Source organism: Mchenga conophoros, linkage group LG3 (assembly GCF_057382185.1).
Source record: "Mchenga conophoros isolate Kocher_MC1m ecotype Shallow Benthic linkage group LG3, M_conophoros_male_GT1.1, whole genome shotgun sequence".
Classification (NCBI taxonomy): domain Eukaryota; kingdom Metazoa; phylum Chordata; class Actinopteri; order Cichliformes; family Cichlidae; genus Mchenga; species Mchenga conophoros.
In genome coordinates this window covers 29,207,094-29,278,840 of record NC_140528.1, presented here as the reverse complement: position 1 = coordinate 29,278,840, position 71,747 = coordinate 29,207,094, and the positions used below count along the sequence as shown (strand labels likewise).

General features: G+C 42.7%; 4 protein-coding genes across 4 annotated transcripts; 1 reads left to right on the top strand and 3 right to left on the bottom strand.

The window, feature by feature from the left end:
• Window positions 1-3,746: 3,746 nt before the first annotated feature.
• Window positions 3,747-10,528, top strand: LOC146578031 (E3 ubiquitin-protein ligase TRIM21-like). The gene is made up of 2 exons (XM_085256586.1): window positions 3,747-3,820; window positions 8,114-10,528. The coding sequence occupies exon 2, from the start codon at window positions 8,123-8,125 to the stop codon at window positions 9,779-9,781; it is 1,659 nt and encodes a 552-aa protein (XP_085112712.1). The 5' UTR covers window positions 3,747-3,820; window positions 8,114-8,122; the 3' UTR covers window positions 9,782-10,528.
• Window positions 10,529-35,293: 24,765 nt separating this feature from the next.
• LOC146578030 (uncharacterized) lies at window positions 35,294-35,917 on the bottom strand. Its single transcript, XM_085267749.1, has one exon. It carries the CDS (start codon window positions 35,915-35,917, stop codon window positions 35,294-35,296), a length of 624 nt encoding a protein of 207 aa, XP_085123875.1.
• A 691-nt stretch (window positions 35,918-36,608) lies between these two features.
• Window positions 36,609-69,393, bottom strand: LOC146578028 (protein NLRC3-like). The gene is made up of 10 exons (XM_085256235.1): window positions 69,364-69,393; window positions 68,490-68,605; window positions 68,304-68,414; window positions 58,158-58,236; window positions 52,577-52,799; window positions 50,410-52,213; window positions 49,905-50,078; window positions 43,696-43,869; window positions 38,326-38,372; window positions 36,609-38,177 (listed from the first exon to the last, which is right to left on the bottom strand). The coding sequence occupies exons 2-10, from the start codon at window positions 68,576-68,578 to the stop codon at window positions 37,636-37,638; spliced, it is 3,243 nt and encodes a 1,080-aa protein (XP_085112361.1). The 5' UTR covers window positions 68,579-68,605; window positions 69,364-69,393; the 3' UTR covers window positions 36,609-37,635.
• On the bottom strand, window positions 47,306-49,742 carry LOC146578029 (uncharacterized). Its single transcript, XM_085249800.1, has 5 exons — window positions 49,717-49,742; window positions 48,901-49,031; window positions 48,474-48,759; window positions 47,848-47,915; window positions 47,306-47,662 (listed from the first exon to the last, which is right to left on the bottom strand). The coding sequence occupies exons 1-5, from the start codon at window positions 49,740-49,742 to the stop codon at window positions 47,484-47,486; spliced, it is 690 nt and encodes a 229-aa protein (XP_085105926.1). The 3' UTR covers window positions 47,306-47,483.
• Window positions 69,394-71,747: the final 2,354 nt, after the last annotated feature.

Here is a 71,747-nt window from a genome sequence, read left to right as displayed (position 1 = left end):
AGAGAGAGAGGAGGGGAGCAGAGAGGGAGGAACAGAGAGGGAGAGAGAGGGAGGAGCAGAGAGAGAGAGAGGGGGAGGAGCAGAGAGAGAGGAGGGGAGCAGAGAGGGAGGAGCAGAGAGAGAGGAGGGGAGCAGAGAGAGAGGAGCAGAGAGAGAGGAGGGGAGCAGAGAGGGAGGAACAGAGAGGGAGAGAGAGGGAGGAACAGAGAGGGAGAGAGAGGGAGGAACAGAGAGGGAGAGAGAGGGAGGAGCAGAGAGAGAGGAGGGGAGCAGAGAGGGAGGAGCAGAGAGAGAGGAGGGGAGCAGAGAGGGAGGAGCAGAGAGGGAGAGAGAGGAACAGAGAGGGAGGAGCAGAGAGGGAGAGAGAGGAACAGAGAGGAGCAGAGAGGGAGGAGCAGAGAGGGAGAGGAGCAGAGAGAGAGGAGCAGAGAGGGGAGGGGAGCAGAGAGAGAGGAGCAGAGAGGGGGAGAGAGGAGCAGAGAGGAGCAGAGAGGGGGAGAGAGGAGCAGAGAGAGAGGAGCAGAGAGGGAGAGGAGCAGAGAGGGAGAGGAGCAGAGAGAGAGGAGCTGAGAGGGAGAAGCAGAGAGGGAGAGAGAGGAGCAGAGGGGGAGGAGCAGAGGGGGAGAGAGAGGAGCAGAGGGGGGGGAGAGAGGAGCAGAGAGAGAGGAGCTGAGAGGGAGAAGCAGAGAGGGAGAGAGAGGAGCAGAGGGGGAGAGGAGCAGAGAGAGAGGAGCAGAGAGGGGAGGGGAGCAGAGAGAGAGGAGCAGAGAGGGGGAGAGAGGAGCAGAGAGGAGCAGAGAGAGAGGAGCAGAGAGGGAGAGGAGCAGAGAGGGAGAGGAGCAGAGAGAGAGGAGCTGAGAGGGAGAAGCAGAGAGGGAGAGAGAGGAGCAGAGGGGGAGGAGCAGAGGGGGAGAGAGAGGAGCAGAGGGGGAGAGAGAGGAGCAGAGGGGGAGAGAGGAGTAGAAAGGGGGAGAGAGGAACAGAGAGGGGGAGAGAGGAGCAGAGAGGCGGAGAGAGGAACAGAGAGGGGGAGAGAGATTGAGGACAGAACAGAGATGAACAAGAGCAGGTGAGACACACATGTTAGTCACATGGTTGTTTACCAAAACTCATCAGAACATGTATCCAGTACCTAGTGTTTCTTTTTAGGTTTGTTACTTTTCAAATTCTATATTTATTAAGTTCTGCAGGCTTATGAAGGCTAAATAATAATTATTATTAGAGCCGAAACCTGGAGAGGTTCAGGGAGAGGAACAATGGGTACGGCTAATTCTCGAGCTAGCGATTCATCCAAAAAACTCTGCTCAGCTCCAGAGTCAATCAGTGCGCTACACGGGTGAGTAAGGGAATGAAAATGAAAAATCAGCTTAGCCGGACAACTGAGATGGGGAACAGAGTTAGCCGTAGCACCCGCCAGTATCCCCACAGCTACTGGCGGGCGGAGTCTTTTACTCGCTTCGGACAGGTATCAGCCCAGTGTCCCCTTTTCCCACACACGAAGCACTCACCCGTGCGCTGTCTTCTCCTCCGATGGGAAGCACCGAATCGAGCCCGGCCCAACTGCATCGGCTGTTCCTCATCCTCGACAGGGTCTTCTTCTTCCTCTCGCCAGTGAGAAGGAAGCAACCCGGTAGGCGCATCGGCGCCCCCTGCCGGCCGTCGTCCTTCACCTGCCCGTCTCCCAAACTCTCTCATATGATTATCCAGTTGAATGCACATATTAATCAAAGCGCTAAGGGGCTCACGTTTGAGTTCTTCGTTTAGGCAGTTCAGGAAGGCTCCGCGGAGAGCGTTCTCCGCCCAGCCCGTCTCCTCGGCTAGGATCCAAAAGTCAATGGAGAAATCCGCGACACTCCTACGTCCCTGCTTTAGGGTAAACAAACGATTAGCAGCGCCATCTGCATCCGTGCCTTTATCAAACACACAGCGGAATTTAGTCAGAAAATCCGAGTAGGAGATATTCGGTTGAATATTTAAAACGGCTTGTGCCCATTGCAGCGCCCGGCCAGTCATCAATTCCACCATAAGCGTGATCTTCGCACAATCTGAGCCGTAAGCCTGTGTCTGTTGTCTGAAAATCAATGAACATTGCATCAGAAAGCCTCGGCTCTTTGTTATATCTCCATCAAACTTCTCCGGAACCGGTAATGTATGTTCTCGCCTAGGTGGAGGTGGTGGAGGCGAAGGAGGTAATGGGCAAGCTGCAGCCACACTTACTGATGGAGTGGGTTGTGGAACTGTAGCTGAGGTGCCAGGCGCGGTGAGTAACACACCTTGAATGTTTGCAAGCACCTGTCGCATCGCTGTTTGTTCCGTCATGATGTGTTTCATCATGCTCTCATGGCGGCCCAAAACTTCGCCCTGAACAGAGAGCTCTCGCTGAACTGGGTTTGAGTCCACCGAGTCCATGGCTGGCTGGAGTATTCTGTCACGGTGGTTAGAGAGTAGACTCAGGCGCGGAGCTCAGAAATAATGACAGTGCATTTATTTACAGTGCAGCAAGGTGACAACAGTTCAAATGTGCAACAATGGTGATAGTGCGTCCCTCCTTCCGTGTAAGCCCGTGCGTAGTAATGAGTGCCCGTCTCTCCTCCAGGTGCTTCCCTTGTGTCCGTGAATCCTCCGTCAATCCCTGGGTGAACACACACACACGACAGCAGAATGAGTATGACGATCAGACAGCACTACAATAACGTTTAGCGACTCAACGACACTACCAGGCTTAGTGCAATACTCAAGCGCTGTCTGTCGCTCAGCCACACCATTAAGTAGCCCTGCTGAAGATGGAAGTTGATTGGCAGCAGCTGGTGGATTGACTGTAGGTGTGGTGTGCTCCAGGCGACAGCACCTCCGGGTCGAAGGTAGCCCGTTGCTAGGCTACCCCCCAACACATCACAGCGGAGCCGGAGGGGAAGACAGAGCGACAGGAGAGACACACACACACGCACACAGATATACACACACCGGCAGGTCGACCGGTCAGGGCGTCGTCAGATCCTGACAGCGACCTTAGTGTGTTAATACATTTTATTTGAAAGGTGCTTTCACATAAAATGTATTATTATTATTATTATTATTACAATCAGCTACAGAGCGACATTTTGTAAGAACTTTTTTCAAGACATTGAATCTTGAAACAAGAGAAAACTAGAGAATTTTAACTTGTTCCATTGGCAGATTTTTTTCACTTATTTCAAGCTAAAATATTTATTAGAATTCAAATTTAGACAGAAACAAAGTGAATAATATTATTTTATTATCACGTTGATGCAGCACATGGTTCAGTTAGCTTTGTATAAACACGTGTTAGAAATGTTCTTCAATCAGCTCTTTTTACTCTCATTTCACAGTACTTTTTACTTTTACTTGAGTAAAGAAGTTGAAACAGTACTTGGAGTATTTTTAACAGTAGTACTTCTACTTCAGTACACACTGTGTGTACTTTTACCACCTGTGTCTGAGACCTCCTTCAGGGTCCACCTGAAGCTCTCAGTCTGCTGTGGAAAAAGGAAATCCAGGTGAGTTTCTCCTGATCACCTGAGGCCGTCATTACTGTGTGAACACACACACCACTCCTCACTCCTCCCACCCGCTGCACACAGTCACTGAGTACAGACCGGCTGATTCCTGTAAAGGGAGAGGCAGCAAAACCAGACAAACAGCTGCAGGAAGAGGCAGAGCAACACCTGAAAAGCAAGAAGTTCAACATCATTTTGCAGAAGGGAAAGTGTGAGAGAGCAGCAGCAGAGCTGCAGTCGAGTCCTGTTTGTCTCTAAAAGAAGATTCACTGGAGTCCATCAGGTTCCTCTCAGCAACAGTGGTGAGTGCAGCTGATCACACTTCCTGCTTCTACACAAATCTTCACTCTGTTCACTTCATCAGGACTCATCACAGTCACACTGGATCCATAGAAATCTGCTCATGTAACCACAGATCCACTGTAGGAGCATCGAGCTGCTGCTTCAGTCTCACTGTGGCTCTGCTCAGGACTGTGGACTCAGGCTGTGCTCTGGACTTCAGACTGACTCCACACTTCCTGGTTATTCATCACTTCCTGTTCCTCTTAGATTGATTCTGGATCTGATTGATCATAAGGATTACAGACGTGAAAACACCTATTTATTCTTTATTGATATAAAGCCTTTGATACTGTAAACCAGCAGATTTTGGTCAGTACTTCAAAAAGTCATTCACACATTTTACAAAGATTATCTGACTTAGTGTATCCTGTAAGAGTCACAAATGTTCCTCAATCATTCAGAAAACAGTCGATGCTGCACTTTATAACTTTGTGTGGAAACATGAATCTCATTATTTAGACAGATGTGTTTGAATCATCCTGATAATCAGGCTTTAAACATGTCAGAGTTCCACACATCAGCTGTGATATTCAAGCTGACCTGGATCAAACATGTCATCAGACACAAACATAGATGATGCTGTTTAATCCCAAAGCTTATTTAAACAAACTGGAGGACAGAATTCCTCCTTAAATGGGATTTTGATCAAATCCACTGATCTCGTTTTCACACACAGGCTTTATCATGGTGGCTTCTTCTCTACTAACATCAATCTTTGATTTGGACAAACAAATTGTCACGTATAACTTTTAGTGAGATATCAGTTTGTAACATCTTGTTGTACATTTTCTGTCACATCGCCATTAATCACACAAAGTCTTCATGTTCCAACAGGTCGGAGTCATCATCATCATTTGTCACGGCTATGTATGCACCAACAGTGGACAATATTATGCCGTTAATCATGAGTTTTAGACATGGCAGTATACATGTTACAAAGACACAAAATAAAAGTAAAAATATCCCAACTCCAATGAGTGGTCTTTTTAGCACCTGTAGCCAGGAGCCAGTGTAAAGCCAAGAAAACCTGTTGCTTAGTTTGTGGCTGTGGTGCATTTTGTATAGCTTCTTTTCTTTTGTTTAGGAGTTTTCTTCCTTCGCCTGAGAGGGTGTGGCCTAAGTATGTTACTTCAGGTCTCCATAATTGGAGTTTATTCAGAGACACTTTGTGGCCTTGCTCAGCCAGGTGACGTAACACAGCCATAGTGTTCTGTTTACACCCTTCCTCTGTGTGGCCAGTCACTAAAATATCATCTACGTAAAGTAGAAACTGTCCTTCTGCTGGCAGGAGGCAGGACATCATTGATTTCTTTAAAGCTTCAGCATAGGGAGTGGGGCTGTTTTGAAATCCCTGAGGTAACCTAGTATAGGTGTATCTCTGTCCCTCAAATGTGAAGCCAAACAGATATTGTGAGTTAGGATGTAAAGGCACTGAGAAAAAGGCGTTTGATAAATCTATCACTGAGAACCATTGTTCTTTTGGAGTGACTTGATTCAGTATAGTGTGGGGATTTGCTACTACTTGTGGTATCATTTCCATAATTTCATTTATTGCTCGCAGATCATGTACCAAACGATACTTTCCAGTATTAGCTTTCTTGACTGGGAAGATTGGAGTATTACAGGTAGCAGAATTAGTTTTTATTAGAATTCCTGCTTTTTCCATATCTTTTATCACTGGCTTAATCCCTTCTATTGCTTCTTTAGATAAGGGGTATTGTGGTTTAATGGGCCTGTGGGATGAAACAGTCTGTACTATTACCGAGTCTGCGTTTTTTATTAATCCCACATCTGTTGGACCATCCGACCACAGTGTAGAAGGTAAACTTTTAAGTGCTGGCTCTTCTTCCAGTGAGAGAATTTCTCATTCTTGTGTGCTGTCGTGCAAATGAGTATTGGGTGTAGTTCTTATCACCCAGCCCAGTGCATACAGTGAGGCAAAAAAGTATTTAGTCAGCCACCGATTGTGCAAGTTCCCCCACTTAAAATGATGACAGAGGTCAGTAATTTGCACCAGAGGTACACTTCAATTGTGAGAGACAGAATGTGAAAAAAAAAATCCATGAATCCACATGGTAGGATTTGTAAAGAATTGATTGGTAAATCAGGGTGGAAAATAAGTATTTGGTCAATAACAAAAATACAACTCAATACTTTGTAACATAACCTTTGTTGGCAATAACAGAGGTCAAACGTTTACTATAGGTCTTTACCAGGTTTGCACACACAGTAGCTGGTATTTTGGCCCATTCCTCCATGCAGATCTTCTCGAGAGCAGTGATGTTTTGGGGCTGTCGCCGAGCAACACGGACTTTCAACTCCCGCCACAGATTTTCTATGGGGTTGAGGTCTGGAGACTGGCTAGGCCACTCCAGGACTTTCAAATGCTTCTTACGGAGCCACTCCTTTGTTGCCCGGGCGGTGTGTTTTGGATCATTGTCATGTTGGAAGACCCAGCCTCGTTTCATCTTCAAAGTTCTCACTGATGGAAGGAGGTTTTGGCTCAAAATCTCACGATACATGGCCCCATTCATTCTGTCCTTAACACGGATCAGTCGTCCTGTCCCCTTGGCAGAAAAACAGCCCCATAGCATGATGTTTCCACCCCCATGCTTCACAGTAGGTATGGTGTTCTTGGGATGCAACTCAGTATTCTTCTTCCTCCAAACACGACGAGTTGAGTTTATACCAAAAAGTTCTACTTTGGTTTCATCTGACCACATGACATTCTCCCAATCCTCTGCTGTATCATCCATGTGCTCTCTGGCAAACTTCAGACGGGCCTGGACATGCACTGGCTTCAGCAGCGGAACACGTCTGGCACTGCGGGATTTGATTCCCTGCCGTTGTAGTGTGTTACTGATGGTGACCTTTGTTACTTTGGTCCCAGCTCTCTGCAGGTCATTCACCAGGTCCCCCCGTGTGGTTCTGGGATCTTTGCTCACCGTTCTCATGATCATTTTGACCCCACGGGATGAGATCTTGCGTGGAACCCCACATCGCATTATATCTGGGACTCTCCACTATTTGACCTTAGAACTGAAGAAGCTTCTCGGATGAGAGGTGAAACGTCTTCAAGTAACTTAAAGAAGTCCAGACGCTTTTCTTTGCAAGCTCCTTTGACTACGATGACCTGGATGACTGAGAACCTTCACAGACATAAAATGGAAGTAGTTCAGTTGTGCTGTAAAATCAACTTACTTTCAGACACATACACACACATAGACATTTGCGCGCTTTTACAATTTGTTACGAAGTAATTATGGCTACCTCTAAAACCTAAGTTTAATTTGATTCCTTTCGTTGAATCCTAACCTATTTTATTTTGTTACTTTAAACCTTCGTGGCGGTTTTATATACCAAAATAGTGTTTTTCACCCTCGGACATCTCACTGGTGGTTCGGATCGTCAGACTGAAACTGCCGTGGACCAGGCTACTGGCCCAGACCCGAATTCACGTCCTGGGGCTCTCTCCTAGTCTAAGAGGGCTGTCGACAGACTTCAGTGCTGGCTTCCCACGGCGTCAGGAATCAGTGCTGGATCCTGGAACAGAGTCACAGATAACAGTTCTGATATTTTCTGATCCGGCTCGAAGGACCAAAATAATGTCAAGAGATGTATTCTAAAACACTTCTTCAGCAGATAATCAGAGAGGAGAAACACACAGATTTTCTTGCTAGCAAGGGCAGTCACGAGAGTGCTCGCACGAGAGTGAGGGCTCAGAGACTCGCAGCTCTGAGACTGCCCTGGTCTTTATTTTATACATCAGTGGGTGTTTGTTCCCAGCGAGTGAATATCACTTTCTCACTTTACTATAGTAAAGAGCACTCCTGTCACCAGTTTACATGCATGTGGAATGTTAAAAAAGTGGGGCCATTGTAATGGGAGACGTTAAACAGATAGTGAAACTCCTTCGGCTTATCAGGGATGTAAATCCTTAGGTGACGGCCAAGCAGAAAACAAGGTCATAATTCTCTCTGTGAGGGAGGAGGTATAGCCCCCCACTTCAAATCAAGCTCACTGGGTGTGTTGCAGGTTATCGTTAAATTTTCCACAACAGTGTGTTGCTGGGTCTCCACCAGTTACTCTGAGAACTGAAGAAGCTTCTCAGATGAAACGTCTTCAAGAACCTTAAAGAAGTCCAGATGCTTTTCTCTCCAAGCTCCTCAGACTACTGACGCTTGTTTCTCTCTTTGTAAAAATGAAATTTAAAGTGAATTTTGAATCAAATGTTTCTTTTCTTTCTCCCTCAGAGTGCAGACATGTCTGCTGCCAGCAATCTGCGATCTGAAGATCAGTTTCTGTGCTCCATCTGTCTGGATGTGTTCACTGCTCCAGTCACTACACCATGTGGACACAACTTCTGCAAAACCTGCATCAGTCAGCACTGGGACATGAATGTCATCTGTCAGTGTCCCATGTGTAACGAGACGTTCTACTCTCGACCTCAGCTGAGGGTCAACACCTTCATCTCTGAGATGGTTGCTCAGTTCAGACGTGAAGCTCAGCAGAAAGCCAGCAGCAGCAGCTCAGAGCAACAAGCTGCCAAACCAGGAGAAGTTCCCTGTGACGTCTGCACTGGAACCAGACTGAAGGCCCTGAAGTCCTGCCTGGTGTGTCAGACCTCTTACTGTCAGACTCACCTGGAGCCTCATCTGACAGTGAAACGTCTGAAAAGACATCAGCTGATTGATGCTGTGGAGAGCCTGGAAGGCAGGATGTGCACGAAGCACGATAACCTTCTGCAGCTGTTCTGTAAGACCGACCAGACATGTGTCTGCGTGCTCTGCTCTGTTTTAGACCACAAGAACCACGAGTTTGTTCCTCTGAGAGAAGAATATGAAGGAAAGAAGGCAGAGCTGGAGAAGACAGAGGCTGAGATTCAGCAGATGATCCAGAAGAGACGACTGAAGATTCAGGAGATCACAGAGTCGGTGAAGATGAGTAAAGATGCTGCAGACAGACAGATAGCAGAAGGTGTTCAGGTCCTCACGGCTCTGATGGAGTCTGTTGAGAGACGCCTGAAGGAGCTCATGAAGGAGATCGAAGACAAACAGGAAGCTACAGAGAAACAGGCTGAAGGTCTCATCAAAGATCTGGAACAGGAAATCTCTGAGCTGATGGAGAGAAGCTCTGAGGTGGAGCAGCTCTCACGCTCTGAAGACCACCTCCACCTCCTCCAAAGCTTCTCCTCCCTGAAAGCTGCTCCACCCAGCAAGGACTGGACAGAGGTCAGAGTTCATCCACCATCATATGAGGGGACTGTGGGGAGAGCTGTGGCTCAGCTGGAGGAGACAGTCTGGAAACCCATGAAGAAGAAGCTGTTTGAGGCTGAGCTGCAGAGGGTCCAGCAGGATGAGGTGGATGTGACTCTGGATCCTGATACAGCTCATCCTGACCTCATCCTGTCTGATGATGGAAAACAAGTTTATGATACTGATGTGGAGAAGAATCTTCCAGACAACCCAGAGAGATTTTCTCAATGTCCTGGTGTTTTAGGAGAGCAGAGTTTCTCTTCAGGCAGATTTTACTTTGAGGTTCAGGTTAAAGGAAAGACTGAGTGGGAATTAGGAGTGGCCACAGAGTCGATCAACAGGAAGGGACGAATCAGAGCGAGTCCTCAGGATGGTTTCTGGACTGTAGGGCTGGTAAATGGAAATGAGTACATAGCTGGTGCTTCCCCTCTAGTCCCCCTCTGTCTCCATCCTGGTCCTGAGAAGGTGGGGGTGTTTGTGGATTATGAGGAGGGTCTGGTCTCCTTTTATGATGTAGGTGCTGCAGCTCTGATCTACTCCTTTACTGGCTGCTCCTTCACTCACAAACTCCACCCATTCTTCTGTCCCTGTACCAATGATGGAGGTAAAAACTCTGCACCTCTGATCATCTGTCCTGTCAATCAAACTGATCAACGACCGATTTAATTGGATGAATGATTGATTTTTCTTGAAGGGAACAAATGAACATGTTGAGTGTAAATCCTCTACAGTCTCCATGTTTCTATAGAATCTGATCATCAGGACTCTGATTCACACTTTGATTCTCATGGAGTTTGATTTGAACAGAAGAAAAGTTGAATCAGGAAATGTTCCCACTGATGGAGACTCGAGCTGAAGAGCAAATATCAGAGAACAAATGTCCAAAAGCTTCATTTCCAATAAAGTTTGTTCAATGCTTTGAGTGAATCCAGACTCATGTGTGGCTGTTATACGGAGCATCAGAGTCCAGCTGAGTTATGTTGGATACAAACTGCTTATTTTGGCTCTGTGAGGAGTTTTGTTCACTGAAAACTGATGAGACGGATAATATTCAAAGAACTCTGTAGAGATTCATGCATCCATGTTCTCCACCTGCAGGTGTGGAGGAGAAAGGTGGAGCACAGACTGCTGCATCCTTCCAGTCACATCATTTTGATGATTATATTTGCATGTTGTGATGATTTGGGTTAAAGACAAACAGAGTTGAACGGCTGCAGTCACAGCATGAAGACGATGCTGAAGCTGAGCTGTCAGTGAACATGTTTCACTGTGATTTGATTTGAAGAATAGAAAGTGTGTGTGGCTGCTGACAGCTGCAGTCTCTGCTAGTCTGCATAACACACACACAACTTTCCCCCTGAGGCAACGATGCAGCAACAACACAACAGCTGCAGACACACACACGATTGTGCGCTCCCTTTCTGTCTGAACTCTCAAACACACAAACAAACTCTATCAATGTCGTACTGTTAAAGAACACTTTACTTTTCCTTTATCTCACATTTTCATTTCATTACATAATTTTCTGATTCATCTTAATCCTTAATCTTAACCTTTGACCTGTTTCCTTGTTGGCTTTGATAAACCTTGAAATTTCTTTCACTTTTAAACTTCAGGCTTAAATTCAACCTTTGTCAAAAACCTTCTTACTAACTTGTAATACCAACTTTATCTATTAAACATGTATCTTGTCATATAAACACTCGATCTAACTGAGACTGACAGAACTGTAACCACTCACTGCTCAAATTTTAATTTGGATTATGGCGAATTTTGCAGCTTTTGATATAACAGGCTCTGCTTACCTTTATTTTGAAGGGCTTCTGTGAGGGTGAATCAGTTTCCTCCAGTTCTGGCGTCTGACAGCAGCTCCGTCAGGAGCCTCTCCAATCCTCCTTTTCTCCTTTCCAACCGAAAAATTACGTCGGGTCACCGATTTTGTTGTGTTCAAATGTTTTCAGAAGGAATTCAGGAGAAAAAGATTTAAAAAGATGTCATTTCAACTGCTGAAGGAAAAGTTTACAGGATTCCAGTGTGACAGCAGTCTGCCTCACACCAAGGATAACTCTGAAACAGCCGTATAGCTCATATACTGTGACTATAAGCTTATTCTGGCTCTCCTCTCCCAACATGAACATGGCAGTCTGCTGCCAATCTTCCCCATTCAGTCCCTTTGACCTCATACATACTTATGTTTTTTTCATTTACAATTAAAGCATTTTCAGCTATTTTCCAACTTCTTCTTCTGTGTAAACATCAGCATTTACCAGTTCAGCCCTTGTTTTCAGGCTAAAAATTCTGTTTTTTTAAATCTCATTGCATATATTCAGATTTCAGCATTCACACTGCAGTTTCTTCAGAAAATGCACTTTCTAGTTTCATATGTGACTTTTCTATCAGCTGAACAAACTGTGCATGCAAATTCACGCTAAAGTTAAATGCAGAGAAAGCGCAGAGTCTCTGCTTTCAGAAACAACTGGATTAGTTTCAATTGACCAAACGGTTCAAAAGTTACGGTAATTTAAAAACACGTTGCAAAAACCTGTCGCCGCTTGTTGGATTGTGAGTTTCGGCATTAAAATGCAATTCTACATCCAGACACTAGAGGGCGCAGAGCGCGATGGTGGTACCGAGCAGTGTTTTGGGGCACAGAAAAAGAATTTCACAGAAAGAACTTCCTGTTGTGAAGCTAACGCCAGCACAGCAGGTGTCTTTTAGTGATGGTAAATTTGATTCTTTTTACTGAATCGAGTTTTAATGAGTCACTCAAAGTGAATTGGAATTTTTGAGTCATTTGATTCATTGATTCAGTTGACCAGAGAGTGCAAAAAATGTACATTTTCACTCAAACTTAATTTGTTTCTCTTTTCATGTAAATCCTACTGCTAAGATGAGTGATTCTAAAAAAAACAACAAAAAAACCCAACTATTTTATAGAGCAAAAACATTTCTAAAATTAAGCAATTTCCTATCAAAATTGCTTAATAAACATATATTTTGTTTATTTTTATTTCATTAGTATTTTCCTTAAATGTGTTAAATATATATTTTCTCATCTAAATGTCCACTGAGCTGTGAGACAGGGTGCGGTAATGCGCCTTAACATTGGTTGCCAACCAAGAACATTGGTTGCCAATTCACAATTCAGACCAGGAAGGGAGGGGGTGAGTAGCTCAAATGTGCTGTTAGCATGTTAGCAGAGTGATGCTACTGTGAACCGAGGAGCTATTTTCTTGATGTGAGCTTCTGCTCGGGGTTTTTTCTTCCAGTTCAGAGCAGAATTTTTTTTGTTAAGATACTGGATGTTGTGTTTTTCTCCACAATTTTAATTATAAGCTAGATACATTGCTGCTAACAGCAACAGGGATGAGTCAGTGAGTCAGTTGGGCTTGTGAATCATGATTCATGAGTCAGTAAAGTGATTCGCGAGTATTGAACGATTCGTTCATGATTCGCGCATCACTAGTGTCTTTTGTGTTCACGATTTAAAGATTATTGCGTTTTCGTCTACTTGTTGCCCACGCTGACAGCAGGTTCATTGCCTCAGGTTAGTAAACACACATTACAATGAATGTGTGCACGGCACACCTCACAGTACAGGATGTTGTTTGATCATTCGCACATCTCGGTAAAGGATGCGGGTCATTGTGTGTACATTGTGGGTTTAGGCTGCAGGTGGATTGATGCTAATGCTAGCAACTTAGCTAATGCAGAATACAGTGGAACCCCGACTTACGAAAACCCTGTTTAACGAAAAATTCAAATTACGAAGGCACTGAACGGCAATATTTCTGCCCGTGTTACGGCAAAATGCCCGCGTAACGAAATCCGCTGGCTCTGATTGGCTGAGCCTTCAATGCCCACAATGCCTTCCGAATCATGTGACAACCCCTTGGCTTCCGTACTTAGCTCTGCTGCAAGGTACCTTTTAACCCTCCTTTTTTTGACGCTTTGTTTCCTCAAAAATCTTACGCTGACTTCACAAAGATGCCAAAAGAACAGAAGAAGGATAAAAGGGAAAGCAAGTCTTCCCAGAACGATAAAATACAAGATTTGGCTTCAGCTGCGGATGACCACGACTACTGCCTCTCAGACATGGAGTTTGAAAGTGGCAGCGGGGAAAAAAGGAATCTGGAGGAAATGAATGACTTGCTTCTCTCGACTCCGTCTAAAGGTGACCATCTGAGAAAGATTGCTAAACCCAGTCCCACAGCGAGCGACATCCAAGCAGCTATTCAAGCTCTCCACGTGCGATTTGATAAACAAGATGACCAAATGGCGGACATTAACAAAAATTATCGGAGAATGCCTCGTTGATTACCAGTCTTGCTGAGTCCATTGAATTCAATGCAGCTGAAGACCGTGATTGTAAAGATAAAATCGCAGGTTTGGAGAAGGAAGCCTCAACCTTACGGAGAGAAGTTGATGAACTCAAAGACAAGGCAAGAGAACGAGACCGGTATTCACGAAGGTGGAATTTAAGGATTAAAGGAATGAAAGAAGGCGAATATATCAGAAAAGAGGTGATCAAAATTCTCGCCAGGATCGCCCCAGAATGGTCAGATAATATGGAAGACATTGTGGACACTGTGCACCGGATTAAAAGAAAAGAAGAGGGCAGAAATCGCCAAGTCATAATTCAGTTCACAAAGCGCCTACACCGAGACAGAATATGGAAGAAGTCCAAAAATGCTCAGATTTCTGAGAGTGAAAAAATCTTTTTTGCCGAGGACTTGATGAAGGAGTATCGTGTGGAGAGGGAGAAAGTTTGGCCGAAAATTTTACAAGCCAGAAATGCGGGGGAGAAGGCTTACTACAAAGGAGCTGTCGGTTATATTAACAGCCGTCGCGTTCTGGCGGATGGCTGAAAAGTGTTCACTTTTACTTGTCTGTGAAGGTTCTCAGTCATCCAGGTCATCGTAGTCAAAGGAGCTTGCAAAGAAAAGCGTCTGGACTTCTTTAAGTTGCTTGAAGACGTTTCACCTCTCATCCGAGAAGCTTCTTCAGTTCTAAGGTCAAATGGTGGAGAGTCCCAGATATAAACCTAGTGGGAGTGACCCCCCACAGAGGGACAAAAGGACCCCCTGATGATCCTCTAATCGCCTGAGCCAAGGTGGGAAACTGGGCGTGGGTCCCAATCAGCCAGAGTTTCGGGTGAGTTCATTGTGAAACCTGGCCCCACCTTATCATGCGAATTCCTGAGATCAGATGGCCCAGGATATGAGTGGGCGTTAAGGCGTCTGGGAAGGGATCTCAAAACTGGATTATAGATGGCAGAGAGTTGGTGTCGTAAACCCCCGCCTCTGTTCAAAGATGGTCGCTCACAGTGGACATAGATGGCTTCTTTCACTCCTCTTTCAAACCATCTGTCCTCTCTGTCCAAAATGTGAACATTGGCATCCTCAAAGAGTGACCTTTATCCTTAAGATGCAGATGGACTGCTGAGTCTTGTCCTGTGGAGGTGGCTCTTCTGTGTTGTGCCATGCGCTTGTGAAGTGGCTGTTTGGTCTCTCCAATGTAGAGGTCTGAGCATTCCTCGCTGCACTGTACAGCATACACCACATTGTTAAGTTTGTGTTTTGGCGTTTTGTCTTTCGGGTGAACCAGTTTCTGTCTAAGCGTGTTGCTGGGTCTGAAATGCACCGGGATGTCATGCTTGGAGAAAACTCTCCTGAGTTTTTCTGATACACCGGTGTTAGATTATAATATTATTTTATGCCATGTTAGACCCCTAATTAAAGATTGTGAATTATTATGTAGTTTTAGTTTGCATTATTCTCCTGAATTAGAAGAAGCTGATAACTATTGCATTAGTTAAACTGATTTGCATTATATTAAACTGCTGACTTATTGTGAATGAATGATATTGTTTCATGATGCATTATACTGCTGAGTTATAAGAAATACTGTTTGCAGAAAGTCATCGTCTTATTTGTCTGATTAGAAGAGAACATGCTGGAGTTTTCTGCCCCATCTCAGCAGGAGCAGATAAACAGGGAGCCAAGGTCGTAGCTTAGGCGCTGTGTGAGAGAAAGCATGTGAATGTTTAGGCTTTTTATGATAAGGTGGAGGCACCAGAGGTTATAAGAGTTTGAGCAATGCTCCACCATTTTGAGATCAGAGGCTGTCTGCATCAGTGTCCATCTCCCACATGTGTGATCATTAAAAATCATCGTTTGACTCAACCCGACCGGACCAGTGTTGTTATTGTGGTTTTTCTCTTGTCTCCATCCCCAATATTTTTGAACCTTAACATTTTGGGGGCTTGTCCTGTGGTATTGGGGTGGAATTTAAAAGTTTGGACGGTCCGAGGTTGTCGAACGGACAGGCACGAGCCAGTGGTCTGATGTGAGTGGGCATAAGCCGGCTTATCTAAAGGTAAGGCACTACCTGTTGAATTATTTCCAAAGTGTGCCAAATTGGATATGACTAAATTAAAGTCTACTCACTGAAATTACTGGTAGAGGGTCTGTTTTGATTTTGATGAGGATCCGCGTGTGTTATGCAGTTAAAGTCGGCTAAGAGTCTTTAATGAAGTTGAAAAAGTATGAAATGCTGGGTTAGAGTCCCAAGGAAATGAAAGAAATGCTGGGTTAGAGTCCCAAGGAATTGAGATAAAGGCTCAAGTAGTTTGGTAGGGAATTGGTCATGTTGTTGGTTAGAGTCCAAATTGGTTGTAAGTGTGGTCCTGTGTGATTATAAGTGAGGGTAGGCTCCATTGACCTCTAGGTGGCACTTGCCTTAGTCAGACTCTTGTTTTAGGGCGTTGACTGTTGTTTCAAATTGTTATAAATTATTATAGAACGGCACCAAAAGTTGCTAAGAAGCGCATAGCCCAGAGGTTACGCTCCCTCCTGGCCGTGGACGCACGGTCTTGACCTGTCGGCGAACAGGGTTAGTTCAGTTTGGCTTATCTGTGGGGTACAGGGCATCCTGAAATAAGCTAGGAGTTAGATTCTCCTCACCGTTGGAAACGGTGTGATGTGCTTTTTTGGACAAAGTTAAATTGAGTTAGGGATTTTAGAAGTTAGGTCAGAAACTGTTCCAGAAGTAACAGATACTGTTTGATTGATTACAAAAAAGTCACCTTTCTTCGGTTGGACCCGTTATGGTTAAATTTGTCGAAATTTGTTAGGTGCTGAATCTGTCAGGCCTGTCAGTGGTTGTAAATATAAGACGTCTTTGTAATATAAAATAAAAGAGTTTTGTCTGAGCTTTGTGTGAGATTGTGGGTGAGGTGCAGCTGCAGCCGGCAGAGTAAGATTATGATGAAAATGATATTAAATAAATCTCTCAGTGTGTTGATACAGGTGGCTACGGGCCTGGACCAACTGCCCCCACAAGCACGGTGGCCGAAGCAAATTATAGTAATGGAAACCAAACTCAGCAAGAATCAGCAGCTGTGGAAAAGACAGCAGCTAGCAGAGAATTAAAGGAGAAATTAAGAGAAGTTTTAACATATAAAATTGGGGCCAACAGACTTGTGGAGGTTGGGAAGGCGTCCGGAGCATCACAACAAAAAGGTGAAACAAAAACACACACAAGCAGAGAAATGTGAGAGAGAGGCACGTGCTAGAGAAATGCCTCGTTTGAGAAAAAACGTTAAATTAGCCCATTTACAAACGCACATACACGCAATGAAGAAACAGCTTACACCCATGAACACGTGAAGATTTTCCAGCAAGTTTAAAGCAGTGAAACTTAACATACACCCGCCGTTAAATAATAAAGTTTATCCACTACTAACAAATAAACTCTCTGGGTTGCAGGACAACAACTTAACTTCAAAAAAAAAAAAAAAAGAAGACACGACAAATTTAGTGGTTAATAAAAGTCAAATTGTGACATGTTTTCTGCTGATTGATTAATACAAGTGATTACTGAATGAAAAAAAATTCCATTTTTGTGCTTTAAACATGATCTTAAGAACTTTAACATGTACCTGTGTTGTCCTGTCAGCTTGGTGGGTTATGAGTGGATTATATGGTGAGAAAAAACAAAAAAAGGGGGAGAGAAGGCTGACACAGGGCCTGGTCCCGTTGTTTCTCCCCTCTCTGAATAACGCAGCCAACACAACATCATTTTCCTGTTCGTTTGTTTTTGTTTTGTGTTTGTTTTGTTTTTTCTCTTTATGTTTGATTACAGGCTGCTTTGTCACCCGGAAAAGCCGAGGCGGACCCTGGACTCCTGCTCTCCCCTCTACCATCTTTGCTCTCTCCTCTACCATCTTCGATGTGACTCTGACCAAATGCTAAAGCAGCTGGACCCACAACAACAACTTGAAAACATCAACAGTGCTGCAGGAAAACGATCTCATGCAGCAGAGACGGAGAGAGTTAAATCCAAGGCCCGTTTCACTACACGGGGAGATTTCCGTCAGCGTCTCTTCTTTCTGAGAAGACTGAGAAAGGCCCGGCTCCCACCACCGATTCTGACCACCTTATATAAAGGAACTATTGAGAGCATCCTGAGCAGCTATATCACTGTCTGGTTCGGGAACAGCACCATGCCGGACAGACAAGCTCTACAGAGGGTTGTGCAATCAGCTGAGCGCACCATCCGCTCCGAGCTCCCTGACCTGCACTCAATCTACAGCAGGCGGTGCTGGACCAAGACCAGGAAGATCGTGAAGGACCTCAGCCATCCCAACAACAGACTGTTCTCTCTGTTGCTGTGTACGTGACAAATAAACATCTGGATTTGGAAAACAAGGCACTCGCAAAGCCAACAGCATTGTGCCTGATCGGACACACCCCTCTCACACACTCTTCACACTCTTGCCATATGGAAAAAGACAGCGTCAGCTGACAGAGCTGTGACGAGACGCCCATTAAGCCCAGATGAAAAGTGAGGCCGAGCAAAACCATGCTGACCTTAACCACTCTGCATTAAAACTGTGCAGGACAGTGACGGACCAACAATGACCATCGGGCAGCAAAAAGGGCGTGCCAGAGACAGGAGGAGTAACTGAGGTCAGGAGGCACCTCAGAATGGACAAAACACCAGGAGAAAATAAGCTGAAGGCACAGGTGTCGGGGCTCGGCCAGGAGCTGACCTCTGAGAAGAGCCGAAAAGCAGAGCCGCAAAAGGCCGTGGAGCAAAGCAAGGAAAACATCGATGTACTTCAATCTGAAGTGGACGGAAAAGATTGTGAGGTTTCTGCCCCTCAGTAAGAGCTCAAGGCATCAGAGCAGAAAACTGAGCATGGCTCAGGAGGAGCTGGCTGATTATCGAACCCATCAGGCTTGGAGTCCCAGACACACGACTTGAAATCAGGCTCAGGACCTCAGCAAGGAGATGAGAACAAAGCAGAACGAGCAGCAGTGACAGCAGCTGAACTTTGACCTGAACAAAATCTTGACTTGGCTAGGAGAAACAGAGGAAGAGCTGGAGCAGCAGCGTAGACTGGAGCTTGACACTGACATCCAGACGATTGAGCTGCGTATCAAAACCCTGAAGGAGCTACAGAAGCAAAAGGGTCAAGCTAAGGAGGAGTGGAATAAGGAGAAGATGCAGAATACTGGAGAAAAGCACTGCCTCAATTGGGGCCAGAACCAGTATGGACAGAACTTTGAGCAGCAGCACCAACAGATGCAAACGGACTGAAAAGGAGGAGGGCAGGACCCCAGGGCACGCTTCAGGCCGTGGTTTACCCAGAACACCAGAACAGGAAAGTGATGAACATAAACACCCACACAAACACACACATCTACATGCACTGACTCAGAATGAAGAGAAACACACATATGAACATATGCACTCGTTGATTGAGTGAGAAATGACACACACACGTGCAAAAAATCGAAATGCTGATACAATTCACTGAGAAGTGATCCACACACACACACATCTACAAGCTTGTGCAATAAAGAGTGACACACACACACGCTGATGCAATGAAGAATGCTTTACTAACAAATGCTGCACACAAACATCCAAATATGGAGTCGGTTAAAACAATAAGAACTCATTGATTGTTTATTGGTCAAATGCATTTCATGCCACACAGAGGGCATCTGTGTAGATTTAGGGGACAAGGTCTAAAGTAGTTTGGTTGTGAAAACAATGTCTGTGCGTGACGTCTGTTTATGGCTTAAGGCCTCCACTGAATTGTGTACTGTGCTTCACACAGCCTGATAAGGAGCAGTGGTACAGAGCGAAAATGATGAGTGAATGATGTGAGTTTTATTTCGGAGAGAATATGAAAAGGTTGTGTTGATTTGACTCAGTTGTTTAAGTTTCTGCCAAAGCAAAACATTTGTGTGTAGCCAGTGTCTACTATTGAATCAAGTCAATCCAACATGTCTTTGTCAGTGAAAAAAAAGGAGTTACGGTGCCTGTATGCCTACACAATATAGTGTGTGTGAAGTCTTGGTTGATTTTTGGGTTTTGTTTGACACTAGGTTGATTCTATCAGTGAGGTTTGGATTGTTCTCTTTCTCTAAGAGAGAGAAAGATGGTTTTATGCTTGGACATGTTTGCAATGGGCCCCAGTATCTGTTATTATATGAGTGTTTTATTGTTTACGTTTGTTTTTCTTTTGTTACAGTGCACTGAGATAAGAACATCTGAGAGGTGTGATCCACCGGTGGTGATATTTTGGTATTTTGTGAGTTCCTGATTTAACAAATCAGCTCTTTAATCCAGGCCTGAGAGATTGAACTTTAAAGCGCTATAAAATATTCTTATTGAAAACAGTCGCAAAGTATTTTTTCTCCATGATTATAATGAGCTTGGGAGAAAATTCACTTATATGTGACACTGATCGAATGAGAAGTCCTGAAGCCTAAAAGGATTGCAGCGAGTCAATCCAGTCCAAAGAAGGAAAAACAAACAAGGAGCTGTTTCCTTTAAAATGATGACGTCATCTTGCTGGTGATGGAGCCTCGAATAGGTTGCACGTGAGGCTCGATTATCAGCAATATCTGGTATGAATGTGTGTGGATGTATGCATGTGACTGGACTGTGATGGACTGACGACTAAAAGTTTTAACTGACTTGATACTGAGACAAAAACGGTGCCGACTTTATGATTATTGAATGTCCACAGACAATTCACCCCGCCTGTAAAAGAAGGGTGGAGGTTTTGTCTTGCTTTGTTTTGTTTTTGCAAGAACAGAAGGAGGACAGAGACTAAAGAGCTGTAGCTTCACAGCAGTGTGAACTGCAGACTGAACCCTTTGGTTGCTAATTTTGAGTTACTGATGTTTGCATTAAGAAAATTGTGTTTTAGTAGCTGTGTTTTAATTAATGTATCACATTATATTGTTGGGAATGTTAAATGCTAAAGTGAAGAAAAGGTTGGATTCCACTCAGGACTGAACATGTTGTTATTATTAACCATAGTGGGTCACTGTAGAGTGTCAATTAATTTTATAGAGGTAGAAAAAAAAACCCTCCACCGAGGTCTATGAATAACAGGGGAATGATAGACAGCCACACTCAAAATGGAGATATGTAATGATAAACACTGGTCCCCGTCTTTTGGGCGCTTTCTTGAAGTAGTCAACAATTTAAAAGTAAGATAAAATAACAGGGGCATGTGCTGAGGGGTGGTGCTGCACAAGAACAAGAGTAAAATAAAGAAAACATTGTTTTTAGTTTTGAGAAGTCCAAATTAAAATGTACCATTACACTCAGAGGATCAATATGAAGTTTGATATTTGTTAATTTTGAATGAAGTACATGACTGGTGACTGTTCTGTCCTGAGCTTTTGTTTTTACAGCACCCGCTTGATCACACCAACAGTTTCTCGCCATCGAAGAGGGGTACTTGCAAAAAATAGAGAATGGGGAGGAATATCATCAAAACTGGGAAAGGTAATCCCCAAAGGGGGTGATAACGCCATAACTTTCACTCGAAAAATTCTTCAAACATTTAGAGACAGAGTGGAGGTTTAGATAAACATAATGTCATAAACCACGTAAGGATGGAGCATTTGAATCAAAAAGGTGAATTGGTACGCAGCAAAAATGTTGATCATATTAAGTATGTTTATTCAAGGGTGCAGAGAAGATTATTATTATTAAAGACAACAAATGAAATAACGAAAACTAGAAGTGGAAAAAATTTGCGTTAACGGTAATAAAATCAAAACAAAAAGGAATACTAACTAAAACTGTACTGAATGTTCACAAAATTAACTAGATTTATAGCAGAATGTGTTTAGTTGCATTGATAAGTAGTTTCATTTTTTCTTTTTCTTTTTTCTTTTTTTTCTTTTTAAGATAAATCAAGTGTTGGGACGGTGAAATAAATACATTACAAAAACAAAATTGTTTTTAACTAATTTTATTTAAGTTTTACAACATGTGCACTACAGTGCACAAGGGGAGTTCATTGATCACGAATGTGAATTCAAGAGCTATTTAAGAAAATTACATGGTCCACTGAAATTTGTAAGCAGGATATTAAAACTTATTTATATAACAATATCACAAAGATGTAGATCAGGGACCAACTTAGAAGTCACTGACACTTCACTAGCTGTAAGCCATTGGTTCAGGAACAAGTGATTGCACTGGGCTTTCTATTTCACAAAAGTCAATTTATTTATGATATCTGAGGAAGTACTGTGATTTTTTATTTTTATTCGGACACACAAAGGAACATTTGGCACTTCCCACATCTCACATGTGTTTTACTGTTGCACCCATTCTACAACTGAAATGCCTTGGACTGTTAACCACTTCAGGCAAGGGGAGTGAACCATATTTTGCTACACTCTCATCTGATTGGGGCTTCCTTTTATTGATCTTTGGAGAGAAGTCTTCATTACTGGTACTATTCAGGTCTTGTTCACATGTTTGCCCCAGGGTTTCTCAGCCAAGAGGAGCTTGAACCCCAGATACTGGGAGTTCTTTTCACACATTGAGATCACTGATAACTTTTAGCAACGACGTGATCTTGTAGAAACAATTAGGTGTCATGGATTCAACTATAATTGCGACTCTTATTTTTTACTTTACTGGAAAACATTTCTGCATTTTACCCATATTTTATTTTTAACTCAAAATCAAAAAAAAAAAAATTCCAGATTCTCCTACATGTTGGTTTTGCACCAGATAGGATGACAGATTTCAGGTGGCCCTGTGTTTTTCTCTATTACCGGTACATCTGCCACTGCATCTCGATAATCTTCTCTGTGGCTTTTAGTGGGTCCTGACCCTCTCATATTTTGAAAAATCTATGTTTGAATCTCCCTCAATAATTCTGTTAAGAATTCTCTCCGCCTTTGTCAAAAGTTGTCTACTAGGAAAAAGTGAAATAAATATAAGTACAAAGTCCCAATGTGTAGAGCACACATTAATAAATTAGTCATGTTCCCTGTGAAAGTAAATGAGCTTAATTCTTAAAGACCCCTCAAATTATTTACTAGATGTTTATTTTTTGAATAAAATAAAAATCTGAGTTTAACAAAACATTTAAATGTAAATATCAAGCTTACCTTTCTTTCTTCCATGAAATGTGCTTGTGGGCACGCCAGCCATTTTGAAAAGGTGGGAAAAACAATTGGCAAGGCCACACCCCCACACATGTGATATAATTTTAAAGGTACTGTTGTCCTCTCTAAGAAACATCAGGACTTAGAGGAGTGGCAAGTAGAGTATGAGAGCTACAAGCAAAAACTAAATGTGTACTACAGTGTGCAAAAATGAAATACTGGGTCATCAGGGGGTCATGAGGGACATTTATAAAACAAAAAATCCCACAAACCTTAAAAGTGCACTTGAAAAGCTCACACGAGAAGGTTAACCTAGCTTACCTAGAAGACCTCATCAGGGGGAGCACTCTCCCCCTCCTTGAAGAGCTCACCCACTTAACTCGCATCCCCCGAAAACAGCTAACCCCAGATAAGGCAGCGTGATGTATCCCGAGATAACAGGACTGGGACATCTAAATAAATGTGTGAAACAATCGCCTTCAAAAGTTTATCAATTCACTTCAACCAAAATTAGGACCACTCGGTGCGGCAAGAGTTAATAGTTATTAGTCTCAACACCCAAGGATAACCAGAAGAGCATGATTGATATGATGGAACTGAGATTTTGTTACACTTAATTTTTGCAAAACACAACTAAAACTAAACTGAAACTAAGGAGTTTCAGAAAATAAAAACTAGACTAAACTAGCAAAGAATTGGAAAAAACTAATTACAACTGGTAAAAATTGAAAATCTGGAGTCGAAACTAAATAAAAAATAACGGGAGAGGGTTGGTGTGACCAAGGTGTGGTTTGGCTTGTTGTATGTATATTTGAGATCATATGGCTCTGGATGGACCAGTTACCAGGGCATGGAAGGAGGACAGACTCATTAAAGGAGGAGAAGGCATTTCCTGGGATTGGAGATCCTCTGGGTGAGTGGTTGATTAAAAGCATGCATAAAATAGAAGTTATCTGTTGTTATTGATTGGTAATAGATTGATAATTGGCCACATTTACAGCTGTATTGACTTGTTGTGGACGTAGTCGACTTCAGGTTTAAGCACTCTAATTAACAGGTTGAAAATAGTGACATTAAAGGACGAGTATGCAGCGCCACTCTGTCAGACGCCAGTGACGGTGGAGCTCACTGATGAATCAGGTGAGCTGGATTCATGGCTGATTCAAAACTAAGATCCCCCTGCTGTGGTCAGTAAGGGGAGAAAAGGGGGAAATAAAATTAAGAGTAAAAGAGTCATTTATAAACGTTTATGGGTCAAGTGAAACGGGACAAAAGGGGGTGTTTTACTGTTATTTTTAATATCAGCATTATTATTGTATGAGAATCATGCAACAAGTATTGCATCGATGATCATTTATTGAAGCTTTTGACCTTATACTAACATCTGTGTTCCTGTGATTGTTATAACTTCTGATGAATCTTCTATTTATATCATTATCCTAACGGATAATGATATAATTTTTCATTGCAGGTGTAACCATGTAACCATGATCATTTTTATACATATTGCAACTTGTTGCTCATTGTAGAGTTGTGCTCAAGTTAATAAGGGTTAAAAGCTACAGTCAGCGCGAATGTCTGACTGATCTATTGAGGGAAAAGGCTTCGAGCATAGAGGGCCGCACGCGCTTACAAAAACACTGATATCATGTTATTCTTTGTGATCTTTTCTTCAATTATGTCGTTAAGGTTAGTTTAAGTAGTGGCAGTTAATTAAACGACATTTATTAAAATATTAAATACCTGAGTCAGAACGTTACACGCGGATCACCTTAAGAGTCTGGGAAACTTTGTAGCTGCCTAACTTTTTTTGAATGTTCTAGCTCCGTTGATTTGACACATTGGAATGTGTCAAAAAAGGGGGGAAAGTTGAGCTTTGACATCAAACAAGGATTATTTGAACAATTTATAACTTCATTTGTGTCTTTAATACCTTAGGAATGGTAAAACTTAAGCTAATAGCGGTCCGAGAAGTTTCTGGACTTTTTTAGAGAATCAGTGAGAAGCATAGATCATCACGTCCATGTTTAAGCATTAATCATTGAAATGAACTGAATAGCGTTTAAAAGATTTGTTAATTTCTTTGTCTTTTGTTAAAAAAAGTGGTTTCAATAATTCTCAGACACACCTTGCAAATGTGCTTATAACGAGTTGGCACTTGGTCTTTTGAAGGTCATAAGCTTCGTTCGGCGTGATTGTCCGGACTGATATATTGTAGGTATTGACTTTGAGTGCAGAGGGCTAAATGCAAACACGCTTACACACACATAGGATATGATTAGAATAAGTCCCTGGAACATTCTGAATGTTTTAGACCAATTCTGAATCACTAGAAGGTCAGTAGATAACAACATTAGATTATTAGGGTTAGGAAGAGAGGTGTTTTGGTTTTCTGTCTCTTACAGAGAAAGGAACAGACACCAGACGAGGTCACAGAGATACGAGGATCCTCCATAGCAGAGACAGACACGGTGACTGCCGAGACACCAACTGGGTCCAAGGGTCATGGCGTTTGGGCTCCAGCTAGTCACCACAAAAGGATGGATCCCATAAACACAGCGATAACCATGAATGGGGTTGGCGGAAATCCGGGAACACCAGACCAACGAAGTTCGAGAGGCTCTTGGGCAAAAAGGGGACACCTTCCTGTTCCTTTTCTGGAGGATACACAGATTGTTGTTTGAAATCGGGGCAGAATAATCCCCTGATCTGTGCCACGACTGAAGGGTTGTCTAACCCCTAAGGTTGAAGAATGAAGAGCAGAGGATCACCCAACTGGACGACACTGGTAGCTGCAGCAATAAAATAAAGGCTAAAAGCTCTTTGGACAGAGGTTCTAGTCTGAGTACGTCTGAAGGGTATAAGGGAGCACCAAAATAAAGCTGTGGGAGAACTGGGGAGTGTCATCTGTACCTGCTATTGTTGGAATAATAGTTTTTCTTACATCTGAACTGCGCAAACACAGAGGTCATCCCACATATGGTTCGCCCCTCAGGGGGACAAAGGACCTCAGGAGGGAGAAGAGATGAACCCGGCCACACTGAATTGAAGGGTGTTTGTGAGGTCATTATTCTAATGACCTCATCAGGGGGAATTGTTAGATTATAATATTATTTTATGCCATGTTATGCCCCTAATTAAAGATTGTGAATTATTATGTAGTTTTAGTTTGCATTATTCTCCTGAATTAGAAGAAGCTGATAACTATTGCATTAGTTAAACTGATGTGCATTATATTAAACTGCTGACTTATTGTGAATGAATGATATTGTTTTATGATGCATTATACTGCTGAGCTATAAGAAATACTGTTGGCAGAAAGTTATTGTCTTATTTGTCTGATTAGAAGAGAACATGCTGGAGTTTTCTGCCCCATCTCAGCAGGAGCAGATAAACAGGGAGCCAAGGTCGTAGCTTAGGCGCTGTGTGAGAGAAAGCATGTGAATGTTTAGGCTTTTTATGATAAGGTGGAGGCACCAGAGGCTATAAGAGTTTGAGCAATGCTCCACCATTTTGAGATTTTGAGGCTGTCTGCATCAGTGTCCATCTCTCACGTGTGTGATCATTAAAATCATCGTTTGACTCAACCCGACCGGACCAGTGTTGTTATTGTGGTTTTTCTCTTGTCTCCATCCCCAATATTTTGAACCATAACACTTGCTAAATACAAGGTCACTGGCGAATAAGACTTTTATTTTAAATGATCTTATTCTATCGTCGGGACTGGATTTCTTATTCCTGATGGAAACTTGGCTTCGCCCCGGCGAACTTTTTCCCTTCTCGGAGCTGCTCCCACCTGACTACGCTCTTATTAGCTCACCCCGGACCGCTGGAAGAGGTGGAGGGCTAGCTTCAGTTTTTAAAGACAAACTTCGATATCGGTAGCTGCCACCTGTTCTGTACCCCAGTTTCGAGGTGCAGTTATTGGAAGTGAACTGCGTCCCCTCCATCCTCTGCGCTGTGGTGTATCGCCCCCCGAAACTTATCCAGGATTTTCTTCCAGAATTTGCTGATCTACTGGGGAGCCTTGTGCTACATTATGACCGTATACTAATTGTTGGTGACTTCAACATTCATGTTTGCTGTGAGGACAGTTCGCTAGCTAAGGATTTCCTCGCTCTTATTAGCACCCTCAATCTCACCCAGTGGGTAAGTGAACCAACTCACACAAAAGGTCATATACTTGATTTGGTACTATTTTATGGTCTGGATATTTGCATCACGGACATAGAGGACTTTGGGATTTCTGATCACTTCCCGGTTTTGTTTAATACTGTAGTGAGCGATGTGGATTTGAACAGTGATGGTCCTGTGTGGCAAACGCGCACGATTAACTCCCAGTCAATCGCCCACTTCATTGATGCTTTCCTTGACTCTCCCCTCTCTGATGCTAACTGTAATGGGGTTTTATCAGCGGATGAGTTTGCTAACCTCTTTTATACTACATGCGCTGACATTCTTAACTCTGTGGCTCCTCTGAAGATTAAACGTGCCAAATCCTCACAACCCTGGCTAAATGATGCTACTCGCGCCCTCAGGCGTGAATGTCGTCGTGCTGAAAGGAAATGGAGGAAAGACAAACTCCACGTCTCTCTGGACATCCTCCATAATTGTTTATCTAAGTATCAAAAGTCTGTTAAAGCTGCCAAATCTGCCTTTTTGTCTAGCATTATTATGACTAATAGGCACAACCCCCGAGCACTTTTTAATACTTTTAACTCTGTGATAAACCCTTGCACTGTCACTTATAGGGATGCCTCCCCTGCTCTTTGTGATAAATTCTTAAAGTATTTCTCTGATAAAATCTCAGCTCTAAGGGCTTCTCATCCATCTCACCCATCATCAGTTTTAGACCCAGTTCCAGCCTCTGAATGCTTGACTGTCTTTCAACAGTTTGAGCCAGTGTCTTATTCTGCTTTAAAAGATATAATTGATCATCTCAAAATCTCTGGTTCCCCGCACGATATTCTTCCTTCTCGTTTCTTTAAGGAAGCTTTACATGTTATTGGTCCTTGTATCTTATCTCTGCTGAATGCATCATTGTCATCAGGTTGTGTACCGTCTCTCCAAGCATGCTGTTGTGCAACCTATTATGAAAAAGAAAAATCTTGACCCTAATGGTCTCACTAACTACAGGCCGATCTCTAAACTCCCTTTTATTTCCAAAATATTGGAAAAGGTCGTTCTAAAACAACTTCAGGCCTTTTTAGATGCAAATGGTATTAATGACAAGTTTCAGTCTGGTTTTAAACCTCGCCACAGCACAGAGACAGCCTTACTTAGAGTTTTTAATGATCTTCTCTTAACTGTTGACTCTGGCTATTCCGTGGTTTTAGTTTTACTTGACTGCTGCTTTTGACATGGTTAACCACAACATTTTTCTATCAAGATTGGAACATGTTGTTGGTCGCAAAGGTACGGTTTTAACTTGGTTTAAATCCTACCTCTCAGAGAGGTCGTTCTCTGTTGCTATGGGGCAACACTCCTCGGCTTCTGCCCCTATTTATTGTGGTGTGCCTCAAGGGTCCGTGCTCGGTCCTGCTCTTTTCTCTTTGTACATGTTGCCATTGGGATTAATTTTTAGAAAATACAACATCTCCTTTCACTGTTATGCCGATGATATCCAGATTTATTCACCTCTGAAATCCGATGTGTCTGCTTCTTTGCAACCTCTGTTCAACTGTTTGCATGAAGTTAAAATTTGGTTATCACATAATTTCCTTACATTGAACGAGAATAAGACCGAAATCATAGTCTTTGGTAGTCACACTCCGCTAAACCAGTTAGCTGATGCCCTAGGCCCTCTCGCTAGCCATCTCTCGCTCACTGTAAGGAACCTTGGAGTGTTCCTGGATGGCTCTTTTAAACTTGAGAAACAGGTCTACACTGTGGTAAAAAACAGCTTTTGCCAGTTGCGTCACATATCTAAAGCAAAGCCATTTCTTCCTTTAAAGGACCTTTAAAAGCTTGTCCACGCATTTATCACATCCAGACTGGACTACTGTAACTCCCTCTACTCGGGCCTCCAACACTCTTCTCTTTACCGGCTTCAGTTAATTCAAAATGCAGCTGCGCGTCTTTTAACAGGTACGAGAATCCATGAACACATAACTCCAATTTTAGCCAAACTACATTGGCTCCCTGTTAAATATCGCCTAGATTTTAAAATTCTTTTGTTCACTTTTAAACTTCTGAATAATTTAGCGCCCACCTATCTCTCTGAACTACTCCACTTATATAATCCCAACAGAGTACTTAGATCATCCAATCACAGGCTCCTAGCACAACCTAGGTCTCGAATGAAGTCGAGAGGAGACCAGGCCTTGGCAACCGTGGCACCCAGACTCTGGAATAACCTCCCTGTACATATTCGTACTGCCGAGTCTATCCAGTCTTTTAGATCACGTCTCTAGGGGTACCTAGACCCGGTTTGTAGAGTACGCTTGGGGAGTGTGATCGCGTATACAGCGTCTCTTTATATTTGTCTCCACGTCGGTTGAGTGTGAAGTGCACATGAGAGCATGAGGGTGGGAATGGATGTTTGTGTCTGTGTGTGCCTGTATGTTTGTATCTATATGTCAGGTTGGGTATCAGACGCCACCTCTCTGGGGACATCTCGGGCCTTCTAAGGTTTGGAGGCCTATCTCCACCCACCACCACTTCCCCTGCCGGTGGCGGACTCCCTCAGGTGTCGGTGCGTTGGTGGTTCTTTGTGTCTGGGGGCGGGCGTCCGGGTACACACCGGCTCACTCCTTGGCGGCCGCTTATTGGGGCTCGCTCGGGCCATTTCGGAGGTGGGGTGCCCCCGGCCTCTCGGCCTGGGGCTCGGTCACTCAGGCACAGCTGGCTGCCGGCGGAGCCCACGGGCGCATCACTGCAACTCCCCCTGGCTTCTGCTCCGCGGCTGCTGAATGAGCCCTCATCTGGGACTCTCCTTAGCTCTTACTGGGACAGTGGCGCAGCTGCCCCTCTGTTGGTCTTCCATGGTCTCTTGTGTTCTGGGGGCCTCTGGATGTCTGGAGTTTTGATCTCCTCCATACCCGCTTGATACCATAAAGGACAGGGCTGTGGCTCCCCACACTCCCTAGCAGATCATTACATGGAGAAACCTTTGGAATGCAAGCATGCTGATCCACACAGGTGTGCACACAGGTGTACACATGGGTATTCACAGACGCGGACTACAGCTTTCTTGGCTGCTGCCTCAAAGCACACTGTGCACTGTCTATCTTGCGTGCTGAACAATATCGTTTATTATTTAGTAACTATTGATATCTATGACTAGCTAGTTTATTGTGATGGTGCTTTTTTTTTCTATTATTATGTTGCTCTTTGTTGTTTGCTGTCTCCTCTGTTTGTTTGTTTTTTTTTTCTCCATACAGGTGACCCAGGAGTTTTTTTTGTTGTTTGTTTTTTTTTTTCTCTCTTCCCCCCCTTCTCACCGTCTCTTCTCCCCTTTGGTTTTCTTTCTTTCTCTCCCCCTCTTTCTTTCATTCTTTCTCCCTGTCCTATTAAAAAAAAAAAAAAAAAAAAAAAAAAAGATGACAAAGGATGAACTGAAGCTCCGCCATCACGTGATGGTCACATGCTGCTGTTTCTGATGTCACTTAAAATAAATAAATAAATAAATAAATAAATCACGTCTTAAAACTTATCTTTTTACTTTGGCCTTTGATTCTAACTAGTTGGCTGTTTTAGCTTATTGTGTCATGGTCCATGTGCCTCCCCGGCCAGCCCAGTGTGGCCACAAGTGCTTGTTGTTTTTCTCTCGCTCTCTCTCTCCTACCTGTCTGCCTGGGCGGAGCTCTGATTGGGCTCCCACCCTTGGCCCACGCACCTGCAGCTGATCTCGAGCAAATTGCAGTTCTCTGGCTCTTCTTAAGGCTGGGGCTCTGAGGTATTCGTCGCTGGAATATTGAGTAACTCTTGTTTACCTGGATCAGCCCTTTTGTGACCCCCAGACCCCGTGAGTGAGCGTGAGCTGCTTGTGTGGAGACTGTTTGGACGAGGAGCAGAGCGAGTGCGAAGAAGTGTGTCTCCCCAGCCTGTTGATCCCCGGGACCCTGGTGTTTCCCCCCACCCCTTCATGTGTATATAGCGCACCAGTGTGATTAATAAAGTGCTGTTGAACCGTGCTACCTCAGTCTGCGCCTGAGTCCGTTGCACTCCCGTGACATATTGTGTTGTTACCTATTGTTTGTTGTCCTGTTTTATTGTTTGTTTTAATTGTCTCGTGTTTTTACTGACTGTGAAGCACTATGGTCAACACTGTTGTTTTAATATGTGCTATATAAATAAATTTTGATTTGATTTTGATTTGATTTGAAAGGGGATTGCTCCTGAACAAACTGCCCTGGCTCCTTAACCTCCAGGGGTCCAGAATCAGCTGAGGAAGGTGGCTCAGCTTCTGGGGAGGCCCCGGCGGGGGTCTCAGTCCCTTGAAAAACAGGGCTAGCATATCCAATCCTAGAGTTAGTATTAACCGTTCTTTTTAAAGCATCCCTAGATTCAGAGGGTGCATGAAGAGAGCCCCTTAAATCCCTGGGACTGGAAAAAATGGTCCCTGAAACCACAGTCTTTAATTTTGCCGCTTCAGAATTAACTGAGACAGTGATATCTGATACTGAGTCCATAGAAACTTTTGATTCAGTTTCTGGTGTAACACTTTGCGGTTCGGAGAAAGCAGAAAGAAAGTCTTTACCACTCACCACAGGTGGCTGCGTCGAAATCTCAGAGTCCAGCTGAGGAGAGGAGCGCTGGCGGCGCATACGCCGTTTCTTGCGGGAGGAGGAGGCGGAGAAGACGACAGAGGTGGCTAGTGATGATGGGGAAAAGAAAGCTGGCTCCTCATCTTCTGACCACATAGCCGTGAGAAAAAAGGCAGGCGAGTAGTGGCCAGAGCGGGACGCGGAGGCTGAAGAATTCCTTGGCACCGGCACGGAAACAGCTCTCCGCGGTAATGTCTGCTGCTGCGTAGCGGAGAGCTCCGTCTGCTACTGCAGCGACTGTCCGGAGGAGATCTCCATCGGCTGCGACTGCAGCGAGGCCTTCCGGTAATCGATGCACTCTGACTGCTCCCGAGCCCGACACGCCTCCTGGCCTCGGCTTAATTCTCCCATGAAGTCTCCATAGCAGGAAAGCTCACGAAGGTAAGGATTTCCTTCGACGATCGCCTTAATAGTGTTTAGTCCAACACAAATTGTCCGTGGGTCCGTGGCGTGGGTTATTCGGCTCATCAGACACTGTACGCGGAGAATATCCTCCTCACGGGCGGAGCCTGCGGGGCCTATAGTATGATCGGATCGTACTGTCACAGCTGACGGGGTGAGCCGTGTGGTGTAGGAGGAAAAGGACCCAAAATGCAGGCAGTTGACTGGTGATGAGAGTGATGTTTTATTTACAGAAGTGGAGCGACAGAACAGGCAGTGAGGAATGACGAATGACTGAAAAAAACCTAGACTGGGAAAACTAAATGACAAACCTAAGCATGAGACGGAGAGTGGCGACTGCAGAGAGCCGTAGTTACACCGAAAAACACAGACGATCCGACGATGAACAGAAGCCAACACACACTATAAATACACACTACTGTAGGTAATGAGGAGATGACATGCAGGGGTGGACACAGCTGACACTAATGGACATGATGAGAAGCAGACCTACAAAGTAAAAAAGGAAACACACAGACTGTTTTACACCAAAAACGCAGGGACCTGAACGGAGCACAGAGGGGAGACACAGGTAGGGATAATAAACACGACAACCAACCCAAAGAATTAATACAGAATCAGAATAAACACCAAACACAAGATGAAACCAAAAGGAAACACAAAACGCTGGGTCAACGACCCAGGATCATGACAGAAAGAATTTAGACAGTTTTTAACTCTCAGTGATGCTGCAGTGTTCGTTTGACTTTGGGACCTGAAGAGAACGGCATTTAGGACCCGAAGAAACGGCATTTAGGACCCAGATTACTCCCAGATTTACGAGCACCTTAGTCCGACAAATACGGCAATAATGACGGCCCGCTTGCATGTTCTTTTTTTTTTTTTTTTTTTTTCGCCCCACAGAGTCCGCTTGCATGTTCTACAAATAAATGTGCTTTGTTGTGTATCTGATGGACAAACACCAAACCAGTTCCACATCACTGAAGTTGCACCATTTTTACAAACCAATTCTTGTTCATCTGTTTCACTCAACAATTGGCCATGTGCTATGAAAACAAAGGCACTGCGCATGCGCATTTTACCCACATTCTATCGCGATATTTCATTTACTTATCGTTGCCTAACATTGTACCGGTATTACCGTGAACGGTATAATATGGCCCAGTGCTACTGCCACGATCACAGTGCAGTCCGGGTGCGTTGTTAGCTGTTTATTAATGGAGCAATGGAGTAGCTCCATGGCTGACTTAGCATACAGCGGGACATAAACTGCTATTATTGTGATCGCTGTTAGCTCTCATTATCAATCAATCAGTCAATCAAGGCTTTATTCACCACATGCAGGTTGCCCTGCAGTGAAATGGGACACCCCCCCCCCCCCCCCCCCAACCTTACACACACAAACATTACAGACATTACATGGGGATACAAGTCGGAGATCGGTAGCGTTACAGAAAAACACTGAAATATACACTACAGTGGGAAAGTACAAGAGGAAAAAAAGAGACCTCTGCTCATGCTGGACTCCTGGGAGGACAACATGAGAACAGGAAACAAAAAAACTCCTCTGCACAAAAAAGCACATAAATGTCCACAGCGCAACATTGTGAAAGACATCACAAGCCACACGGTTGGGTGGGGGGTGAGGAGCAGGGCCGTGCAGAGAGGTTTAATGGGGCGGGTGCTTAAAGCTAAAAAGGGGCACATTGAGCCAGGCTGAATAACAACAACACACATTCATCAAGAATCTAATATGGGCAACAAGGCAAAGCAAACGGAGCCGATGTTTTACCTGATGGGTACAATGTTGCTGTTGAGGGGTTGCTGTGGATAGTGCTGGAGGGCAGGGCTGTGTTGATCTGAGACTGTAGACATTAAAAAGTCCACAGGAGAGATGGTAGCTGATTAAACAAGTGTCATGAGATAATAACTAAATGCAAAGATTGGTGACAGCGCTTAGGCTCTGCCTGTGAATCACTCTTTACTTCTCTTCTTCCTTCCATCCCATCATTTCATATATCACTCTCCACTTGCTGTCTATCTGAGAACAAGGCACAACTTGCTATTGCAATAAACTATAATCTAATTATCCACACCTAACAACTCTTGCACTTAATCTATAATAAAATGATGACAGAAAAATGTTATAGCACTGCCTTTAGTAGCCTCACACAGCTCCTGCTGTTTCCTCCTCATGTCCTTACCAGGCATGTCTGCACAATGTTATATCATGAGTAATAATTTAAAATAATCCATATACATAAAACACACACATGCACACACAGTGACACTTTAGACCTTCTTCAGAATACTGTATATACTATGGGCATCACGGTGCTGATCCAGAATCCTTACATTATTATTTATTACTAGAGCTACAATAATAAAGCAATGAGGAGGGGGAAGTAATAAATATGAAATAATGTATTTATGATGATTCCATTTGTTTCACTATCCACTCTGTGCAGGGCAAAGCTTATTACATGTTTAAACTGTAGAGATACAATCATTTTACTGCTGTAACATCCAACTTTTGTCTTATTTAAAATATAAATCTAATATAATCTGCTTCTTAATGTATGTTCTTTAAAATACAGCGTGTGTTTTTAATATATTATAATTATAATAATTATTATGTGGACATGCATATTAGATCGTTTTTAGTGAAATATAATCCCTCCAGAAATTCCCTCCAGTTGCAACAAGACAACTTACCAACGTGTACGTAATAAGCTAATACTCCTGTGTGCTACACACTACAGTGTGCGCTGTACACCTACTTACTGGTTTTGTCGCATCAGTCTGTGTCTCTGAGTTAACTTGTGTTTCTCCTACAGCTCCGGACCGCTAAAAATGCGCGTGCTCTTTGTGAGCTCGTTCCCGGCTCGTAACCAGCGCGTTCTGCCGTCAAGGGCGATCATTGGTTAAATGTGATCATGTGACTGATGCAAGCGAGATCCTTTTATTTAGCAAAACTGTGATTAATAGTTAAATATTATTGTTGAGGGGCACAGACAGGACTCCGCACACACACACACATTAAAAAAAAAAAATTTTTCTTTTAAAAAAGTTGCCTCAACAAAAGGGCACTTTGGGAAACCATCAGGAAAGGGGCGGGTGCTCAAGCCCCTCTAGCCCCCCCCTCTGCACGTGCCTGGTGAGGAGTAATCCGAAGCGAACACAGTAGCCACCCTGCACAGCGCTACCATTCCAGCGCGGCACACAGACCCGCCGTGTTCCCCCACAGGAAACAAGCATCGAAGGCGTTTGGAAAGGGAGGGGGATGAGTGTGTGCATATCAGTGTATGTGTGTGTCTGTGTGTCCAGAGTTCAGCTGAGACAGTGTCCTTCGCCCTGCCAGGCTAAGTAAACAGTCTTCCAGCCAACCCAGGTGGCCTTGCATGGAATGGGAAGGAACAGACTCAACACAGTCGTTATCAGGGAGTTGTTGTTCGGCTCCAGCCTTGAGCCCACAGCTGGCGCCGGAGGGATAGCCGTATTATGATGGTGATTTTCTTTGTGATTTTCTTTTACTACAACTCATGAGAATTGTGAGCTGTTTTTTAGCAGTCCGACACTGGTCTCTTGATCTCCCTTTGGATAGCTGCCAGTCTCTCCATGATGTTGTTTACCTTCAATTCCGTGGTCTTGTCACTCTTTTGCTCACAGAGCAGATTCTGAGCCCTCACGACCGCAGCCAACTGATCCGTGATGTTTTCCAGCTTCCGCCCATAGGTGTTGAACAGAGCGGATTCTTCCCTGATGTGTCCCATCATCCGCTCAGAGGTATTATTCTGAGTATTCACTGCAGCCGCAAGTGCTTCCAAGCTCTTTACCATGCTGCCATCCATGAGCCCTTTCTGAGAAACTGCACCTTGTCCCATCGTTTCAATCCCAGCGGGCAGCCTTGAGGGGGTTTGAACAGCCGGATCCGCTGTCTTAATTCTCCGATAAGTCAGGGCCAAGCCAGCTCCAATCAGCAAGAACCCTGTTATCATGGTTCCGAATAGGTAGATATCTTCAGCGTCCTCGATCGACAGTCCCGCCAGGCACACGATCCTCTGCCACCCGTCCGTCGTGTATCCGGCAGGGAAAGTCCCTCCAGGGCACTCGGGCTCTCCCGAGCCCAGACTTCTCGTTGAGAAAAGGGTGTCAATAGCATTCAGAGACCAGTTGATCAAATCCATAATTCTCTTTAGGTTTTAGACACAGACTGTGAGAGAGTGTTCAAGGGAAGTGAAAAGAACACATGAGACGAGACAAGGACATAAGAAGCTAAGCAGGGAAGATAAGGGAGAGGAGAGGAGAAAAGTGCGACCGCCTTCGCTGAGAGCCAAAGTAGCAAGTAGTAGTGTGTTTCCGGTTTTATTGTGATCGCTGTTAGCTCTCTCGGCAAGTAGAAGGCTCTAGATTGAATTATCATGTACTCTATGTCCGGGGAGCAGTGGAGACTTTAACTGTGTTGTTGGTGCACCAGTTATTGTTTACAAACACTAGCAGACCTCCTCCGCGTTTCTCTTTGTTTCTCTCCGCTCTGAATGTAGCATGGCCCGCAAGCTCAATCACAGTGTCTGGGGTGAAAGAGCTCAGCCAAGTCTCTGTGAGTCCCAGTAATTGTCAGCGAAGGTGTGCAGGTTTTTCTGGTTTAAAACTGCAAGCAGTTCAGTTTTGCTATACTGCATATGTGCTCCTGCATGTCTGAGGAAAAGTGAAACAAAAATACACAAAATAAAAAGAAAGCCGCTAAGGTCACTGGCACCAAGTATTAAATCCAGTTCTTTGTATTCTTTACGGCAAAGAAAGACACGGCTCAAAGTGGTCTAACTCAAAAAATTATCTTTAATTTTACATTTTCCAGAAAATGGAGACTGAGCACACACAGAAACGCCAGCTCAAGTCTGGGGCATCAGGAGCCTGTCTCGCTATATATTTGCAGCACGTCACCCATAGTTTCGGTAAAAACAAACCCTTATATGGAACAAGTTCCTCTTTTTGTCTGGCTTCCTGTATTTATTAATATGCTTGTACAGCTCTACACTAAATTCCTGTTTCTCAGTCTGGCTGAGCACTTAGTTTGTGAGTCAAAAGTAGCCTTGCTTTACAAGCTTCATTATTAAAGTACATAAAACAATATAAACAGAAAATAAGCACTAAGAATATATATTTAAATCTCAACATTGCGCCGCCATCTTGAAACCACATCCAACACAGTGGAACAGCTTCTAAAAGTTTGACATCAAAGCAAATCTAATGTCTGTCAGATTCCTCAACAGGACCCTTTGTGGCAGTTTTTAAGTTTCATACACACTAAAGTGATACACAACTCTTTACATGTTTCTAAGAGTTTGATAACTAAGCTGTTACCAACATCCTGCACCATGTTCTTGTTCAACATGGGAAAAACACAAGACTAGTTTAAAATGCAGAGTGAAGCCTTTGCTGTTTATTAGATCAGCCACATGCATTATGATCCCTCAATACAATCAGATTCTGCTTGAACTGCATTCAAAAATATTGAGCCAATATTTTCAGCTTATATGGCTGAAACATTTTCACATGATGAGCTTCCAACAATGAGTGAAACAGTGAGAGCATGTGGAGAGTTTGGAAACATCCCATTGAGAAAGAGAAATCAAACATTTGGATTCATTTTCATGAGCTCAGACTTCTTGAAAATGCAGAGGAGCTGGTTGTGAACTGAGCTTCAGAGAAACACAGCATACTGATATTCACTGTGAAGCTTTGAGTGGAAAAAGACAGAAAAACAACATGAGGATCCTGTAATAATGGGAGCTTTAATGGGACAAAATGTGTTTGTGAGTGAAAGAGACAGACATGTACAGACTGAACTATCTGTTCAACAGTCAGAGTGTTTCTGTAACAGGAGACACTCTTTACACTCCACTCAGCACAGGGACACTGAGGCACCACGAGACCTGACCATAAACCCAGGATAAAGAGTTTGAGTGAATGTGGTGTTGAAGGTGTGGAGGTGGATCAGAGTGTCAGAGGAGACTCTGTAGAAGGACAGAGTGCCAGCAGGACAGTCCACATACACTGCTGCTCTGTTAGAGACAGAGGAGGAGGAGGAGGAGGAGGAGGAGGAGATGGATGTTGATCTGTTATTGTGCCAGACATGACGAGGACCATCATCAGAGCAGCTCAGACTCCAGGACTGATCATTGTATCCAAACCCACAGTCACTGTCTCCTTTCCTTCTGATGCTTCTGTAACTCACTGATATATAAACGACTCCTCTCCACTCGACCTCCCAGTAACAGCGACCAGTCAGACCATTTCTACACAGCAGCTGGTAACAAACATCAAATCTGTCTGGATGATCAGGATATGACTGAACCTCCTCCACACGTGCCACCTTCCTGTTGTTGTCAGACAGTTGGAGCTCTGTGTTCACTGTGTTTGTGTCGATTGTGAGTTGACAGGAATCTGATGGAGAGAACAAACACAATCCAGCTGCAGTTATTGATCCATCATCTGTTTATTGATTGACACTTTGATGATGACTCCTGACATGATGAAGATGGTTGAATGTGTGCTGCTTTGTTTTCATGAATCCCATTAAAAACACACTTACACTTCCTCAGACCTGGTCTCAACCATCGGACTCCAGCAGGCTCCACCCTGAAAGGAGGAGGGGGGTCAGAGCAGCACAGTCAGCATGCACACATGGACATTACATGGCTCTCAGACACACACTGTTACACACTGATAAAGGAACAGTCTAACATTTTCACAAATACACTTTAATCCATACATGGATCAAACTGCTGATGATTTGGACTGATCTTGGATCCGTCAGTACACCACTGTGTAGCCCTCTCAATCCACTGCTGTTGAAGACCGTTTTAAATATTTAATATATGTAGTACCAATTCTATCCAATAGAGGGCAGTGATGTCGCTATAGTTGTCCTTCACTGCGTTTGCGTACATAAGATTTTCTGGAGGAGGACAGACATTTGAACTGTCTGTCCTCCTCCAGAAAATCTTATGTACGCAAACACACCTGCGGACCACTTATGCGCACCCCTGGTTATAGGTGTTAAAGGTTTTTCAGTTACAGACTTATTGGGACTTTCTCACCATGCATCCCATTCTCCAGCTGTTTTTAACTTTTGTGTTTTTTTGTGTGTTGTGTTTTTACAGTTGCTGGATACTTCGACCAGCGTTTGGAAGGCAAATCCAGTGCAGTGTTTTTTCCAGAGACATATCGCTCCACCCAGGAGGACAGCAAAAGAGGATTCTACTAAACTTTGCAGATAAGCACTGGGCTTATGTACAAGCACATGCACTACCCGGGTAGATTGACAAAGTTTTTCTCTGAATTTCTTTTATAATCATTATTATTATTTATTCCTTTAACACCATATTTTCCTTTTCTTTCCTTCTTTTCCTTTCCTCACCAAATCAGAGTAGTTGGTGGAGGAAGAACTGTGACAAGAGAGAGAAAATGGACCAATATAGAAACTGAACTGAGGAGGGATTGTATTGGGCTTTGGTCACGGAAGTGTTTTTAACGTTCTGCATATCATTAGAGTTACTGATAAGACTATAATGTGTTGTGCTGTAATAAATGCCATAGAGTGTTCTCTATACAGGTTTATCCCTGTGCTGGTCTCCTCTGTCTTATAGTGGACACAAACTATTTTTTGCAGTGGCACAAATCATTTGTGTGCCTTCTTATTTGATGCAGAACACCTGATTGTTCTGTAAATAGATTGAAATTGGTATATAAAAAACGCCTGAGGCCTCAGTTGCATTTTAGGTAAGAAGTACCATGTCTTTATCCTGTTTTCCTTCTCTCACCCCAACCGGTCGCAGCAGATGGCCGCCCCTCCCTCCAAGAGTCCTGACAGGGACTAGAAAGAGAGAGCATATTTCTCCTGTTTTGGCTTCCCTTCATTGGCTTCCTGTTAAATCCAGAATTCCTCACATACAAGGTCTTAAATAATCAGGCCCCATCTTATCTTAATGACCTTGTAGTACCATATCACCCTATCAGAGCACTTCGCTCTCGCTCTGCAGGCCTACTTGTTGTTCCTAGAGTATTTAAAAGTAGAATGGGAGGCAGAGCCTTCAGTTTTCAGGCCCCTCTTCTGTGGAACCAGCTTCCAGTTTGGATTCAGGAGACAGACACTATCTCTACTTTTAAGATTAGGCTTAAAACTTTCCTTTTTGCTAAAGCATATAGTTAGGGCTGGACCAGGTGACCCTGAATCCTCCCTTAGTTATGCTGCAATAGATGTAGGCTGCCGGGGGATTCCCATGATGCATTGAGTTTTTCCTTTCCAGTCACCTTTCTCACTCACTATGTATTAACAGACCTCTCTGCATTGAATCATATCTGTTATTAACCTCTGTCTCTCTTCCACAGCATGTCTTTATCCTGTCTTCCTTCTCTCACCCCAACCAATCACAGCAGATGGCCCCGCCCCTCCCTGAGCCTGGTTCTGCCGGAGGTTTCTTCCTGTTAAAAGGGAGTTTTTCCTTCCCGCTCTCGCCAACGTGCTTGCTCATAGGGGGTCATATGATTGTTGGGTTTTTCTCTGTATCTACTGTACAATATAAAGCACCTTGAGGTGACTTTTTTTGTGATTTGGCGCTATATAAATAAAATTGAATTGAATTGAAAATTGAATTGAATATAACTTTGTTGTTTGCAAAACTTGTGCATAATTTTTAGAAATGTACAATTTCTATTTCCATTTCAAGTAATGAAAATGATTCATTAAACATGTTTGTGGTTTTTACAGTAAAAATATAACTATTTTAAGTTTTTTGTCTGAATTTAGATCAATTTTGCTAATTTAGTATGCCATTATTTTTAATTAAATTCATACCATGGGGAAACATGACAGATACTATTGCTCACTAAAAAGAGTTCTTTTTAAAATAGAAATTTCTGCTCCCTGATTTTTCATCTGTCTCTTTATGTATGTTCATGATCCAAGATATTCTGTATCACTTTTTAACAGTTTTTCTGTTTAATTCTATTTCTCTGGTGTTCTTCAATTTTAATGTTCATTTTAATTATTTATTCATTTTGTGTTCTATGTGTGCCATGTATTGGCTTTGCAAAGCACTCCATGACATTTTTCTGCAAAAAGTGCTATAAATAAAGTAAAAAATTAATAAACAAATCTAGCCAATAATTATTTTTTTCTTGATTTCGAAATATAGGCCAAAGGATAGGTCTTCTTAGTGCTAAGGTAGGTTAGATATGAGCTACTTTGTGCACTGGTGAGGAGTCATGTTGGAAAAGGAAGGGGCTATCTTTAAACTGTTCCTTCAATGTTGGGAGCACAAAATTGTCCAAAATGTCTTTGCATGCTGAAGCACTGAGAGTTCCTTTCACTGGAACTAAGAGGCGGCGCCCAGCTCCCGAAGAACATAACCCCCCACCCACCAACCAAACTTAACACTGTGCACTACACCTCAGCATTCATTGGGACAACTCTGTGAGTTTAAGTGGACTACTACTTCATGGCTGAGGTCCTATTATTACCAGTCACCTCCGCTCTATTGCAATTCCAATGACAGCTGACTTTTTAATATTTCTTAGTGTGGAAATTGTACAGCTGAACTTGTATCCATACCACACTGGGATTCACTGAACTCCTGAGACCAACCACAAATGTTAGTAGAAGTAGTCTTCATGCCTAGATGCTTGATGTTATCTACCTGTGACCATGACAGTGATTATGACACCTGAATTTACTGATTTGGAGGGGTAATTAAATGCTTTTCACAATATTGTTTATGTTCTGGACCTGTGGCTATAAAGGGAGTGCAGAATTATTAGGCAAATGAGTATTTTGTCCACATCATCCTCTTCATGCATGTTGTCTTACTCCAAGCTGTATAGGCTCGAAAGCCTACTACCAATTAAGCATATTAGGTGATGTGCATCTCTGTAATGAGAAGGGGTGTGGTCTAATGACATCAACACCCTATATCAGGTGTGCATAATTATTAGGCAACGTCCTTTCCTTTGGCAAAATGGGTCAAAAGAAGGACTTGACAGGCTCAGAAAAGTCAAAAATAGTGAGCTATCTTGCAGAGGGATGCAGCAGTCTCAAAATTGCAAAGCTTCTGAAGCGTGATCATCGAACAATCAAGCATTTCATTCAAAATAGTCAACAGGGTCGCAAGAAGCGTGTGGAAAAACCAAGGCGCAAAATAACTGCCCATGAACTGAGAAAAGTCAAGCGTGCAGCTGCCAAGATGCCACTTGCCACCAGTTTGGCCATATTTCAGAGCTGCAACATCACTGGAGTGCCCAAAAGCACAAGGTGTGCAATACTCAGAGACATGGCCAAGGTAAGAAAGGCTGAAAGACGACCACCACTGAACAAGACACACAAGCTGAAACGTCAAGACTGGGCCAAGAAATATCTCAAGACTGATTTTTCTAAGGTTTTATGGACTGATGACATGAGAGTGAGTCTTGATGGGCCAGATGGATGGGCCCGTGGCTGGATTGGTAAAGGGCAGAGAGCTCCAGTCCCACTCAGACGCCAGCAAGGTGGAGGTGGAGTACTGGTTTGGGCTGGTATCATCAAAGATGAGCTTGTGGGGCCTTTTCGGGTTGAGGATGGAGTCAAGCTCAACTCCCAGTCCTACTGCCAGTTTCTGGAAGACACCTTCTTCAAGCAGTGGTACAGGAAGAAGTCTGCATCCTTCAAGAAAAACATGATTTTCATGCAGGACAATGCTCCATCACACGCGTCCAAGTACTCCAAAGCGTGGCTGCAAGAAAGGGTATAAAAGAAGAAAAACTAATGACATGGCCTCCTTGTTCACCTGATCTGAACCCCATTGAGAACCTGTGGTCCATCATCAAATGTGAGATTTACAAGGAGGGAAAACAGTACACCTCTCTGAACAGTGTCTGGGAGGCTGTGGTTGCTGCTGCACGCAATGTTGATGGTGAGCAGATCAAAACACTGACAGAATCCATGGATGGCAGGCTTTTGAGTGTCCTTGCAAAGAAAGGTGGCTATATTGGTCGCTGATTTGTTTTTGTTTTGTTTTTGAATGTCAGAAATGTATATTTGTGAATGTGGAGATGTTATATTGGTTTCACTGGTAAAAATAAATAATTGAAATGGGTATATATTTGTTTTTTGTTAAGTTGCCTAATAATTCTGCACAGTAATAGTCACCTGCACACACAGATATCCCCCTAAAATAGCTAAAACTAAAAACAAACTAAAAACTACTTCCAAAAACATTCAGCTTTGATATTAATGAGTTTTTTGGGTTCATTGAGAACATGGTTGTTGTTCAATAATAACATTATTCCTCAAAAATACAACTCGCCTAATAATTCTGCACTCCCTGTATAGAGATTTATATGAATCAAAGTCAAAGTGAAAAAACATTTAAAATCAGTGTACATGTACGATGGTGGCAAAAGGCAATTTTGTGTACTTTTTTTGTGTACTCATCGATAAATAACTCATAAATATTCAATTTGAATTTAATTGTATTTATATAGTGCCAAATCACACCAACAGTATCTTCAAGGCCCTTTTTAGTGTAAGGTAAAGACTCCAAATAATCATATTACCTCCTATAAGCAAGCACTTTGGTCACAATGGAGAAGAAAGAAATAACCAACTTTTAACAGGAAGAAACCTCTGGCAGATCCAGAGAAAGGCAGCTATCTGCCACAACCAGTAATGGTGAGGGGAGGAAGACAGATCAAAAGGCAGACAGTGGAAGAGAGCCAGAGAATAATAAGACCTCATGATTAAATGCAGAAAGGTGTATAAACACAATGAGTGAAAGAGGTGAAAGAAGGAGAAACAGTTCAACAGATAGAAGTTTCCTGTGCGATTGTTTATGTCACTTCTACATTAAATAAACATCAATTAAAGAATTAAATTATTTAAAGGAAATGTTTCCAGCTCTTCCTCCTCTATCAGACATCCTCTCCATACCTGAGAGTGTCCAGTCTCCAGCCTGGATCCTTCAGTCCAGCCAAGAGCAGCTTCATTCCTGAGTCTCCTGGATGATTGTAGCTCAGGTCCAGCTCTCTCAGATGGGAAGGGTTGGAGCTCAGAGCTGAGGCCAGAAAAGTACAGCCTTCCTCTGTGATCAGACAGCCTGACAGACTGCAGACACACAAAACAACAACAAAAAAAGATTTTGACCAGGTTTTCCCCAGAGACTCTTAATTATATAGGAAGCCAATGTTAGTTTCAAATTTGTTTCCATGCCAGCTGCTCTGGCCCCAGAAATACTGTAGAAACTGGAATGTCTACATTCATTTCTGAGGACAGATTGAGTAACCAGATTTTTTTTATTTATTATATTTTTTTCTGCTTGGCAGGTGTGTCACAGAACAGGGACAATTGAATTGTTTGGTGGTTTATCAGAAGTTTCTGTTTTAGGCTACACGTCCTACTTTTTCGGGAATATTTTCAGGACAGTAAAGTACCTTCAGTGTTGAGAGACACAGATGAACAAAAAAACATTTGACACTGAGCAGGAAAGCGGTGGTGACACAGTTCAAGAACCACAGACCATACTGCTAGTGACATACTAAGAATTTAATTTGCAGGTGATTCAAGAGAAAGTGTGCTCTGAAAAGCACATGTAGATTACAGTATAAAATAAGTCACTATGTAAAAGTTTGAAATCAACTGAGCTGAAAGGTTTAAGCTATACAAAAGACCACTGTGTGTTGTAACAGGAAGTGATACAATAACACAGTGAGAGCCAAAGTTTACAGCACGTAACTTATTAAAGCTTCCCCACCATAACAAAACATCTGTGGGAAAGCTGTAATTGTGTACTCTATTGATCGATCCATTTTCGTAACTGCTTTTCGAATCAAGATGACATGGTAACAGTAGTCTTTCCCAGGTATTATTTGGCAGGGGTGCACCTCAAAATCTCCCCGCTGTATCAAAGGACTTACACAGTAAGACATTAATTCATGCCACCATTTACACCTACAGCCAATTTCCAATCATCACATGACAAGAGTAGCTGGAGAGAATCCACACAGGAACAGGGAGAACATGCAAAATGGCTTTGTGGCACCAATGCACCTGAGGTAAATACATTTTGATTCTCAAGTGGGGACAAAAGAGATGAAAGGAGTAACCAATATATATGCTTGGATTCCTGCATAAACTGACACATAGCAATTAACCATAACCAATGGCCTATGTATCATAAACAGATAAACCGGACTAAATTCTGCAGCAGACAGTAGAGCACTTTTTCTGTTTCAACTTCACTGCCACAGGATCAGATATAGAAAATGTTTCCTTTATTATATTTAGTGCCTTCCTTTTTGCATTTTTTTTTTTACCTTTCAGAGCAATTTGTTTGTGTTACTGAATGTATCTGAATGAGTATATATTCAAAAACAGACCCCAAAATTTTTTATCCATTCTTAAAACTGATAGGTACTGTTGATTTTTTTCACTGCCTTGAGGTTTTGTCAACACACAGGTCATGTTTTTATTTTCCATATTAAAAACATCAGGTTTACATGTAATGGAATGTGCAATAGAAACAAAATTGCCACTGCCATTTTATTAATTCCTTTTCTTTATTTAGGTTTACAAAGTTACTTATGTATTATTTATTTAATTTTTTTTTTCAATTTAAGGAAGTCAAAACGGATGAATGAAGAGCTGTTTAAAATTCTCATCATTTATTCAATCAGAAATGATGAATTTTTACCAGGGTGTAAGTATTACCATACATAACTCAAACTTCAATATAAACATACTTTCTAAAAACCTACAGAATACAGAAAAGGAATCATACTGGAAAGTTTTGTTGATGGAAGTAAATAGTTTTGACTTATTGGACAAGATAAAAGTATAATTTGGAGAAACCATGCTATGTACTTCCTTTTAGCCTTTGCTGTTATCTCACAGTGTACCTTGACTTCTCTTTTAAACTAGCTCTTCCCATTAAATCAAAGGTCCATTATCTTCTGCTAGTCCTTTTCAGAGGTCGCGGGGGGCGCTGGAGCCTATCCCAGCTGCCATAGGGCGAGAGGCGGGGTACACCCTGGACAGCTCACCAGTCTCTCACAGAGCTAACACACAGAGACAAACAACCATTCTGTCATTGTCTTGGGTCATTTGACCCAGCGTTCTGTATTTGTTATTATTATTACTAGTACCCTGGTTGTGGTTTTCTAGTTCTTTGGTTTTGGGTTCTGTTCTTCCTCGGTTTAGTGTTTAGTCATCCCTGCCCTTGTGTTCCCTCTGTTCTGTCAATGTTGTGTTTCTGAGTTCCGTCAGTGTATATTTCTGTTTTATTGTGAAGGTCCGTGTCTTATGTCAGTGTATTCAGTTTGTGTACTCCCTGTCTCGTCATGTCAATTAGGTTCAGCCGTGCTTCCCTCTTATTTGCCCTTCCGCGTCTCCCTCTGTGTGTATTTATAGTGTGTGTCCTCTTGTGCTCGTCACTGGTCCGTCTGTGTTTCCTCAGTACGTGTAAGGTTTCAGGTCTGTTTTGTTAGCTTCGCCAGTCTAGGTAATCCTTAGTTTCTGTTCATGCCCTCTCCGCCTGCGTTTATACTCTGCCTCCTGAATAAAGCTCACTCACATTTCAGCTGTGCCTGCATTTTGGGTCCTCTTGCACAACCTCCACACGTCTGCCACTGCAGCTATGACACAATATACATTTTGTAATTATCCTTATAATTACAAAATGTTTTATGTAAGATTTATGTTTTGTAATTTAAATCTGACATCACCAAAGTGTTTTGGAATTTGAATAATGTATTTTGTAACTGCAGTACACATAATACTAATTTTAAACAATTTTGTCCAGGTTCCTTGCTACCGGGGACTCCGTCAGGACCATCGCATTCAGTTTTCGAGTTGGTGTGTCCACGGTGTGCCAGATTATCCCCCAGGTAGCGACAGCCATCTGGGACTGTCTAGTGGATGATTTCATGGCTGTGCCTTCACCGGTCTTTTTACTCTCTTAAGTAACTTGTCTTCACTATGTTCCTATATACAGTGTGATGCAAAAGTTTGGGCAACCTTGTTAATAGTCATCATTTTCCTGTATGAATCGCTGTTACAATGAAAAATGTCACTTGCATATATCATATAGGAGACACACTCATTGATATACACTAAATATTTATTTCATTTCTCTTTTTTTTGTGTTGCCAATTTATGCACCTGCTTGATTTGGTTTACACAGTTATTGCACACTTTCTGTAAATCCAGTGAACTGCATTTCACTTCTCAAATATCACTGTGTGTCTCCTGTATGATGTATTTAACTGACAATTTTTATTGTGACAACCAACGATTTGTACAGGAAAATAATTACTTTTCACAATGTTGCCCAAACTTTTGCATCCCACTGTATTGGTATATTTTTTCATTAGTATAATATGAAATAAATTCTACTTGTGTCAAGTTGTGTGTCAACATTTGCTGTGTAGTAGAACACAGACATAAGTCATTACAAATGTTTATTGGAAAAAATATATAGATTCACTAACAAAAACATTAAACGTAAATAATAATAATATAATTTAACTATTTACAGAGAGACAGGAATAAAAAGGACCCAGCTTGGAGTGGAAGAGCCTCAGGGAGAAGGAGGAGAAAAATAACATTGTTTCTGCCCTGGAGAGCTGCTGCCTCATCAGAAAACTACTGATCATTAGGGTCCAATGTTTCCAAATTTAGCACAGCTGTGCTGTTTTCAAAAACTGATTTATAAATTTGAAATTTCACGAATTCTCCATCTGAGGCGGCATGCTCTCCAGAGCAGGAACAAGGCTGAGGAGAAAATGCTCCTTTGGAGACTGGCGTGGCCTCTTTAGGGACTCCAGGATGGCCAGCTCCACCGCCGATGGACCGTCCTGGGACCCGTCCCTCGCCCGCCTTCGAGCTGTCCTCCTCTGTGGGCCTGTAAAACACAGCACAAAACAACACAAAGTAATGAGAAGGCTGCTACTAGATTTTTATTTTCAAAATTGAAAAAAAAAAACAAAAAAAAAAACGGGATATAAACAGATTGGTTGTAGATATTTAGTAAAGGTGATCACAAGGGAATCCAAGCAAGTAGAAAGCTATCAGTGCTGCTGTACGTACCTGTGGGTGCAGCAGCAGGAGCTGAGGGACCAGGGACTGGGGAGCCAGGAGAAGCAACAGGGGATGCTCTGCTGCATAATCAGTTACTCTATCAAGACAATATTAAATGTTAACAAGTTGAAGACAATAGTCATAGAGAAATTATATCCAGTGGTCTCTCATTTATTGCAGCACATGAACAGTAGTCACAGTTCTCACAAGTTGATTCTCAAAGTGCAAACCTTTGTCGATTTTAAAACGTAAAAGTATTATACCGCGCTTTTTCTCCGTCTGCGGCGCCACTTTTGTGCGCCTTTTTCCCTCGCGGTGCAGGTGTGTATTTCCGAATGAGGGTCATAGTTATGAGTGTCTTTGTGCTGTTTTTTTTCTATTGGACGTGATGGTTATCAAAACCAAACATGATAAGTTTGGCAAGCACAGGAGACACGACACGGAGGAGATTTGTCAATTGGGTTGCAGAATGCAATGCGCATTGTTGAAAGCTGTACGGTGCAATAAAAAAAATAAAAAATAAAAATCAGCGAAAAGGCGAGGCGGTGACGGATGAACAGCGGGACCACTGTGTGCTGTTTATTAATAAACACAATATATTCCTGTATGACAACACGCATAAATTAACTGCCTACATTAATTCATTGTAAATATACCTTCTGACAAACTCCCCTGCTGCCTCTTCGGGCTGTCCCTGGTTGGGGGGGGGGGGGGGGGGGGGGGGGGAGTTCTCCACGGTCCGCACCATATTGCAAGTTGTCTCCTGCGGGGTGAGGAAGTGGTCCAGAAACCCCATGACCGCGAAGAACTTCCATCTCCTCCCCGAACCTGCTGCAGACCCACTCCTCTTCTCCTTCTCCATCCTCTTCTCCTTATTATACGTGTCCCTGAGGCTCTTCCACTTTCTCCTGCAGATGTCCTCTGAATAAACGCATTATCTTGTTAGCGGAAAGGTATTTGTACATCAGTGGGAAAATAGCGGGACAGTACGCGGGCTTGCTAGCTTTTGCGCGGCTTCATCGGGTCAGTCTGAAAATTAAAAAGAAGAATGAATGAACTTACCAGGTTGCCCGATCTCCTCACTTATGTGCCTCCAAGCTCGGTCCTTTTTATTCCTGTCTCGGTAGAAGTAGCAGCTAGCATCATATAGCTCTGGATGATTAGCCACGGCACTGATGAGCTTTTCCTCCAAACTGAATGAAGAATGAAGGGCTTTGGCTGGATCTGCCCCTTTGACCTAGGTCAGAGCCACGTCACCAGGCTCCTGATTGGTTGTCGCGGCGCGATTTGACGCTGGAGTTCAGATTTTTCCAACTCGAGCGGTAGACGCGAAACGCACGTATGCACAAAGTGCAACACAAAAACTGACGAGCGTGGTTTTTTTCGCGAGTCAAACGCGGCAGATGCGGTACACTGACGCGTGTGTCACGCGTTTTCGCGACACAAATCTGCTTCCGAATTTTCGCGGGACCCACAAACGCGTGTCATCGTACTTTTCCATTGACTTTACATGTAAACCTGACGCTCTTGCCACCCCTATTGCGTTCGGTGTGAACACACCGTTACATTCACACCTGTGGGCAATGTAGAATGATCAGTTAACCTGACCCCACTAATTGCATGTCTTTGGACTGTTGGGAGGAAGCCAGAGTATCCGCAGAGAACCCTCGCAAAACAGGCAGAACATTCAAACTCCACACAGAAAGGACAAAGCAAGGTGGTGGAATTGAACTCAGGACCTACTAAGTACTGTGCCACTGTGCTGCCGTAAATAAAAGGTTTGAGTACATTTGCTGCAATCCTGTATGAAGCAGTTTGTATCAATGAAAAGAAATGCATATGTTATGAATCCAAAATATCTGAAATCTCTCAACAGACCAGTCCTCAAATAGCAGCATATACATGCAGGATTGTGCTTGATGACTTTTTTTAATGGATATAAAAAGGAATAAATAAAAGTAGTAATTCAGAATAAAAGATCAATTTAGAATAGAATGTTTTTGTTTGATCAATAGTATAATCCAGATTATGAATATAAATGAATGAAAAAAAGCTTTCATGCTGACCTGATAGTTTCCAGGGGACATTTTGGACTCTTCAATCCAGCAGACAACAGCTTTACTCCTGAGTCTTGCAGGTCATTGTTACTCAGGTCCAGTTCTCTCAGTTTAAAAGATTTAGAGATGAAAACTGAGCACAGAGCATCACAGCTTCTTCTTGTGATGTTACAGGAAGACAGTCTGAAAATTAATTACATTTGTGATCAAATTGAATCAGTCATTTTCAACTTACCATAATAAAAAATATAATTCAATGTCTACTTCATAAATAAAAATACAACTTATAATTCAAACAAGGAAAAAAAGAAAAAAAAGAATTTGGTTTGAAACAGCAGTTACACCTCTGTATCTGTGAAACAAGTTGGGAGCTAGTACTTCTAGTCATTATAGATCAATACCCAATTACACAGGCATTCATAATGTTTTATAAATGCTAAGAATTCCTGCTGCCAATAAACCATACATTGCATAAATATTGCAACAATAATAGTGTGCATAGATGCATACATACGAAGCTTTGTTGGAGGCTTTGACCACTGGCAGCAGCTTCACAAGAGCCTCCTCTGAAGCAGAGTATTTCTTCAGGTCAAACACATCCAGATCATCTTCTGATGACAGTAAGATGAAGACCAGAGCTGACCACTGAGCAGGAGACAGTTTATCTGTGGAGAGACTTCCTGAACTCAAGGACTGCTGGATCTCCTCCACCAGAGAACGATCATTCAGTTCATTCAGACAGTGGAACAGATTGATGCTTTTCTCTGCAGACAGATTCTCACTGAGCTTCTTCTTGATGTACTGGACTGTTTTCTTATTGGTCTGTGAGCTACTTCCTGTCTGTGTCAGCAGACCTCGTAGGAGAGTCTCACTGGTCTGGAGTGAAAGACCCAGGAGGAAGCGGAGGAACAAGTCCAAGTGCCCATTTGGACTCTGTAAGGCCTTGTTCACAGCACTCTGGTAGAAGTGTTTCTCTGCAGATTCTCCTGTTTCAGACTTCTGGGAGGTTTGTTGTTCTTCCAGCAGATGGAGTCCAGAGTTGATGAAGGTCAGATGGACATGAAGAGCAGCCAGAAACTCCTGAACACTCAGATGGATGAAGCAGAACACCTTGTCCTGGTACAGTCCTCTCTCCTCTTTAAAGATCTGTGTGAACACTCCTGAGTACACTGAAGCTGCTCTGATATCGATGCCACACTCTGTCAGGTCTGATTCATAGAAGATCAGGTTTCCTTTCTGCAGCTGATCAAAAGCCAGTTTCCCCAGAGACTCCATCATCTTCCTGCTCTCTGGACTCCAGTGTGGATCTGTCTCAGCTCCTCCATCATACTTGACCTTCTTCACTTTGGCCTGAACCACCAGGAAGTGGATGTACATCTCAGTCAGGGTCTTGGGCAGCTCTCCTCCCTCTCTGGTTTTCAGCACATCCTCCAGAACTGTAGCAGTGATCCAGCAGAAGACTGGGATGTGGCACATGATGTGGAGGCTTCGTGATGTCTTGATGTGGGAGATGATCCTGCTGATCTGCTCCTTATCTCTGAATCTCTTTCTGAAGTACTCCACCTTCTGTGGGTCAGTGAACCCTCTGACCTCTGTCAACTTGCCAACAAAGTTAGGAGGGATCTGATTGGCTGCTGCAGGTCGTGTGGTTATCCAGAGGCGAGCAGAGGGAAGCAGTTTCCCCCTGATGAGGTTTATCAGCAGCACATCCACTGAGGTGGACTTTCTAGGGTCAGTTAGGATTGTAGTTTTGTGGAAGTCCAGAGGAAGTCGACACTCATCCAGACCATCAAAGATGAACACAACCTGGAAGTCTTCAAAGCTGCAGATTCCTGCTTCTTTGGTTTCAGTAAAGAAGCGATGAACAAGTCCCACCAAGCTGAACTTTTCCTCTTTCAGCACATTCAGCTCTCTGAAAGTGAATGGAAATATGAACTGGATGTCCTGGTTGGCTTTGTCTTCAGCCCAGTCCAGGGTGTATTTCTGTGTTAAGACTGTTTTCCCAATGCCAGCCACTCCTTTTGTCAGCACTGTTCTGATTGGTTCATCTCTTCCAGGTGAGGCTTTAAAGATGTCTTCTTGTCTGATTATTGCTTCTAGACTGTCTGGTTCCCTGGATGCTGTTTCAATCTGTCTGACCTCATGTTCATCATTGACCTCTGCAGTCCCTCCCTCTGTGATGTAGAGCTCTGTGTAGATCTGATTCAGGAGGGTTGGGTTTCCTGCTTTAGCGATCCCCTCAAATACACACTGGAACTTCTTCTTCAGTGCAGATTTGAATTCATGCTGATGCCACTGCAAGTTCCTAGTGCAAGTTCCTGAGTGACACACACACACACACACACACACACACCTCAAGGATTTATCAGCACATAGAGCAGGGGTGTCAAACTCCAGGCCTTGAGGGCCGGTGTCTTGCAGGTTTTAGATCTCACCCTGGGTCAACACACCTGACTCAAATGATAAGTTCATTAGCTGGCATCTGGAGAACTTCGGGACATGTTGAGGCGGTCATTTTGCCATTTGAATCAGCTGTGTTGGATCAAGGACACATTTAAAACCTGCAGGACACCAGCGCTCGAGGCCTGGAGTTCAACACCTGTGACATGGAGTATTTTGAATGTATTTTTTTCTTTTTATTTAGACTTTGTTTAAGCAAAATAAATGGGGAAAACTCTCACTTCTCAGCAAAAGTTCAGCGAACTTATTCTGCTTCATTCTCTTCAGGAAGTCCACTGTAATAGTCACAAATGCGTCTCTGCTGCTCTTACTCTGTTCTTCATCCACCCTCTGTAATACATCCTCACACTGAATCTTAAAACACTGTAGATCATCTGGATTTAGATCTGTCTGGATCTTCTTCAACTCGTTCTTCACAAAAGTGATGATTTTGTCCTCCAGTATCTGGAACAAGATATTTTTATGAATGACCCAAAAGGTATTCTCACACAAGAGAGAAAAGTAAAACATAGGATGAGGTATCTTTCTGGGAATCAGTTTAATTTAGTTAGTAAGAAAGCAAAATTTATTAATATAGCACTTTTCACAGATACAAATCACAAAGTGCTTCACAATAAAACCAGAAATATAAATAAAATAAAAATATAAAACAATGAGAAAAATTAATTAAAAGTTTGTTTGAATAGAAATATACTCAGCTGCTTTTTAAAAGAGTGAATGGAGTCTAGACAGTGTAAAGAGAATTCCAGAGCCTTGGTGCCAGTGCCTGAAAAGCCTGATCTCCACGTGTTTTGAACCTAGTATGTGGGACCAACAGTGAGTTCTGACCTAAAGACCAAAGTGCTTGGGAAGAAGCATAAGGTTTCAACAGATCAGAGATATACTGGTGAGCTTCACCATGTAGAGCTCTATAAGTACAGACTAAAATTTTACAATGAACCCTAAAATTTACTGGCAACCAATGAAGAGAAACACAAACTGGAGTAATGTGTGACCTCTTGTTTGTGCCAGTTAAAATTCTTGCCCCAGCATTCTGTACAGACTGAAGGCGATCCAGAGCTGATTTGTTTAAGTAAAAAAAAAAAAAAAAAAAAATCCAAGCGAGAAGAAATAAAAGCATGCATTATCATGTTCAAGCTCTGTCTTTGACACCAATAGTCTGAGTTTAGAAATGTTTCTTAGATGATAAAAACATTTTCGAACCAGTTGCTTTGAGAGTTTCTCAAGAGACACTGAACTGTCAACTATGAGACCCATGTTTCTGAGACTCAACTGAACTGAAGGGCCTAAAAAACTGATAGGCTGCTTAATTACTGAAAACGTGATCGGGAACAATAATCAAAGTTTCTATTTTATCTGTATTTAACTAGAGAAAGTTGTAATTTAATCATTGTTTAATTTCTGACAAACAATTATTTAAACAAGACAATTTATAAAACTCAGAAGCTTTGAAAGAACCGTATAACTGAATGTTATCAGCATAGAGAAATGCTGAGACCAATGCTGATAAGAAATATTATTGTAACGTCCGATAATTTGGCCTAGAGGGAGAATATAAAGCAAAAAGAGAATCAGACCGAAAATAGATCCTTGAGGTACCCCACAAGGCAGAACTGATGTTTCAGACAACTTGATTCATACAGACAGTAAAAAGATCTCTCAGATAGAACTGTGTACTCTCCAGAGTCTCCTACAATCAAAATGTCACTAGACACTGTAAGTGAAGTGGTTTCAGTGGAGTGCAATTTGCAGAAACCAGAGCGGGAAAAGTCCACAACTTTTTGGAGAAAAACAATGTTAAGTTGTTTTGCTACCGTTTTTTTTTCCAAGAGTTTAGACACAAACGGTCAATTTTGATATTGCTTGTCACTGTTTGGAAGAGATGGATCCAAATTTGGTGTCTGTAAAACTGGCTCAACGACAGCTTGTTTAAAAAAAAAAAAAAAAAGCAAAAGAGGACCAGGTATCAGAGGTAAGCAAAGTGCAAGTGTGGTACTGAGAGGATGATGGAGAAATATTAGACCTGACAGAAATGACCTTATTTACAAAAATTGTTCAAAAATGAATTACAATCAGATTTAGTATAGATTGGTACATGAGGAGAAAGACAATATTCATAATTGTATCAAACAACACTTTAGGATTGTTCTTTTTTGAAGCTATAAGATTTGAAAAATATTCAGTTCTGTCATTTTTTAATCATGTCGTTAAATGAGAAAATTGATTCCTTGAGATGTACCCCATGAACCTCAAGCTTGGGAGCCTTCCATAAATGTATTAACTTGCGATAATATCTCCTAATATAATATTTTCATTAGCAGCTGGATAGTGTAGTGGTAAGACTACTCTGCATCTAAAGGTCAAAGGTCACTCTTGAGGACGCCAATGTTCACATTTTGGACAGAGAGGACAGATGGTTTGAAAGAGGAGTGAAAGAAGCATCTATGTCCACTGTGAGCGACCATCTTTGAACAGAGGCGGGGGTTTACGACACCAACTGTCTGCCATCTATAATCCAGTTTTGAGATCCCTCCCCAGACGCCTTAACACCCACTCACATCCTGGGCCATCTGACCTCAGGAAATCACATGATAGGGTGGGGCCAGGTTTCACAATGAGCTCACCCGAAACCCTGGCTGATTGTGACCCACACCCAGTTTCACACCTTGGCTCATGTGATTAGGTAGAGGATCATCAGGGGGTCCATTGTGCGTCTTTGGGGGGTTACTCCCACGGGGTTTAAACCTGGGACTCTCCACCATTTGACCCTAGAACTGAAGAAGTTTCTTGGATAAGAGGTGGAACGTCCTCAAGCAACCTAAAGAAGTCCAGACGCTTTTCTTTCCAAGCTCCTTAGACTACGATGACCTGGATGACTGAGAACCTTCACAGACAAGACTATACACGTTTGGAGTGGGAGTTGCAAGTTCAATTCCCACCTGGTATCCAGTAAGGGTCCTGGCTAGACCCCCCCATGCTAAAAAACCAAGCCCTGGGATGGCGCAGCTACATCTGCAGCTCGGACACAAGCATTTCACTACATGTTGTACTCTGTATAATTGTGTATGTGACAAATAAAGGTTGCTTTTTTTGTTTGTCCCTATCCAGGGACAGAAATTTGAAGAGTGGAGACAACACTCTTCAAAGTCAAAGTTATTTATATAGCACATTTAAAACAACAAATGTTGACCAAGGTGATGTACAATTAAGATAATCAAAAAAAAAAAAAAAAAAAAAAAAAAAAAAACATAGGGAGACATGATAAAAGTTAAGAAAAAGAATCATAAAATTTTAAGGTTTGAGTAAGAAGTAGGATAAATAAAAGTAATACAAACTCATTCTGATTGAAAAGCCATGAAGTAAAAGTGGGTTTTCAGACAGGTTTTAAAAGTGTCCAATGTTGGACAGGTCCTGATGTGAAGGGGCAGTTTGTTCTGAAATTTGGGAGGAGTCACAGCAAAGGTCTGATCTCCTCTGTGCTTTAATCTGTTCCTCGGAACAGCCAGGAGCAATTGATCCGCAGACCTCAGTGATCTTGCAGGAGTGTACCAATTTAAAAGATCAGGAAGGTATGAGGGTGCTAACCCGTGCAATGCCTTAAAAACAAATCATGAAATCTTAAAATTAGTTCTAAAATTAACTGGCAGCCAGTCTAATGATGCCAATATGGGAGATACAGTGGCTTGCAAAAGTATTTGGCCCCCTTGAACTTTCCCACATTTTGTCGCATTACAGCCACAAACATGAATCAATGTTATTGGACTTCCACATGAAAGACCAACACAAAGTGGTGCACACGTGAGAAGTGGAACGAAAATCATTTGTTACAAATAAATAACTGCAAAGTGGGGTGTGTGTAATTATTCAGCCCCCTTTGGTCTGAGTGCAGCAGTTGTCCATAGACGTTGCCTGATGAGTGCTAATGACTAAATAGATGCACCTGTGTGTAATCTAATGTCAGTACAAACACAGCTGCTCTGTGACGGCCTCAGAGGTTGTCTAAGAGAATATTGCGAGCAACAACACCATGAAGTCCAAAGAACACAGCAGACAGGTCAGGGATAAAGTTATTGAGAAATTTAGGCTTAGGCTACAAAAAGATTTCCCAAGCCTTGAACATCCCACGGAGCACTGTTCAAGCGATCATTCAGAAATGGAAGGAGTATGGCACAACTGTAAACCTACCAAGACAAGGCCGTCCTCCTAAACTCACAGGCCGAACAAGGAGAGCTCTGATCAGAAATGCAGCCAAGAGGCCCATGGTGACTCTGGACGAGCTGCAGAGATCTACAGCTCAGGTGGGGGAATCTGTCCACAGGACAACTATTAGTCGAGCACTGCACAAAGTTGGCCTTTATGGAAGAGTGGCAAGAAGAAAGCCATTGTTAACAGAAAACCATAAGAAGTCCCGTTTGCAGTTTGCCACAAGCCATGTGGGGACACAGCAAACATGTGGAAGAAGCTGCTCTGGTCAGATGAGACCAAAATACAAAACACTATGTGTGAAAACTAACACTGCACATCACTCTGAACACACCATCCCCACTGTCAGATATGGTGGTGGCAGCATCATGCTCTGGGGAGCTTCTCTTCAGCAGGGACAGGGAAGCTGGTCAGAGTTGATGGGAAGATGGATGGAGCCAAATACAGGGCGATCTTGGAAGAAAACCTCTTGGAGTCTGCAAAAGACTTGAGACTGGGGCGGAGGTTCACCTTCCAGCAGGACAACGACCCTAAACATAAAGCCAGGGCAACAATGGAGTGGTTTAAAACAAAACATATCCATGTGTTAGAACGGCCCAGTCAAAGTCCAGATCTAAATCCAATCGAGAATCTGTGGCAAGATCTGAAAACTGCTGTTCACAAACGCTGTCCATCTAATCTGACTGAGCTGGAGCTGTTTTGCAAAGAAGAATGGGCAAAGATTTCAGTCTGTAGATGTGCAAAGCTGGTAGAGACAGACCCTAAAAGACTGGCAGCTGGAACTGCAGCAAAAGGTGGTTCTACAAAGTGTTGACTCAGGGGGCTGAATAATTACGCACACCCCACTTTGCAGTTATTTATTTGTAAAGAAAGTTTGGAATCATGTCTGATTTTCGTTCCACTTCTCACATGTGCACCACTTTGTTGGTCTTTCACATGGAATTCCAATAAAACTGATTCGTGTTTGTGGCTGTAATGTGATAGATTGTGGGAAAGTTTAAGGGGGCCGAATACTTTTGCAAGCCACTGTATACGTTTTCGCTTGCATGTGCCAGTTAGTAACCGTGATGCAGCGTTTTGGACCAGCTGCAGTCGGCTAAGTGACAACAGACTAACACCAGAGTAAAGACCATTACAGTAGTCGAGGCGAGATGAAATGAAAGCATGGATAGCTCTCTCAAAGTCTCTAAAACAGAGAAATGGCTTCACTTTAGCAAGTAGCTGAAGATGAAAGAAACTGGTCTTGATTACAGCATTAATCTGTTTGTCAAACATTAGAGTCAAAAAGCACTCCTAGGTTCCTCGCATAAGGATTTTTAGAAATTTCTAAGGGGCCAAAGTCGCAGTAGTCACAGAGACCAAACACAATCACCTCTGAGTCTTTGAGTCAGCTGCATAACAATGGAATGAGATCCCATGTTTTTTTTGTTTGTTTTTTTTAAATTGAACCCATAGAGAGCATATAAATTGAAAAGAGAACTGGGCCAAGAATGGACCCCTGGGGGACCCCACAAAAAGTGAGGTTTTTGAGGATGATTTATCCCCCAAAAATAAATGTATTATTATTAATAATAAAGTAGTTGTTGTACATGTACAGACCATAAATATGGAGTCCAGCTGTGTTTGATGCTGCTGGGCAGACTGACCACTGGGAACCTCTGAGCTCTGCTGGTCCACTCTGTGGAGGAACCAAAAAGAGTCAGAATAATACAACAAAAACTTTAAAACTTAAAATGCAACCTTCTGGTCCTCTGCACAAACATTAAAACACAAAAAAAAAAACAACAAAAAAAAAACTCCCACTTGATAATGCCTGTGATGGAACCACATCTGACACAAAGACGTTCATTTCTCTTATTGTCAATAGAAAATTGTACTTAGTAGTCAGTATAATCTTTTAATGATATAAGTTTGCATATGGTAGAATAGTGCATGTTGACCTTTTGATGACTTAGGCTGTTGTTCACTACAAGACTTGTTATAAATTTCTTCCCACAGCAATAGTGACAGCTGGACACTCTTATCTTCACTTCGCACCTTGTTTTATTGTTTGTGGTAGGATAAACTATGTCTGTTTTAGGCTAAGTGGCTTTTGTTTAGATGAACGTTTGGACTTCCAGACAAGCAGGTTTAGGGAAGTCTTTATGGGGTCACACTCTGACCCCACACACACACACACACACACACACACACACACACGTATACACATCCACATTCCAATGTAATGAACAAACGCACGCACTGATGTATATAAATAAAGACCAGGGCAGTGGCAGGGTGCGAGTCTCGGAGCCCTCACTCCCGTGCGAGTGCTCTGTGACTCCCCTTGCTGCAAGTAAAACTGTGTGTTTCTCCTCTCTGATTCTCAGCTGAAGAAGTGTTTTAGAATACATCTCTTGACACTTATCTTAACATTCTCTTCACTGTGTACATCCAAGCCCTGATAACAAAAGCTGAACAGTGATTTTTGGCTTTGTAAAAATACTTTTAACACAAAATGGCTATTAAAAAATATGAACAGCTAAAGATTCAGTATCCTCAGAGACTTTGCAATAAAACTATTAAATCTTTTGCAGATATTATAGAGAACATCAGCAGTCAAAGATAGCAAGAAGAGTACCACTGATTTCAGTCCCCAAAAGGTTGATTCTGTTCATCTGGACGTTTTCAGTGGGAGAAACGTTTCGTCACTCATCCAAGTGACTTCTTCAGTCTCAGCTGACTGCAGGTTTCAGTCTTATAAACAGGACATTTGCATAATGACTGAAACCAGCCCACTGAACGAACAATGGGCTGGGAGGTCAGTGCCTTAATCTTAATTATGCAAATTCTCATGGCCATTGATCAACAACCACTGATCAATGGCCATGAGTCCCATTCACAGAGAGTTGGGGAATGGCTGCAATCACAGCATTGTAAGATGGTGACAGATGTACCCTTAGGCCCCTCCTTGATTCAGAGATGGTCTTTCCCTTTTCACGTAAATGGCCTCCTTGACCCTACACTCAAACCAGCGTTCCTCCCTGTCCAGGATGTTACATCCTCATCATTGAAAGAGTGTCCACTGGCCTGTTGGTGTAAATAGACTGCAGAGTCCTGGCCTGACGAGGTAGCTCTTCTGTGTTGTGCCATCCTCTTAGCCAGAGGTTGTGGGGTGGACCAGTTTTTGGCGCAGCGTGTTTTGGGGTTTAAAAGCCACTTGGCATTGATACTTTAAACAGTAAAAAAAAAACAGAACATAAATGTTAAACTAAAAATCTGCAACAACCTGAAAACCCCCGGGCTGGGCCATCTCCGGCACACCTGCTCTCCATCGGGGTGATTACCTGAAGAGCTACTTAACCTGGCGCTGACGCATGCTCCACGCCAGTCCGTTAATCACCTCTCTGTGGTAACTAGACTCCCGTGAAAGCGTTGCATTAAGATCTTTGTTGTGGCTCCTCCAACCTATGGCCGCGGCAGGCTAAACATGAGGACACAGATGACTCACAACAATAAACGCATAAAATACACTTCTGTACCATTTGCTCCTTTTATTCCACATGCAACTGTCACATATACAAATCAGCACATGGGATTAACTATTAAACAAATGCACAGACTGCACAAACAAATAACTGCAACTCACCAATAACTGCACTAACTACTATGTCAAATTACAACCTGGTCTATGGCATCAATTAGTGCACAAATATACAAAAACCATCAAGTTCCAGTTAAAATACATCAAAATCATTCAAGCTGCGGTCAACAGAAAGTTTTGCCTCATGCTCACCCTACCTTTCTGCTCATCAACATCAGGTGCCGTGAACAGGTGAGTGCAACCACATTTATCATCTACCACACCCATGAGACACGCCCCACACCCGTGCACCAATACAGTGAGTCCATTTAAACCAACCCACTTAGTCAGAAGAACAACTCATATGGCTCCTACATACCGGCCCCTAATTATTTTAGAGCAATAATTACATCATACTTACCATGTAGGAGACATATTGATAAACATGCTCAATCCTTTATCAAACATTCAAAGATACAATTTTAATTCAAAATAAACAAATATACATTAATACAAATAGACATTTGAAAAAAGTCGATCTTCATGACTCTTCTGTTTCCTGTAGAAGACACTTTAGTGATCGGCCTGTCCAAACAACCAGTCTTTGTTTTAACACGAACCCGACGTACAAGTCCTTTACTGTCAGAAATTGCTTCCACAATCCTTCCAGTCACCCAAGAGTTACGAGGCGCAGAAGCATCGACAACGATAACCACATCCCCAGGAATGAAGTTCCGTCCGATTCTCTGCCACTTTTGACACTCTTGAAGCTGGGGCAGGTACTCCTTAACCCAGCGCTTCCAAAACAGGTCAGACATGTACTGTACTGGCCTCCATCGACGTCGTCCATACACGTCCCCCTTCTGAAACACTCCTGGTGGTATCAATGGCTTGGTCTTAAGCAGCAACAGATGGTTAGGAGTCAAGGCCTCCAAATCATTAGGATCAGTAGAGGCTTTGGTTATTGGTCTACTGTTCACAATAGCCTCTGCCTCACAAAGAACTGTACAAAGGCCTTCTTCGTCCAAATTCTGCACTTTCAAAATGGAATTTAACACCTTCCTGACAGACCTTATGAGACGTTCCCAAACGGCGCCATGATGGGAACCAGCAGGAGGATGAAAAATCCACTTTGTGCCCTTTTGCAGCAGCATCTCATGAAGCTGTGCCTGATTCCATCCTTCCACTGCCTCTCTCAACTCACGTTCACCACCCACAAAGTTCACAGAGCACACTTCTTCCAGTGTAACCTCCTGGTCCAGTATTATGTCATTTCCTCTGGGAATATTCTTGTCCATTTGCTGTCGGTTGCCACCAAACATGAACCCAAAGTCACCAAAGAAACTGGAGAAGACATCGCTGTGAAAACTGTGGTGACGCTCTTTGAGCCTGTACTCTCCATACATGTCATACAGTTTCCTTTTCTCCTTATCTGAGAGGACCTCATAGGCTGCCCCCAAGTCTGCAAACTTGTCCAGGGCTTGCGGGTCGTCTTGCTTTCTGTCGGGGTGTAACTGCAAAGCCAGCTTTCTGTAGGCCTTCTTGATGTCCCTGATTAATGCACTCTTGTATTCATTTGCATCAACAGCATTAACTAAAACGGCCATTTTAATCTCCGGATTTAATCTCATTTAAAGAGATCGTTCCAAAATCAAGGTTCACTGGCCAATTAATTTCTGGTTCAGCAAGAAACTTTGGCCCTGACAACCAGGAATCATCCTTGACAAACATCTGTTTAAGGCTCATAGCTCGCTGTTCTACAGCCTTCCTATTATTTGGCATGTTTACCTGATTGCACCTAAAAGGTAAACCAATGGTGTAATGACCATCAACCAACTTAGCAGAATCCATCACTGACTTCATAAACTGCTGGTCTTCTTTAGACAAAGCCAACTGCTCATCCTGAATACATTCTGGAAAATCAGCCTTTATTTGACGTTCCCACAGCTCATCCAATCTTGCCACGGAAATCCTATTGACACTCACATCAAAAACGTCAGTCTTACGATCCTCTCTGAGAGGACCACTCACCGTCCAACCCAGCATAGTTTTTACCGCATAGGGACCTCCATCTTGACTTCTAACAACCTCCCATGGCTCTAAAGCCTTGGCCACATTGGTCCCGATCAACAGGTCTATCCCGGAATTTATCTCCAGTATGTTAATATGGTGCAAATGTGGCCATTTATCGAGATCTTCCTGTCGGGGAATATTACGTTGATGAACAGGCATGCTTTTCTGAGTAAATAAGTCAGGCAAGTCACAGTAGTGATCTAAATCCAAACCAGCTACTTCCAAATCTGAAACAACATAACTACTGACCATTTTCTCCTGACCCATTGTCCGCAAAAGAATGCCAGTTTTCCTTCCTGAAAGATTCAGTCTATTCATGAGCGCTTCAGTACAAAATGAAGCTGAACTCCCAGGATCTAGAAAGGCATAGGTTATCAGTGACTGATTACCTTTCTTGGCCTTCACTCTAACTGGTATTACGGATAGAGCACTATTTTGCTCACCGGCCCCAGTAACACCACTGCTTTGCACCGCACATGAAGGACCTTCATCTGGTGGTTCTCCCCCTCCTATAGTTTGCACTGCAACACTTCCCCTCTGCTTAGAGTAGATATGTAAGAGCGTGGGGTGTTTCTGATTACAGACTTTACACAAGAGACGTTTCCTACAGTCTCTGCTTCTGTGCCCAATGCGCAGACAACCATAACACACGCCATTCTCTTTCAAAAAAGATAATCTTTCACAGTGCATCTTTCTTTCAAATGAAGGACACAACTCCAACATATGCCCTGCTCCACAAAACAAGCAAACCTTGGTCACAACTGAACCATTCTCTCGCCTCAATGCTGGCTCAATCTTCCCTTCCACCTTGGCCACTGTAGTAGCAAAACTACTCCGCTTAGCCTTAGGGTAAAACTGAGACTTACTATTCCTCGCATCTTTTCTGGTGGCTGTCGGAGGATCCTGTATATCTCCAAACAATGGGTCACTTGCAATCTTAACTTGCCTTTCGACAAACTCAACATCGCAAAAAACCACTTTACGTTGAAACCTCTCCTGCAGATCGCAGACAACATTCCTCCACTTATCCCTGAGCTTATAAGGCAACTTCTTTATAACTGCTTGCATATTAGCAGAGACATCCAACTCATGCAAGAACTCAACGTCTCCCATTGCATTACAACATTGCCTTAATAAAAACCCATATTCCTGCAAAGCCTTCACATCATCAGATTTTATAGGTGGCCATTTACTGACCCTTTCAATGTAGGCAGCAGCAATTTTCAGTGAATTGCCAAAGTTCTCTTGGAGCAAAGATTTAGCTTTAGCATATCCATACTCAACAGGCATATACTGACAGCTTCGGACCATTTCTCTTGGATGGCCTCTAGTATATTGCTCGAGAAAATATAAACAATCCTTAGCACTGTGAGCTTGACTCTCCACCATGTGCTCAAAAGCTCTCATAAATGCTTGATATTGCAAAGGATCGCCATCAAATAACTGAATGTCACGCCTTGGTAACAAAAACAGAGACTGCTGCTCAGCCAGTAAAGTTGTCATTTCATTTTGTTTCTTCAAAACTGTGACTAGATGATCATAACCCTCACCACCTTGCACTGTATGTGTGAGAGGTTTTGATTGTGCGTGAGACTGCGAAATCATCTGAGTAGTTGAAACTGCACCTGGAAATACTTGATGTAACTTCGTCTCTGACTGTTCCAACGAAATGACCTTAGGCTGAGAAATATTTTTAACCTCGGGCCTTACATCCAATACATGTGCTTGATGATCACTTGCATCAACACCCTGATATGGTCGCTCTGGTAACACAGGTTTGAACGTCGGAGCATTAGGATTTAAAACGCCTAAACGCCCCTGCTCTCATTCTAAATATGAATTCATTCCATCAGATTTACCATTAACAGCACTTGAGACTCGGGACATTTCAGAAGTTTTTAAAACATTCACCTTTGCTGCTGAGGCTGCTATTTCAGTTTCTAAGTCAAGCAGCTCCTTTCTTTTCTTAAGCTGTATTTCTTGTTCTTCCAAAGCATGCTTTTCTTTCAACAACCTCTGTCGAACAAGAAGGGCAGCCATGTCAGCTTCTGCCATTATGCGTGCTGACAAGGCAGATGAAACCATTGAGCCACTGAGTGATGATTTACTTTTCCTACTTTTGTTTCCAACATTAGAGACGCTATCACTTGGATTAACATCATCTATCGCAGCACCTTTACTAACGGTGTGCCTAGAAGCACCAGAACCATTTCCAGCAGGTAATACATCAGAGGAATCAACACAAGGTGGATTTAAATGTGGCAAATCAAGCTCAGACACCTGATTTTTACTCTGAGGGTTTCCCTTTGCATCATGAAGCCATTTCTTTATCTCTTCCATAAACTCAGTATTATGTGCTCGCACACTTATAAACCAAGCAGTTTGTTTTTCTTGCTCTTCTTGAGGAAGCAAAGGAAGCAAGGTTTCATGCAGATGAGTCGCCTCATTAAGCAACACAGACAAATTCTCTAACTGAGCCTGAACAGTGGAAACATTATCCTCAGATTGCTTTAACTCTTTAATAATTTTTATGACCTTTTTAATTTTATTAATCTTAGTGTGACGTTCTGTTTGAAGCCTTTCAATCTGATTCTCCAAAGCCTTAGCAGTCGGTTTCGGCTGTCTTTTCTTTCCATCCACATCACCACATTGTATTAATTGGTGTGTCTCCATTTTTCTTCAAAACATTACAAAATCCAAACGCTGAACTGCACCTATGCCACACAGCCTCATCCCAACACATCAACTTGATGACATTCCCCTCATAAAACCTTGGACACACAATTAACAGGAGCAATATCCCCCACTATCTGCCTATTAAACCTAACTAACTCAACCTAGTCTTCCGTACATACTAGCGGTGGGTATTTATGTACCTCCATACCGTCAGCTGTGAGGAAGACAAACTGTCTTAAACACAAACTGCGGCGGTACTCCCAAGCCAATGGCTTCAGCCGCCTGATGCACAATAACTAGAAAGCAAATCAGTACAACGCCTTGTGCAGCTGTACTGCTGAAACCTAACAGGGGAACAAGACTCCTGAAAGAAATCTGTTCTGTGTAGCCAAAGGCTTCATCTAAAAGCGGGTGGACAAAGGCAACAGCAAACTATAAAACTCTCACCAATAAAACTCATCTATATATAAATAATCCAATAAAACCTCCAAACTTTTCTGTTGACAATTTATTACGGCTCTTCCAAACTGTGGCCGCGGCAGGCTAAACATGAGGACACAGATGACGCGCAACAATAAACGCATAAAATACACTTCTGTACCATTTGCTCCTTTTATTCCACATGCAACTGTCACATATACAAATCAGCACATGGGATTAACTATTAAACAAATGCACAGATTGCACAAACAAATAACTGCAACTCACCAATAACTGCACTAACTACTATGTCAAATTACAACTTGGTCTATGGCATCAATTAGTGCACAAATATACAAAAACCATCAAGTTCCAGTTAAAATACATCAAAATCATTCAAGCTGCGTTCAACAGAAAGTTTTGCCTCATGCTCACCCTACCTTTCTGCTCATCAACATCAGGTGCCGTGAACAGGTGAGTGCAACCACATTTATCATCTACCACACCCATGAGACACGCCCCACACCCGTGCACCAATACAGTGAGTCCATTTAAACCAACCCACTTAGTCAGAAACAACTCATATGGCTCCTACAATCTTATTTGAGCTGCTGCCTACTTGTGTCTAGGTTTCGATTCGGCGTCCAGTGTCTGCCACCTGCTCAATTGGATCACCCAGTGCATCATCTGGCCCCTTCACTAACTCCACGGATTCCCTTCTCACGGACTTCCACACTTCCCTCCCGAGCTCCCACGGTCCCGCTCTAATCTTAAGCCAACTATTCTAACTCAGTCTTGATGTGTTTTCCCCGCTTCCCGGCTCCCTAGTAATCTTCTCCACTTTCTGTTGCAGCCTCCCCGGGTTTTTTAGTTCCTCGTTTTGCTCCTTTGGTTTTCCCGGGTCGCCTTTTGTTATTATAATAAAGTGTCCTTTTCTGCTAGCGCTCGAGTCTGCGTCTGGATCCTTTTTGTGCACGCACGCCGCGGCGCATGACAAATATACAGTATCTCAAAATTGAATTCAAAGATAAAGTTAATAACCAACGAGATAAGAGAAAATAGCTCAGGTAGATTAAATAATTGGTTGTTGCGTTTATATTTTACAGATTAATATCTGAAGTTGGTAGTCCAACTTGTCCATTTCACAGATATCTAAAAAGATATCTCTGAAGATCTGAATATTATATACATCTCATACTATATATCATCTCAAAACTTTTATCCAGAGTTTAGCTTTTTCAGGGTGCAATCTTGTCCGTTTAAATAGATTCAACATCTTTCTTCAACAAAATTGCAGACTGCACAGATGGTACCTTCCCAAAGTAAAAAGTACTATAGCTTACTAGGGTATATATATTAGACTTAATAGTTACTATATACAGTAATTGACTTCTATTCATTTTACATCAGATTAAAACTTTGGGTGTCAGATAATTATTTATTAAAAGCTAGACATTTTAAATGAGAATAAGAAAGAAAAGTATGTCTTTGTGCCCCCTTTTCCCCTGTTAATGCCCTATCGGCCCCCCTGGCTAAACTTTGCTAGATCCGCCCCTGCACAGTTACCAGCGTCAGCTACGTAGAAAAAGATCCTCGAGTAGAAAGTAATATTAAATAAATTCTAACAACAGCTTATCAAGCTTAAACGTGCTGCTGTTGTTCAGCCACTGGTTTCCTCTTTCTGGTGCAAAGTGGGCCAAAAACAAACTAGAGACACGGACTCGCGACAGAAAAGCCGATCAGCTGATCGTTAAGCAGTTTCATGATTGAAGTAGCAGCCGGAGAGCAAGAGGCAGTCGCTTGTTAAGCTTAACGTGGGAATGCTTTACAAACATTCAGAGATGGACTTACACACTTGCTTTACTTCTCTCGGGGATAACTTTGTCGGAGATGAAATGCCGGGTTGCTAGCGAAGCTCCACATGCTATCCAGACCACCGACAGGTCCGGCATGCCACAGCCGCTCTATCACGTGATGCATACTGCTCCGACGTGCTAACGTTCTGAGGTGAGTTACGGCGTGTTGCAAGTTTTGTGAGGTGCTTTCCTGATATTTAATGGATCGGATTACATTTTTTATTTTTCTCCGATATCCGATCCAGTAATTTAGGTCAGTATCGGACCGATACCGATACGTAATATCGGATCGGTCCATCTCTAGTATCCCCATAGAAAGATATAACAAAATATTTACAAAAATGTGAGGGCTGTACTCACTTTTGTGAGATATGGTAAATGTATATCAGCTGACCTTACATTCACACACAGGCTAGAACTGAGATGTTCACCCTACAACAGTGTGGAAGTTCCCACCTACACTGTGTTTGAAGCAAAGCACAAAGGAGACGCCTGCTGGAGCAGCTGGAGTCCTACAGACACTCAGCCTCTTCACTTCAGAAACAACTCCTACAACACAAATTCTTTACACTCTGACTGCTGTGTTTGTGGAAACACTCCAACACACACCGCTTCACATATGAACATAGAAATGTGTGTGAAACAGAGCTGAGCTGACATTAAACATGATGGAGATTTATTCACAAACACTGAGTCACAACAACATTTACACACACATTACCTCTCTGCAGGACGACACGTGCCTGATTTAAAGTCAATGAGTTTCTTTGACTGGTGTTTAAATAAAAAGCAAACATTTGTTTATATTCTAACATGTTTTTTTTTCTCAGATTTTATGTAGTGTTAATACTTGTGATGTGTTTTCTCACCAAATAAATCTCCTCAGCAGCATTTCAGAGATTTGGTATTCACCACTTTGCAGGAGACCAAATAATCTTTCATTCAATTCCTTTCTGCTGTAGTTCATATTAGAATAAAATGGTTTTTACATGTTTCACTTCCTGTTTGCTAAAGTGGATTTTCAGTTCTTTGGAAATCAAAGATTTGTTTTAAAGAGGCAATTTAAATGGGATTGAGGGAATGAAGTGTTTGCACTGCAGTTTATATCCAACAACATCAAGCAGTTAAATCAAAGAGTTCATGTTACTAACAGCTCACCTCTCTGCAGCAGACACAGGCCAGACTTTAAAATTAAGAGGGGGCTCTTTAGACCGGTCACTCTGTAAGGACACAGAGCTGGGTGGAGGTCCAGGCTGGTCCCTGTGAATACTGATGGAGCAGAGATGTGAGTGCTGAGCTGTGACATGGAGAAGAGTCATGGACAGTTAGAGATGGTCATCTCACCTCTGAGCTTTGGTCTGGCTCTCATGTTCCCCACACAGAGTGCTTTTAGAGGGAGGGACTCCCTCCTCTCTGTCCTCACACTGATCCATGCTGCTCAGCTCACACACACTTTCTACCTGCAGAGGAAACACAAATCATTCATGTGCACTGACCCCTGGACTGGACTAGGTCATTGAATGTCTGTTGTGAGTCGCAAGTAAGTTGCCTGCAATGATACTTAAGGTCCAGCAGGTGTCAGTATGGAATGTGCTGAAACGCTTCACGAGGCCTCATCTACCCATCACTACTTAATTGTGTGCTGCGCATCATGTAGTACACATGGGGTAATGAGAAGCGATCAACACCTTATGACCAGCTCCTGACCAGCAATCGGTCACAAGAAAATCGAATCTGTTTGAAATCCTGGTCGCCGCTCGTGAGGGTATCGCACTGTTGAAGCAGTGCCAAGAGACAATTTAACAAAACCTCACACATTGCGCATGCGCAAACTCTGAAATGGAAGTGAAAAAAACGGAGCAGCGGCAGTGCAACGTGTGCTCTAGACACACTGATGGAGGCCCAACTTGTAGAACTTTGGCAAGCTCATCCGAGCTTTTTCCAATGTGGCCTCACAAATTATCACAACTGCAACAACCGTGAACAGAGTTGGATAGGCATTGCTGCTCAATGTTTTTCATTGGCAATTTAGCAAAGTTGATGGTGGTGTTTGTGCTGGAACTAAGCTGCACACAGCTGATGTTAGCCAGGAAAGCATTACACACTGACTTTATTACAAACACACACAGTTTGTTGTGTGAAGAAATCAAACGTGAGCTGAACAAACAGTAAAGTTCCTAAAGACAAACTGTTAAAGGAGGAAACGAAGAAAACTTACAGTTTCTTCACACACCAACAACAAGCTCCACTCCACGAAGCTCAGGAAAGAAGGAAACACCCAGAGAGGCGTTTGAGGACACTCAGGAGCATGAAAATCTGTGTGCTGCGTTCAGGTGCACCTCGGAATATCCGAAATCTCTGGCAGGTTGTGATTTATTCCTGCTGGTTTTCCTGTTTGAAACACAACCATGTGTCATCACTTTGTTGTTGTTCTTCCTGCAGCGTTTGAATGTTTCAGCACTAAACTGATGTTTCTTCAAAGATCATTTCAACTTGTTGAAGTCATGAATGGAAGTGCAGACTGAGTGTGAGAGCCAAAGTGAATGTTTATGATTTATTTATTATGGTGGCACAGGTTTAGATTTTTCTGCACCTCAGGTGATTGCATGGGGGTGTGGTCACATGTTATTTACCTGATGCTGGCGTTCTCAACAGAGAAGTTGGGTGAGCGGGTTTTTACACGTCATTTGACGTCACCTTTCAGTCAATTTCTCAAATGATAAAAGTTCATAGAGGGGCTATTTGCTTTGAATGAAGTGAAAAGTTTGTTGTTTTTGTTTTGAAATAAATACACAAACACAAGTGGGGCTCAGTTTGGCTTATTGCAGACGAGTCACAGCTCAAACCAACTCAGCCAGCAGCAGCTTTATTTGTGGATGGAAGTCGCAACACTGAGAGTGGATCACATGATGTTTAAGGTGTGTCATGTGACATGTTCAGTATTGTCACACATGTCTAGATTGTCCCTGATATCATAACTGCTCAAACACTGATGATTATATTTGAAGAATTATTCCTGATGGCAGCAAAGTTTGAATGGAGCTCTCTGTCTGTGCTGATTTGTCGCCCTCTGGAGGTCAAAGCACAAACTGCATGATGTCACTGTAACCACAGAGGGACAGGAAGTGTTTTTAAATGATGAAACATGTCAGTGATGCTGATAGTGTGTTCATCACAGACGCTCAGGAATCAAAGTGAAAGCAGAGAAACTGGAATGAATCAGGTGATGTAGAAGATGGAGAAACAGGGTGGAGAGAGGATGCTGCTCCTTCTTTGAGATCAAACATGTCGTGTTGTTCACGTGCTGTCAGCGTGACGCAAAGAAACCATGGAAACAAAGTGTGAGTGAAATCAGTCCAAAGTAACAGAGTGAAGAGCAGCAGATGAAGCACAGAGGACACAAAAGGAAGGAAAGAAGGAGACAAGGTCCATCTGTGTCCTTTTAAACAAACAAGCATCAACGTCCAGGACTGAAACATGAGTCCACATATTTATACTAGAGATGGCACGATACCACTTTTTTATGTCCGATACCGATACCGATATCATAAATTTGGATATCTGCCGATACCGATATGAATCCGATATAGTGTTTTTTAATCAACAAAACTGTTTTTTAAAATATCTTGCTGCATTTTGCAAGTCTGCAAGTTCATACTCAAGTTTAAAACAACAACTACACTAAAGCTATTCTGTTATACCTGTATACAAAAAAAATATTTCATAGTTCAGCAATACTGATCAATCTAATAAACTTAGACCTACACCATCCTCCCTATTCTGGTATTTTAAAGAGTACTTAGCGTAAATATTAAGCAACCTAACTAATAGGGTTCCAACTCCCAGCAACAACAAAAATAAATAAATAAAAAATAGGGAACCACCCCTCACGCTCCACCTCATGATGCTTAATCGACGTAATCAACCTTAATTTGATGCAGTGTGAAAAAAAATGCACAGAAATCAATTATTTTTCAAGAAATATTAAATAGATTCAACATCTTTCTTCAACAAAATTGCAGACTGCACAGATGGTACCTTCCCAAAGGAAAAAGTACTATAGCTTACTAGGGTATATATATATTAGACTTAATAGTCACTATATACAGTAATTGACTTCTATTCATTTTACATCAAATTAAAACTTTGGGTGTCAGATAATTATTTATTAAAAGCTAGACATTTTAAATGAGAATAAGAAAGAAAAGTATGTCTTCGTGCCCCCTTTTCCCTGTTAATGCCCTATCGGCCCCCCTGGCTAAACTTTGCTAGATCCGCCCCTGCACAGTTACCAGCGTCAGCTACGTAGAAAAAGATCCTCGAGTAGAAAGTAATATTAAATAAATTCTAACAACAGCTTATCAAGCTTAAACGTGCTGCTGTTGTTCAGCCGCTGGTTTCCTCTTTCTGGTGCAAAGTGGGCCAAAAACAAACAAGAGAGACGGACTCGCGACAGAAAAGCCGATCAGCTGATCATTTAAGCAGTTTCACGATTGAAGTAGCAGCCGGAGAGCGAGAGGCAGTCGCTTGTTAAGCTTAACGTGGGAATGCTTTACAAACATTCAGAGATGGACTTACACACTTGCTTTACTTCTCTCGGGG

Coding starts and splice junctions, on each gene's coding strand:
- LOC146578028 (XM_085256235.1), bottom strand. CDS start 68,578: ATGGATCAGTGTGAGGACAGAGAGGAGGGAGTCCCTCCCTCTAAAAGC. Junction 52,800..58,157: donor AGCTGGACTCCATATTTATG/GTCTGTACATGT, acceptor ATCTTGTTCCAG/ATACTGGAGGACAAAATCAT. Junction 50,079..50,409: donor AAAGCCTCCAACAAAGCTTC/GTATGTATGCAT, acceptor ATTAATTTTCAG/ACTGTCTTCCTGTAACATCA.
- LOC146578030 (XM_085267749.1), bottom strand. CDS start 35,917: ATGGATTTGATCAACTGGTCTCTGAATGCTATTGACACCCTTTTCTCA.
- LOC146578031 (XM_085256586.1), top strand. CDS start 8,123: ATGTCTGCTGCCAGCAATCTGCGATCTGAAGATCAGTTTCTGTGCTCC.
- LOC146578029 (XM_085249800.1), bottom strand. CDS start 49,742: ATGTATATGCTGCTATTTGAGGACTG. Junction 49,032..49,716: donor ATGCTGCTATTTGAGGACTG/GTCTGTTGAGAG, acceptor TTCTTCATTCAG/TTTGGAGGAAAAGCTCATCA. Junction 47,663..47,847: donor TCCTGCTGCTGCACCCACAG/GTACGTACAGCA, acceptor TGTGTTTTACAG/GCCCACAGAGGAGGACAGCT.